We start from the raw sequence: 57618 nt of genomic DNA on the forward strand, positions 1-57618 counted from the left end.
TAAGTATTCCATCTATCAAAATATATTCTACATCCATTATGATGAATATATATTAAATAATTTTTTCAATTATACTTTAAATATTTATCGATAATAAAATACTATGTTTATTTCAAAATATACTTTAAAAAAAATAAAATTTACTGAACTGAAAATTAACAGAAGTTCGTAATTAAAAACTATTATCGCATTAAATGTAAAATTTAAATTTTCATGTAAATTGATAAAATCAGAATTAGTAAAGTAATAAAAAATTTTTTGATAAATTTAAATAAACACTTACCAACTGGAAACTTTAGAAAAAATGATAAAAAAATTTTCATGAAGACTTACTTGAATTAAAAACAATAAATAAAATATAATTGACATATACTCAATTGAAGTAACCATAATAAAGAATGGATATCTTAATTATTTAAATTAGCGTCGAATACGTATAAATACCAAAATTTTTTTAATTATTAAAATTTTTCTTTGTAAATATCGTGACAGCGATTTAATTTTGAAATTTATTCATTTATTCTCTCAAGCATATCATGATATAATTCATTTATCTAAAGCCAACTTCAATATCATTATAGTTATAATTCATTTTCGATTACTAATAGTTATTAGTAATCACAAATGAATTATTTACAATAAATTGCGTCAAATACCATTTTATGATGATTAATAATCTAAGATTCATTAACTTATAGAAAGTGTGTTTGAAATAAATAAAATTGAATAATTATTATTATTTGATATACTCTTTCCGATCTCTAATAGTTTTATTATCGTTTTATGTTCAAGTCTTCAATACAAAGTTAATCGCGTATTTCACACAACATTTTTAACATCCCGCTGAAAAATCGGAAAGTTATTAATTTTACTCCTTTTTCAGAAAATCGAGTTTTAAACGGATGTTGACGTTTTGAGGTCCTAGGAAGTCTCCCCGAATGTTTCCGCAGTGATGTCCGTATATCTTTATGTATGTGTGTGTGTGTGTGTGTGTGTGTGTGTGTGTGTGTGTGTGTGTGTGTGTGTGTGTGTGTGTGTGTGGCCGTATGTAAACCTCTTATAACTTTTGAACGGCTCGACCGATTTGATCTCGGTTGGTGCCATCCGAAAGGGCTCGACCAAACTTAGATTTTAAATACAATTTATACCGATTCGAACCGGTATATTTTGAGAAATCTCAAAAATACTACAAAAAAATTTTTTTTTTAAATGTGGTTTTTATAGAATCACTTTTAAACGACTACTGATCAATTCCAAAAACTAATCAGCTCTCAACATCAAGAAACCACGTCGATCGCCGCTAGCCCGGTCACAATCGATTCATTCTTTTATGAGTTATCGTTGTCGAAAAAAAAAAACAGAAAAAAATGTTTTTTCTGAATTATATCGAAATTCATACTTCGATCGATTAAAACTCAAAGACTCTTTATGAGGCCTGAAAAACTGCGTCGAATGCCACCAATCGCGTAAAAATCGGTTAATTCATTCAAAAGTATTTTGGTTTTAGAATTTAAGAAATAATGTTATATTAAACTTTTACCAGATTTTTGAGCTCGGAGTAAGTACAATTTTGAGCGCTTAAATATAAAATTAACGGGAAGTTGCAGGAATGACCTTTAAGGCCAACCGTTTTTATATTTTTTTTTTATAATATTACTTTTTTAAACCATTTTAGAATCTTACAATTATGTGTTAATTTTGACCTATAACTTTCAGAAGAAAAATGATTAACTAACCAATAGTTTAGACTGAATCGACCTAGTAGAAAATTTGAAATCAAAATATATTTGCCTAACATTATATAAAATAATACTGTAGATGATTTATAGAATATTAGTATTTAATATCTTTCTACTTTTATTCTAATGATTCCTCTGAATTAAATTGACAACTGAATTTGTTATTACAATTTATTCATTTTGACAGTTATTATAACAACGGTTACCATGGTAACCACCTTGATAACCATAATAACAGTAACCATGGCAACGGTTACCATGGCAACGTTGGGGGGAGGGGGTAGCATACGTGATGGTTATCGAAAAATCCATTTTGGCTAGGAATTGCGCAAAATCCCTTCTTATCTCTCATCTACAATGAAAAAGGAGTACTTATGCCAAATTTTAAATGAATCGGTCAAATAGTCTCGGAGATCTAGTGATGAGTCAGTGGTATTTCGCTTATATGTATACAGATTGTAACGGGTTAGGTAGCTCGACTGGAATCCGTCAGTCGAACTCTTCCCACACAATCTCCTTAGCTTACCTGGTTCGGCTTCTGCAGTTGTTGGGCGCCAGGTGATGTCGCAATCACCGAAGTCGATGCTCGGAAGAAGTCGGCTCAGGGTGGCGGATTGGGAATAGGGTAGGCACTTACAATTAACGTCAAATAATTACTAGTCAACTAGGCAAATTTAGTAGTATATCGAAAAACCAGTAAATACTGCAACAAATCGATGACAATTAAATTTAAGAAATCTTACTCTAATAACTAGATCGATTAGTCAATCCGGATACTTCACTAGCCGAATTCGGCAATTGACTCGATATAATGTAATAACGCAATACAAATCATAATACCACAACGGACTAAATTATAATATTAATTATCATGACTCGAGGTAAGTATCGTAACAACAAGTACTCTCCGGGTATCCCTTGATTTGTAACTTAGCGGTAAAGTGATGTCAATTCACTTGACTTTAACACCCGTCGGTAACACTATTGCCAATAATATGCGTCAATTAGCATCCAAATATCTACTTAACTAACTATACTAATAATGATTACAACTCTAATATAATACGAATAATAGCCGGGATTCGGAAAATTCAAAAAAAAACAAATGAACGTCGATAACGAGACTCGAAAGGCGCGGTCAACAAATATCCGATAAAGTCTATAAATATAAGTAACGATATCAAATTTCAAATTATAAACAGAAACGAATATCCAGATGTACCAGCGGGATAAGTCGAGTTGTAAATGCCTCACCTACTATTCGCTATCAGATCAGCGTAATTACACCACTCTTCGGCGTCAACTCGAGTTATCCCTCGAAACAAATTGTGCAGACTCGCTCACCGGTCGATGGTCTCGAAGTCCTGATTAACCTTCGGCTCCACGTGGTCGACAAAGGTAAATGGCTGGCCGGGCACGGCGTCAGAATAGTCCCACAAGAACCGGATGACTCCACCAAACAATTAAAATTTTTCGTCAATTTTTTTCTTTGGTACTGGGACCAGGATTTTACGGTTAGCAACCCGAATACTTAATTGTCCCCGGTTACTCGAATGTCGAATTCGTTACTTCGCAGCAATTAGTATAACAAAATTATAATTCGGAAGCACGTGTCAGTTACAACGAGGTACAATCCAGAATGGCGTCGTCTGTTTTTCTTTTCAGGCTCCCGCCTGTAGTTCCGGGCTTCCTCACTTGTCGGCGCTTCCATCGGGCCTCAACCAGGCAGTCATCCCCATTGTGACGGTCAGTTTCAACTCCCACTTGAGACGGTCGGTCACTTCGAAGTCACTCCGGTTTTCCGGATAATTACTTGATCCCCGCTACTATCTGCTGTGAACTACTTTGCTCTAGCTGTTCGTGTTTATTAACTAGGCTGTTCGAATATGTTAGTCGTCCGGCAGGCGAAATCACGATCCGCTGTCAACTTCGGACATTTCCGCTAGCGGTAATTTCCATCCTCAGTCATGTCCTCTTGGGCTCTGGTGACCAGCAAACGAGTACCTATCTTACAGCTACTAGTACCAACTTAAACTAACTTAATTCCTAATTAACTTGATACTATTATGACTAGGACTAATTTTGCGAGTCTCGGATCTTTCTCGTACCACGCTGCCAACTGGCCGAATTAATTAATTAAAATGACGCGGGAAAGTCATTCAAAAGTCGAGATCGGCCCAGTCAAAATACGATAGCTGTCAAAATAACATAACCTTACATTATTAAAATAAATGATGTAAGAATAATAATAAAAAAATTACTGATTAACAAGTAACGTGACCACGTGTCGGCGTCGAATTATGTAGTGCAATTTACAATGTCACAATATATATATATATTATATAACGCTAAAAATCTTATTAACTAGATAAATTTTTGATCTGTGGAACTATCTCAAAACCACGCATAAATAAAACTGGATAATTTTTGATCTGTCGAATTATCACCAAAACCACGCATAAAAAGAAGTAAAACTAAAACAAAATGCTCAAAACTTATAAGCAAAACCAAAAACAGAGACTGTAAAACAAAAAACAGAGTTTTGGTATGCCATGGTGTCGCTCAGTGTGTAGGTTTATGGAGAGAGGGAGTGGTCCTGGTTACATCATTCAAAATTCATGTAGATTATTGGTAAGCTTGCAATTTTTATTTAACAACAATAGTCTAAAATCTCTATTTAACAATTAACGAAATACTGTAGCATCGTACAAATAATTTCACTTTATAACAAATTACTCAATCTAATAATAATAACATTAATCTTTACAAAATGTAATTTGACATCGGAATGATACATACACAGAAAAAAAGGTTGACTTGGCCCAAGATAATTTTCGCCTTCATTTTTTTATTCTTGGGCTGAGTAATTGGGTTTTTTTAATTCGAGAACATTTTCTTCGACTAATATTATAAAAATATTGTATCAAGAATAATTAAATTTTAATTCAAGTTAAATAATCTTGGTTTAAGAATATTTATTTCAAGTCAAATATATTTTGTTTCTAACCAAGTAAAAAAAACTATCAAAACAAAATACTTTTTTGTCTTGGTTGGTAAGTATAGTAAATTGTCACAATATATATCAACATCTCAAACCAAGAACTTTTTTTGCGTGACAGAAGAACATTTACTCTCAGTTTGAGAAAACTACATTATCGACTCAAGACAACGGTCTATTGTAATGAAAAAATTTTAATTTTGATTTAAATAAATTATAATCTTAGCTTAATAAGATAACTTTTTTTGAATCATGCAAATATTTACTTAACGGAAGACATAAAATTCTCCCATTGATGATTTTTTTTCTTGACTTGAAAAAATTCTAGTCTCGATTCAAGAAAATAAATGACTCTACTTAAAAAAATATATCAACCTATATTTTTAAGTGAATCTTGGCAAGAAAAAATTTCTTACGCCAAGATATCCTTTTTTTCTGTGTATGGATACATTATAAATAAATTAATTAATTACTAGAGCTAATCCACAATTAACTAATATTCAGTAACCTAGAACAATAAATTATAAAAACGATATTCTAGAACATTCTCTTCCACAAAACTAGTAAAACTAACGTACATGTGTCTAGTATTGACCTCAATTAGACGGCAATTGGTTTAATAATTAAACATATTTCGTATAATTATTTTCTAAAATAATATTAACAATAAATCGTGAACATGACTCTAAACTGTAACAATATCCCCATAATTTTCTCAGTTCTTAAATATTTTCTTTAATTAAAACAGTAGCATCATATCTCAAGACTCTGACTCGAACTCAATTAATTATAGATAATTATAATAATTATTTTATACCTGATTACGGATGAATGAAATATCGAGTAACGTCTTACACTGTTTAAAATAATACTTCTGTAACAATACTCTTAATCTGTAGCTTTCCGCAATGCCATGAACTGTAACGCCATTTCTGGACACGTCTGCTCGCTTCGAGCGACCAGAGCTGAATGCTCACGTCCGTACTCTTCGAAGGTCTCCCTTCGACTCCCCTTTTTTTTTCAATCCAAAAATCCGAAACTAAATCTTATCATTATTTATAACTGACCTCTATATTCTAAATCCATAAATCAATTCCCAAACTCTACCATATCGATAACTGGAGGCTTATACCTCACCAAACGTACTCCCTAAACCTGACTTTGAGTATGGATATCCTTGGTAGTTGCTCTCCTGGAACCGACTTCAGCTGGGATCGTAAAACTTAAAAAACTAAGTGACCTATGACTTCCTCAGCGGTACAAGTGGTAATAGCTTGTCCTCTGAGGCCTGCCAGACAAAATAATTAAAAATTACCAAACGGCTTCCACAACAGCAACGATCACAAAATTACTGTTGAGGCCTGCCAAACCAAAACTTAAAAACTGATCCCAATCTGCATCCATTAGATTCCTTATATACTGGAGCGCTAGCATTTCAGCTAGACCTCTGCAATCTACCAAGAAGTCGCATAGGGATAGAATAGGTTCTATCATCAAATGATACCGGGTGACTAATTCAAGTTCCGCTCCACGGTAACACTGACTTCTCCGCATACTCAAAATTCCAAAACTGTAAACTAAAACTCAAACTTTATCATTATCTCAAACTTTAAATTCAACCCTTATCCCATATGAAATTCCCATAATTCAGATTCTAATTCTTTACTTTAATTTTCTCTTAACAAAACCCATAACTGTAGCTAAACGTTACTCCATATTTAATTATTAAACTATAACTTAAATAAAAAATCGGTATCCAAATCGTTAATACCTGTACGCTAAATTCTAAGTCTTGAGTTACCATGCTCGTAACTACAATAAAATCAGTTGGTGCTTGTGACGTTTACTTTGATTTGACCCCCATACGAAAAATAACGTCACAATATATATATATATATATATATATATATATTGTGACATTTCAAATTGCACTACATAATTCGACGCCGACACGTGGTCACTTTCCTTGTTAAGTCGCAAGTTATTGTTTATTCCTACAGCTATATTTTGTTTTTTTTACGTAAGGTTAAGTTATTTTGACAGTTGCAGTACATTTACTTGGCCGATCCCGACGTTCGAATAATTCTCCCGCGTAAATTAAAAGTATTAATTCGTTCAGTTGGCAGCGAGGTACGAGAAAGATCCGAGACTCGCAAAATTAGTCCTAGTTATAATAGTATAAGGTAGTTAAGTTGGTCTTATTAGCTGTAAGATAGGTACTCGTTTGCTGGTCACCAGAGCCCAAGAGGAAATGGCTGAGTCGCGGACCGTCATCTCACGGCCCGAGAAGTTAGCAGCTGGCCCCAGCCGAGGGACGACCTCTGGAAATTACCGCTAGCGGAAATGTCCGAATTTGACAGCGGATCGTGATTTCGCCTGCCGAACGAACAACATCTTCGAACAGCGTAGTTAATTGACACGAACAGCTAGAGCAACGGATTTCACAGCCGATAGTAGCATGTAGCGAGTAATTACCCGGAAAACCGGAGTGACTTCGACGTGACCGACCGTCTCAGTGGAAGTGGAAACTGACCGGTACACTGGAAATGACTGTCGGGTTGAGGCCGTATCGACGCGCCGCCAAGTGAGGAAGCCCGGAACTAAAGGCGGGAACCGGAGAAGAAAAACAGACGACGCCATTCTGGATCGTACCTCGAATTAACTGACACGTGCTTTACGGGAATATAAATTGCTTGTGAACAATTGTAAGATAAAGCGTATAAAAATTGCTGTAATTAACTCGTGATAAAGATTCCGACTTCGGAAAGTAAATTCGGGTTGCGACGATTAATCCTGGTCATCACACCAGGACTGCAGTCCGAGGTAATTGTTGGGAGGAGGTTCCGAATCTTGCGGAGGTATTCTGACGTCGTCACCGGCGAGCCAATTAACCTCATTGACCACGTGGAGCCGAGAGTATTCAGGACTTCAAGATCATCGACCGGTGAGCGAGTCTACTAAACTTGTTTCGAGGGATAACTCGAGTTGAAGCCGAGGAGTGGTGTAACTCCACAGATTTAAATCTTATAGTGGGTCAGGCGTTCACAACTCGACTTATCCCGCTGGTACAATTGTTCTGTTGTTTTTTTTGAAATTTGATATGATTACTTGTGAATTACCTTAGTGGATAGTTGTTTACCGCGCATTGCGAGTCTCGTTATTTGCCGTTCCGATTCTTTGTATTCTGAGTAGTATAACCGTTATCAGCCTAGTAGTTAAGTAAACATTTGGACGTTAATTAACGTAGTAATCCGAGTTACCGACGGGTGTTAAGTCAAGGGAATTGACATCACTTGGCCGCTAAGTTGCGAATCGCGGGATACCCGGAGTTTACGTGTTGTTACACTAATTATTTCGAGTCATTAGAATAAATAGCATAAGTCAGTACGTTGTGATAGTAAAATTTGTAGTTGTTTACATTATATCGAGTCACTTGCCGAACCCGGCTAGATTACCATAAGAATTGACTAGAATGTCAAGTCAGTCGAGCAATACTACCGAACTTTAATTGTCATCGATTTGTTATATTAATTTACTTGATGTTAAATGTACTATAGAATTGTCTAGTTGACTGTAAGTTATTTGACGATAATTGTAAGTGCCTACCCTATTCCCGATCCGCCACCCTGAGCCGCCTGCGTCCGAGTATCGAATTCGGTGATTGAGACATCACCTGGCGCCCAACAACTGCAGCAGCCGAATCAGGTACGTCAACGAGATTGTGCGGGAATAGTTCAACTGACGGATTCCAGTCGAGCTAATCCTCGGTCACAATATATATATATATATATATATATATATATATGTATATATATATATATATATTGTAATCATATCTCCAGTCACCTGGAATCCGTCAAGTGACTTAACACGACACACACGTATCTTACCTGTATTCGTCAGCTGTTGCGTACCAGGTGAATCTCACCAACAGGTTCTCAGCCTCGCTTAAATAATATACTACTCAGAATAGCGGGTCGGGACAAAGGGTAGACACTTAATAAATTCTCGATTTAGACGAAAACAATTGAGACTTCATTTACACTTCACAATATTCAGACGTCAATTTACAAACAACAAGCCGGTTCCGGCCATAGACTCGATATAAACTCAACGGGTTAGTTCCATTCGTCTCCTTCAACCAAATGTCAGTACCCGTCTATCTCATAACCTCTTTCGCACGACCAATGACCTCATCCACACACATTATCCACGCCGCATTTATGACCGACTCACTAAATTACAAATTTGACAGCAACCGGATGTCAATTTGCATCTGCGTACATCTTGTTGAGTCCACACAGCCCATTCTCTTTGTTTTTTTTTTTTTTTTTTTTTTTTTTTTAAAGAAAACAATTGGAATAGGTGAACACAAAAAAAAATCGGCCTGTCGGTTGACCCTGCGGGCCAGCCCCGAAACTTCCCGTCTATTTCGAGCTCCTGGAGCTCGAAAAACTTTTGTAGATACATTTTTGAGCTCGAAAAACTTTTGTAGATACATTTTTGAGCTCGAAAATACTTCTGTCTGCCTTTGTTTTCGAAAAAAAACGTTTTTTACCATTTTGTCTCAAACGATATCTCTCGAACGAATAAACTGATTGAGACGTTTAAGGTAGCAATCGACGTGTTTTATTAAGTTCTACAACTGATCAGATTTTGAAATTGATTTATCGAGTTGTTTTTGAGAAATTTTCAAAGTACTACAAAATTTTTTTTTTTTAATTCTTTCGACAACGGTTTCTCTTGAAAGAATTGACTGATTTCGATGTTTGAGATGGTATTTGACGTGGCTTATGAAACTTCAGAGCCCAGTTGAATTTGGAAGCAATCCGTTGAGAATATAAAAAGTTACCAAAAAAAAAAAACATTTTTGAAAAAAGTTTATTTTTGGAATATTTCCGAACAAGCCGTACCGATCAAGTTTAATTTTTTTTTCAGCTTCTAGATATTCGCAAGCGGCGTCAAATGACACCCTGATGATTAAAATCGGTTCATCCATTCAAAAGTTATAGATATTTACATACGTACGTACGTACATATATACATACATACACTCGGACATCATCGTGAAATTAGTCAGGATAGCTTCCTAAAACCTTAAAACCTCAAGATCTCTTAGAAATTCGATTTTTTAAAATCTGACTGAAACCAATTACGTCTCGAATTTTTGAAAATTTGCAATTCTTTTAGCGGCAAGTTGAAAATAATGTTATTGATTTAGAAATCATTCAAAAACAAGACGCATCAGCGGCAATATCTTGAGTTGGTATCGTCTATCTCTTCACAGCAACTACGCGCGGCAGTTACTGATCCAAATAAACTAGAAAAAAATTGAAAGAACAACCAAATTTAACTCTTCGTGGGTTCTGGGACCAGTACTCCAACCGTTAGCGGTGCCCACATGTTTTTCACCTTGTTACATGTCCAACTCTTTAGACCGTCTAAAAAGCCTAAGGAATACTAGCTCGTACACAATACTATCACTAGCATAGAGTGATAATCACTCGGTAATGACTGAGGACAATCTCATATAGATGTTGTCTCGAATCCAAGTAAGTATAAGTGGAGGTAGCCCGTATGGGTATGAGGAGAAGTTGCATCTCACCACTAATCCTAGGTGACCGGTTCACCAGAGCTAAAGTCTGGTACCATGAGAGACTCAATCCAAGCCCCACTTCGACCAGAGTCTCTCTATTTCCTGAGATGGAAGGAGTGTTTGGGTCTAAGTGAGGGCGGATTCGTGGTGGCTGTTGGTGAGACACCCACATGCATTGCATGCCTAATGGGTAAGCTAATGTGAACTTATGTTCATATTTCGCTTTTATAATACTTTGGTAGAAAATAAGGAATTTCGCAGCGCGAGTGTGCCCAAAAGGGTGAGGTATCGGTTACCAGGGCTTCGGTGTCAACTAATAACTCGGATATGCCGATTGAAATTAATGATGATAAACCTAAGTCGACTCAATTGAATCCGGATGCTGCTGAATTTATTATCAGTAATGGAAAATTCTTTTTAAACTATCCCAATGTTGCTGATACTTTAAAACTGGTTGGTAACGTTTCGAAAAATCCTGATGCTGATTTAATTGACTTTTCAACTCCTCTCGATCAAATTGCTGACAAGTTGGTGAGCGAAGAGTCCAGTCGGGAGAAAAGTTCAGAAGCTTCTCAACAAATTCGAAATATTAAAAGACCAAAAATTAAAAATCCTATAAAAACTCTAAAATCCAAAATTAAAAATTCCATAAATCCGTCGCGTAATTCTAGAAATAAAATTAGTAAAAATCGAATAAAATCTCCAATCAAAAATTCATTACTAGACCTTGAAAAAAACGAACGGCAACGACCAACGGTCACAAAGCTTGAGAATATCTCGGAGACAGACGATACCCTTCTCTGTGATCTAAGAGAGGACACTAGTCCTTTATATGACTCAGAGATCGATGAGTATCGCTCCGACTCAAGTGAAGAAATTGCGTATGCTCCGAAACTTACTATACAAATTGATCCGAATAATCAACAAAGTACATTACTACCGATGTTTAGTAATGCCAATAAATTCGGCTCTACGATGCCTTCAGCAAGTCTCAAAGCACCTTCCACAGTCAGCCGCATGATTGCTAAAATCTTTATCGGCAAATATGAACTAGAAGCATTACTTGATAGTGGGAGTGAGCGCAGTTATATTTCTGAGATTGCTTATGAACGAATCAAAGAAAATCAACTGCAAAACCTCACGCCTGATCCCACTAGCACTCATGGAGTGATAATGGCTAATTCTAAGTCCACGCAAACACGTGGTGGAGCGCCATTTAAAATAAAACTTGACGGTCACGATACTATCACTTAGCTAAGTGTTTTATCTGAGTTATCTACTCCAGTCATTCTCGGTCTCGATTTCTGGCAGCTAGCCGAGATTCAAGTAAATTCCAAGGACAGTACTTGGAAGCTAAATACCAGTAATATTATCCATTCATTTTCCTCTCGGTCTGGATTTACCACTGAAGCAGCATTAAACGCATTGTCGTCAGCTGAACGGGCTGATCTCGAACAATTTTTAGCCCAAGAATTCGGGAAAAATAAACAGGTCCAGTTGGGTTTAACGCCTTTAGTTCAACATCGTATCGAACTGACAGATGATACTCCACTACGTACTAAACCATACCGTAGAAGTCCACCAGTAATAAAAGCGATGCAAGACAAAGTCGGTGAATTACTCGCGAAGGGTTATATTCAGCCTTCAAATAGTGCTTGGGCATGTTCGCCAGTAATGGTACCCAAAAAGAACAATACTTGGCGCATGTGCATCGATTACCGGCCACTAAATAAAGTCACGAAAAAATCTGCTTATCCGTTACCGATTATGCATCGTATTTCGTCAAGCCTTCAAGGTGCTAAAGTAATTTCGGTACTTGATGTCAGTGATGCCTTCCATCATGTTTTAGTTGAGCCGAATAGCCGTCAGTACACAGCATTTTGTGTAGATGGACGAGGGTTATTTAAATGGATTCGGATGCCATTCGGTCTCACAAATACACCGAGCACGTACCAAGAAGTTTCCGATACGGTACGACGAAAAATTATTAAGTCATTAAAAACCCAGTTTTCATATACTGAAGCAGAAAATAAAATTTTCGCCTACCTTGACGACTGGATAATAATTAGTGATGATTTACAAGAGCATAAAATTCTTCTTCAAGCTGTCTTTGGAGGATTCCGTAAGGCTGGAATAAAAATGAACGAAGAAAAGAGCCATTTTGGATGCTCTGAAGTTCATTTTTTGGGCTTCATCATTAATGAAGATGGTTTGAAACCCGATCCAGCTCGATTGAAACCAATTGCAGATTATAAACGACCTACAAACCGTAAGGAACTGCGAAGATTTAATGGATTAGTTAACTGGTACCATAAACACCTTAAAAATGTCGAACAAGTTCAAGGTCCTTTGAACAAGTTAACAAGTACTCGAGTTCCGTGGGAATGGACAGATGGCGAAGAAAAAGCTTTTGAGGAAACGAAAGAAGCTCTGTTAAAAGCCGCAACATTGTCATTGCCACGTCCAGACTTACCTTATCGTCTATATACCGATGCTAGCAACACTGGGTTAGGTTCTGTCTTAACTCAGTATGATTCAGTCACTCGATCGAGAAAATTTAATTATCTGTTTAAGTTGACCGTTAAATAAAGCAGAAATGAATTACACGACAATAGAAAAAGAATGTCTTGCTGTCGTGTGGTCCTTACGGAAATTACGAGGTTACATCGAAGGTTTGCCAGTCACGGTCTACACTGATCGTTCCGCATTGAAATGGCTTCACTCGTTAAAAGATCCGGCAGGTAGATTGGCCAGGTGGGCCATTGACATTTTCGCTTATGACATAGAAGTTGTTCATTATCGGGGTACACAAAACGAAGCTCCAGACGCACTCTCGCGTCGATATGAAGAACCAGAGACTGCTGATTTACTTGTTTCATATTCTAATCCATCATTGCTGTGTGTAATTGCGCAAAATTCTGCTTGGTATGATGAGAAAGTCAGAGTTGCCCAAACATATCCGGAGAATTACCGTGAATGGAAATATGAGAATGATAAGTTGTATTTTTACCGTTCACTAGCTGTCAAGGAAATACTTGGTGAATTACATCCTTGAAAAGTCGTCCTAACTGAGCCAGAAATTCGTCCAGCTATCGAAAATGCACACTGTGAAGCTCAATCGGGTCATCTTGGGATTGACAAAACTTATCAACGGATACGAGATCATTTTTACTGGCCAGCAACGTTCAAAGATGTTTCAGCATACGTTTCAGCTTGCGAAACTTGTATAATGACTAAAAGTGACTAGACAAAACCGCAAGGATACATCGGAACGAGACCACCAACTCAACCTTGGTCTATTATCTTGACTTACACAATTGACGCACACACTCGTTCAACTATGGGAAATCAGTATGCTCTTGTCATCGAAGATCTCTAAACTCGTTACCTTGAAATCTTTCCTCTAAAACAACAATCTGGTAAAATCATAAAACATCACCTGACGGCTGTATTTGATGACTGGGGCCCTCCCTGCCAAATTATTTCAGATAACGGTAAAGAATTCATAAACAAAGATATAATTAATTTAATTAGTCAATTTAATATCAAATTTACACCAACTCCTATCGGGCACCCTTGCGCAAATCCCATCGAACGTTGTAATCGTACAATTAAACCTATGATTGTCGCGTTTACAAGTAAAAACCAAAAGGATTGGGATGAACATCTCGATGATTTAAAATTCGCGTACAATACCTCAGTACACACTGCTTTGGGTGTATCTCTATTCTATTTAAACCACGGACGTGACGCACGACTGATTAATGACACTGATCCTCTTGAAAATCTAGACGTATCTGACGTTACCATTTGGCAAGCCCGAATGGACCGTGCGGTTGAATTAAGACATTTTGTCGAGCAAAATATGTTGAAAGCTCGGAAACGCATGCGTAAACAACATGAACAAAAATTTTCTGATATTCCTATAGATTTAAAAATCGGTGATCAAGTCTATTATCTAAATAGAAATTAAGTAAGAAAGTTGATGGTTATAGTGCTAAATTAGTACCAAATTATTCGGGACCCGTGACAGTCTCAAAAATTTTAAGTACTCTAGTAGTCAAACTACAAGATAATGCCGGTAACGATATTGGCACATACTATTACAACGACTTAAAAATTCCTAGACGGTCTCGAAGACATAACTGATTGTTTTCGATATATTGCAGATCATTTATCATGAAAGTTAAATTTTTTGGCGACTCAGATACTGATGCCTCATTTGATGAGTCTGGGAATGAGGTATCTGATGTTGAAACACCGTCATCTCATTTTACTACACCACTATCTGCTTTATTATCATCCTCATTAAACACCATGTCAGAATTACCAAATGCTACTGAGACAATACCGTCAACTTCGTTACCGGCTATAGCGGTCATTGCAACAACAGCTGCAGCATCACCAACGTGGTCTACTGGGTCGGCATCATTAGCTGGGTCCCAAACTTCGTTGCCGCCATGGCAAACTACCACTGGCATAGAATTTGGTCGGCCACCATCTGTATTATATGTACCAAGTACAACAACACCCACATCAGTAACGTTCGAGACACTTACTAAATTTATGAAAGACGAATTTAGTATGCTGCATGCTCGAATTGACCGTGCTATCAGTCAACGTCTTACAGCGACGTCATCGGCATCGGGGATCTCAAGATTTGATAACCAGTGTATTGACCGTATTGATGAGAGACTTTAGGACCCACAAATAGTGATACAAACCAACACCGATCAGGTCGGGGAGCTGAAAACATAACTTGATTCTTTAAGATCACCGTCAACTGCCCAAGAACCAGGTACTACTGCTCACCTCACGGCTCAACTTTAACAGTTATCGGAACAAGTCCAGCGAAGCCAGCAGATGATATCGGAAATTAAGCTGCTAAGTCCGGAGGTATTCATGCAAAAGCTTCAGGCCGTTACCGTAAAAATACCATCCAGCACTACTGCAGTTACTTGTCAGGCGACACAAACACCAGCTATAACGTCTACCCCAGTCAAGGTAGAATATGATATTGGCATTACTCCAAATAATAAATCGGAGCTTACGTTACTGGCTCAGCAATCGTTAGCTTGCGGTCCAAATCCTGGACTCAAGATTCGTGATGGCGCCTATCAACGCTCATCTTCAAAAGATGCCAGATTTCCACCTTCATCACTGCTTGCGAGACGAATGGCCCGTCAAGAGTTAACTGAGAAGGAAGTGACAACACTACGAGCTTCGGGTGCCATTCCTGAAGACATTAAAACGAAGATCCAGATGGTAACGTTCGCCAATTCGTTACCGTACTCACAGACAACCCCAGCTCCAAAATATAATGTCCCATTGCAACCTAAAGAAGCATACTAACAATTTTTGTCTGGTATAACTTCTGTTCCAACATCAACCTCTACAGCAGCCGCCACAGATATATCACAACAGGTCGTCGTTCACAACGGTCTCCATTATATGGGCTATGCCACCTTCTGCAAGGCTGTTGAGAAGATCTGCGTCACCGTCAAGCCTCGGGTATGTCATACCGAGCTCAGAGAGTCCTGGACACAAACGGTAACGACTCAAGCTCAGTCGTTGTACATTACCAACGCTTGTCAAAACTGCCGGCAACGCGATCATAAAATTACCGAATGTAGATTACCATGGCGGCCTGACATGTGTCATGTCTGTTAGCAGGACCAAGTCACTACGGCAACATGTTTCCGTCCTCACGTCAAACAGTACAAGGACTATCTTCGGGGACGTTGTCAAGGCTGTGACATTCCAAGCCAATTATTTGACCCACACTGCAACTCTTGTAACCGCAGATATCCGGGTTACAAAGACTGGATCGCGACGAAATATAGTCCAGAAGAAGTGGAGCAGTTTCACCGTAGTCACCTGCGCGCTATCAAAAAACTGGAATAAAGTTTTTTTTGTTTTGTCTACCTTACCTTACCGATTTAGATTGTAAATCTAAAAAAACACATACATTTAATCTCATGCTCATCACATTGATTCATTTTATTATTGTTGCCAATTGTAATAATTTTTAATTACAGCTTCGAGTCCTGTAGCAGTTGGTAGCAGAAAAATTACTATTCTTTCTTCACAGTCCAGAAGCTGTGGGACACAAATATTTAAAATTATATTTTTTTTTGTATTCGTTCTAAGTTAAAATATTTTTACAGATCATTTCTATTTTTTTTTGTTGTAAGCTAGAAATAATTACTGGTCCAGGTCGAAGTCCCAGGATCACAGTGGGCTTGAGATTAGGGTGGCTGGACTTGAAATTTGAGTCACAATACTTCTAACGGCTTGCGATCGTTTTCAAATTTTTTTTTTACTGGCAATCTACTTGCACAGCAGGCGAATGACTCGCACTTCAAAAATTCAAATTTATACTGGCAATTGACTTGCACTACTGGCAATTAAATCTCAAAATTTTTGAAACTTACGATCTGTCAAGAAGTTTTCAATTGAAAATCCTTTTGTATGCTGGCAAGTAACTTGCAATTTGGGGGCGATTTATTCGCACCGCTGTAAATAATTTAATGTACATATTTTTTTTGTATATAATTATTGTATAATTATCAACGTCGGACAACCCAGACGGAAATCCAAAAGGGTAACCTTGGCTTGGTGGGGAGGATTGTGACAATGTGAATTGTCTTCGTCGCTCTCAGCCTTGCGGTTCCCAATTTTCTCCGTCTTGTTGACGCCCGAATTTAATACGTCATAGTGCCATGGTCACATGACTTAATTTTCACATCGACGCATGTCCGTAAGGGTGAAGTGGGGATAGAGTTCAGAGGCGAGTCCCAGGCCCTCAATTATCGGTCAACCACTTCGATCTTGGATCTAGTAGCGTTTAGATGTACTTAAATATTCTGCATTAATTATTGTTAGCTGGCAATTTTACTTGCGCCATATCAGTTTGTTACTGTTTAATTCTATTACTGTACACTATATTTAACGGGCAACTTAGCTTGCAATTTCATTGTTTATCACATATTATTTAATTAGTATAAAATACGTTTAATTCATTAAGTTTATTATTACGTTACCGCTGATACATCTGTAGTATCAGCACTATTAATTATAAAGAATAAAATCAGTGCGATAATCAACGCTTTCCACGTGGCCATCGATTATTATTGGGACCACATCTATTGTAATCTTCGGAAACGCTTATTGTAAGTAATTGAAGTTATTATAATTGGCAAATAAATTTGCATATTTTCCTTATAAACTCCCTATTCTATCTATTACCTTTCATTCATATTTTAATATACTGGTAAAATTATTTAATAAGATACAATATTTATTAATGAAGTTATATAAGATAATTGAATTAACTATAAGAAACAATTTATAAATAGTAAGCCGTGAGGTAAGTTAATGAATTTTTATATACGTTGCCGAGTTTGCATAAGTGCGGGTCCTTGCTTTGCAAGAACCCTAGCCCATTGCTCTGTCTAAATAAACTAAAATTTATTAGAGGCCAGCTTAAGCCAGGGTTCAACCCACGAATTCTGGCGGCTGCTGGTGAAATTCGCGCAAAACGAAAAGCGGCTTGTCTCAATATATATATATATATATATATATATATATATATATATATATATATATATATATATATATATATATTGTAACGTATATTTTTCTTATTAACTCGATTAAACTCAATAAAATTACACATAACTTATACTCAATAAATTTTACTCTAACTCGAACTCAAAATCCTCAAAATCAGGCAACGTTACACTTCGTTCACCGATCAATCCTCTCATTTTCTCCAGATTCTAACGGGCACTAGCCGACTTTTATTTCCCCGGTATCGGCAACCAGTCTAAACGTACACGTAATTTAAAACCTAAGATCTATATCCTTTGGAAATGAGAGAACTGAACGGTGGTAGCGGCATGTTCTGGTGCACTTAGTATGCTAGGTTATAGAGAGAGGGTCGCGGTTCTTTTTACGCGGAAGAAGCCGATTTATTAAAATTAAATTAAAACAAAATAACGAAAAGAAAACTAATTGAAATATCGTAAAGATGACGCGAAAGTGACGCGAAGGGCCCAAGCGGCCCGCGGTCGAGTACTCTCGGTCCATCAGACAAATAAATACCTAGGAATGACATCGGGAAACTCTCGTGGGCTACGAATCACAAAACTTAACACAATTCGAGATAAATAATAAAAAAAAAATAAAATAAATAATGCGGTAAATCAAGACCGCAAATATCCCGACAGAACGACTCCCAGAACTCAATACGCAGAGCCACAAGCTCCAAAACATCAGCCAAGGGTGTGGTCGAGGCCTACCTTATGGGGCTCTCCGACTCAGCACCGCTCACTACAAGACTCCAAACTCGACTACTGGGTCGACTCATACTCGAGCGACTCCAAATCCCAACTCTCTGACACCATTGTCAGTTCTCAACTGCTCTTCTCTTGTCTCTTACTCCATTTACTTCCACACTCTACTACTTCCAGTCACTCTCACATTCTCGCTTCTCCATCCATTCTTCCCCCACCACATACAAGCCGTGGACTCGCGGGTCTGTCCACAGTATCACTCCCCGTGATATCCGAAGTTAGCGAATTTTCGGCTTCCTCGAGCATCGCAAACGAGGCCTGCCATTCCCAAATAAACGTAAACGTACCCTAGCTAACTTCCGGTACCAACTCGAGGGGGCGGCGACATCTCAGCCACTCCTCCATGATCACCACGTCAACTCCGAGGACTAGGCCTAAGCCTAGTCGTCATCACTGGTTGGGAGGCACGTTATCTTGGTCATTATCTGCGACACCGCCGTTAAATCCACGCTCAACCACACAGACACTCTGACACAGACAACATACCGTATCCGTACTCCTACTGACTTCACCGCACACATACCCCATACTCTCTATTCACTATCTCCTACACTCAACTCGATACACATATTAACTCCATCTTTATCTATTACACAGACTCACGCTCACTCCCTCTTCAACTCCATCTCCTCAGCAATGTAACATCACAATATATATATATATATATTGTAACGAATGTGAAACTCATGTTTTAAAGTATTTGAATAGCTATGCGCAACTAGAGTCAGTCAGTCTTATATTGACATTTTAATAGTAAACATCTGATATCGATAATATCTGTATCTCAATATCGCTTTGCTTTCTTTTATTGCTGTTAATTGTGATGTTGTTATTCCTAATATCAGTGTTTTATGCTTGTAGTGTATAAATGATATTAATTTAAGATAACAGTCACTTCAATTTGGTGTCAGAAGTGGGATACGTGCGCGGAACCTTCGTGTGTCGTGTGAACTTACAAATATTAAATTAAAATAAAAATATCTGTCTAAATATCGTGACGCGACGGGAAAGGCAAAGATTAAAAAGAAAACGATCGTGATTCGTTTGATGTTACTAAAGACGCAAATAATAATAATTAAAAAATAAATTCGGTGATCAATTAAACGAGTTTAGTGAAAACAAGTTTTTTAATTTGTGCTTAAGTGCGTGTGTTAATTCAAATAAATTTTGTGATGAATTAAATAAGTTTTATGAATATTAAAGTACGCGTAGTAATATAAATAAATTCGATGATAAATTACATAAGTTCTGTGGATATGTGTTATAGTGTTAAAGTTCGCGTAATGAAATGAATAAATTCGGTGATGAATTAAATAAGTTTTGTGGATATGTTTTATAATATAGATTTCAAGTGCGTGTAATAATTTAAATTAGTTCAGTAATTAAATAATTAAGTTTTACGAAAATATTTTTCTTAATCGGTTTCAAAGTGCGTATTTGAATTTATTTGTGTGATATACTACATATAAAAAAAAGAAAAAAAATTTGTGGTTGATAAATTAGTGTTGTGAAAATATTTTTATCAATTTATGTCAAATTGCGGGTATGAGTAATTGCGTGTGTGATAAAAATATAAAATAATAGTATCTTATTATTAAAAAAAAAAAAGAAAAAAAAACAGTGAAGCCGGAAGAGTATTTTCTTAGCATCAATTGAGGAGTTGAAGTTAAACTTATCCGAGGAGCTTTGAAGGAGAAAAATAAAATTCGTTGGAACGTGTGTTATTCAGAATCATTGGTATGTTAGCTCGAGATGACATATCGGAGAGTGATCTGAATAAATCAAACTGCAGTACATGAGCATTTAAGATTGAAATTATTGAATTGATCATAATGGAAGTTTATGAATTAACAGTTGACAAATAATATGATGTAACGATGAAATATGTTTAAGTGTAAAATTTAATAGAATGTTGGAAATACTCATTTTGTTTTCTTTATTATGTGCGGATAATATTTCCAATTTCATTGGAGAGGGAGATAAGGAGTCCATTCCTAGTCCTTAAAAGGAGGAGAGGAAGGAGTGCCTGTTTCCATTCCCATTGAGGATCCATTATTCAAGAGGAGGGTTATATTTTTAATTTTATTATTTTGATTCGTTGATTTGGAAAATAGAGTCACGCGTATCGATTAACTTCTTAGCAGAATACTTTTTTTTTATCTCAATTCTTAGCTCAATGAAACTATAGACTATTTTTTAATTTTTTTTTATTATCTTTGCGTTAGCTTACAGGGTTGCTTTTTTGCTGTGGTGTTTTTTTCTCTGTAGGGTGATAGATAGAGTGTGTTGGGACCATAGCGGATTCGGACCAAAATTGTAAATGATTTTTGTTTCAATTAAGTTCGATTCGCCCAACACAATTTTTATCGGGACGATAATTTATTGAGAAAGGGGTAGTGTAACGAATGTGAACTGATGTTTTAAAATATTTGAATAGCTAGAAAACAAATGCCTTCTTCTCTTGTTTAATAAATGCACGACTAGAGTCAGTCACTCTTATATTGACATCTTAACAGCAAATATCTGTATATCAATAAACTATATATCTCTTTGCTTTTTTTACTGCTGTTAATTGTGGTGTTATTATTTCTAATATAAGTGTGTTATTATTGTAGTGTATAGGTGGTATTAATTTAAGATACCAGTCACTACATTATATATATATATATATATATATATATATATATATATATATATATATATATATATATATATATATAAACTTTTGAACCACCTGTATTTCTTGACTCAGCTCGTCGAGCTGAGTTTAGAGGTAACAGAATTTTTTGAAAATTTTATCATAAGGAAAAATACAATAGATAGATTTTTATAAAATCTACTTAAAAAAAAATTTCTGACGTTTATATATGGGTCACTCTACGATGAGAGGTAATATGTACGGCAATCAGTATAAAATATATTTCTTATTTTATATGTTGCCATTTTACGCAATAAATAGCAGCATCTTCATGTATTTTCTTAATAACATTATGATTGAATGCTTAAGTAAAACATATTTTCCTAAAATTACGCGATTACATTTGTAAAAGTCTCTACCCTGGTTTGTCCCATTGATATTTTTGGTTAAGCATGCAAATATTATATACCTTCTTTGTGGCAATATCCTAGTTAAAGTAAATTTAGCACAAATTTAAATGAGTATACTTAAGTATAATAAGAAAAAATACAAAAGTATTTGTTTATTTTCATAATTTTGAAACTAAGTATGTCTCGCTTTCTATGTGTATCTACGCTGGCAAATTACAATCCGCTAAAAAAAATTGAAATATTAGATGACCATAATAAAAATGGAGCTCATGAACACGAATCAGCGAGAAGATGGTAGTACTGACCAAGCCAGGCGTTAAATCACTATCATTTTCTAATTGGCACGACGCAACAGTGCGGTGCAGTTTCTTTGGAAGGTTACTTTGTCTCGCCACTGGTAAACCATAAATTTGTATAATTCACTTAATTTATTATGTATTTATTGTTTTAATTGAGCTATAGTATAATATGAGAGAAAGGGGTCAATTGAACCATGGGGCAATTGAACCAGTAAGCTTAAAAAATCGAAAAAAATATAAAAGTGAGTCGTCCTTTTGGAATTATATTTGAATACACTGAACCTTAGTCTGACCAAAATTTGTAACCAATATAATGATTTAATATTAAAAAAATTAAATTTTTGTGTTTTTAAGCATCTGAACTTTTTTTTCAGTTCTGGACAAATTGTTTAATAATTTTTCATTTTTTAAATGTAATTTTAAAATTTTTTTTGTAATACCTTCATACATATATTAGTTATAAATTTCTAACTTTACTTTTAGTAAAATAGTTCTTGAATATTTTTTTGTAAACTAATTATTTCAATAAAATCATATGGGGTCAATTGAACCAGTACTCTCGGGGATGGTTAAACTATACGAATCACACTGTGAGCATCACACATGCGCGCACGTGTTGACTAAATGTCAAAAAAAGCTTAACTAACCAAGAAAAAAAATAGTTATGTTGACAGCAGTTTTAAAAGTGATTGTTATAACATATAATATTATAAAAGATAATAAATACTATAAGAAATTTTGTAATTTTAGTTTTAAGCTGTAATGAATAGTAAATTATTCATTGAAGTCATTCGTTTGTGGTTCTCATACTCTTGGTTCAATTGCCCCCGCAAAGGGGACGATTGAACCATTTAATGCAGTTGGAGAATTTTGTATTTATTGAAAATTTTCATCATTTGTTAAGTTATGTGCTTATAAGAAATGGTAGTCTACATAATAAATTATAATTTCGTAAAAAAAAAAGTTATCATTTTGCTTTTATTCATATAAAAAGAAAATGTCAAAGTATTTTTGGTTCAATTGACCCCACTCTCCCCTACTTGAAAAGTGACACGTTTTCAATTGAAAATTAATTTATGCCAGTCAAAAAATTAAAGTTAGTGAAAGAAACGTCTCTTCCCTGCCGTGTTTCCCCTGGCAAGATAATTTGCAGGTTAAGTACTCACTAACCAGGAGAGACACCGACATGGACTAGGTTTGATTCCCAGTTTGAACTATCCATATTTTTCTCAATTTATTTATAGAGTTTTCATCGAGAAGGTTCCTTCCTGATCTTGCCAAATCCCCTTCTATCCAAATTTTCCTTGTCGATTTATTTTAAATACTTCCTCGTTGTGCGTACCACTCATGAACTCCAATAATTTTTTTAACAGTGCGATATACGTGTTATACTAGTCATTTGTTCGCAATAATTTTCGCTATATATTGACATCTGAATCATGGATTGCATAAAATATAGTTAGTTATTTATCTGATATTTAACAATTCTGGTATGAGTCTTTTCTAAAATTTGCCTATGGTTGTATTGTGTAGTAAGAAAAATCATGAGAATACTATTTATAGCGCCTGTCAGCTTATTCTGGAACCGACTTATGCCATAATATGTTACGCATCCGACTTTTATCATAAATAGTTATTTTTAAACTAGAAAATATCAATATAATATTTCTCATGGTTATATTGAATATGATAATAGTTAGATTAAAGATAGTTTCAATATAATTGCTTGACTCATTTATCAATAAATGAATAATGAGTTTTATTTTATAAAATTCTGAACTTCTTATTTTTTGTTAGAATTTATATCATTTTATTACGTAGATACGAGAAAAAGGAATCAATTTTACTTCAGAAGACATTAAATTTTTTAATTTAAAGTTATTATTATTATTATTCTGCCCAAGTCGAAATTTAAATCGTCAGTCAAACGTAATGAACGTTTGAATCGTCAGTCGGATGTAATGAACGTTGAAATTGTCAGTCGAGCGTAATGAACGCTGGAATGTTCAGTCAAACGTAATGAGCATTGGGATGGTAAATCGGACGTATTGGACGTCGAAATCGTCATCTAGATACTCAATGTTACAAAAGATGGAAAAAATCAATTTCCTTCGGTTTCTCCGTGGGGGGTTTAAGTGGAATGAACGATAAAAATACTCCCGTTTCTTCATTATACGGCTTACAGACTTAAACTTTGGCAAGCTTTCCAATATTCTGATGAATCCCCCGCAATTGGAATTTTTCCGAAAACTAGCTCCGAGGGGGATTTGACTGGAGTGGACGATTAAAATACTTGCGTATTGACATAATGAGACTTACGACGTGGACTTTGTCATTAATATTCCCAACAATCTTTGAATTCCCTCATCATCTGTATTTTTTTCAAAAACCAACTCCAAGGGGGATTTCAGTGTGGTCAAAGTTAAAAACACTCCCTTTTTCTTATCATAAGTCTTACAGACCCGAACTTTAGAAATAATGTTCCCAACAGTCTAACGAATCCCCCACCGTGAGTATTTTTTTCGAAAACTAACTCTGAGAGGGGTATCAGTAGAGTCAAGATTTAATTACTCTGATGTTTCCATTTTTTTATTCAGTTTTCGAAAAAATACCGATGGTGAACAATTCATAAGATTGTTGGGAATATTTTTGCCGAAGTTCAGATCTGTCAGACTTATGACGAAAAAAAGGGAGTATTTATAACTTTGACTGCACTGAAATCTTCCTTGGAGATGGTAATTGAAAAAAATGCAGATGATAAGAGATCTCTAAGATTGTGGGGAATATCAATGAGAAAGTTCACGCCTGTAAGTCTCATTAGGTTAAAATGCAAGTATTCTCATCTTCCACCGCAATAAAACCCCCCTCGGAGTTTTCGGAAAAATTCCAATTGCGGGGAATCCGTCAGATTATTGGAAAGATTTGTACCGAAGTTCAAGTCTGTAAGCCGAATAATGCAGAAACGGGATTATCTTTATCTTTTGATCCACGAAAAATCCCCACGGAGAAACCGAAGGAAATTGATTTTTTCCATCTTTTGTAACATTAAGTATGTAGATGACGATTTCGACGTCCATTACGTCCGATTTGCCATCCCAATGCTCATTACGTTCGACTGAACATTCCAGCGTTCATTACGCTCGACTGGCAATTTCAATGTTCATTACATCCGACTGACGATTCAAACGTTCATTACGTTTGACTGACGATTTAAATTTCAACTCGGGTGATCATCGAATATTCAAAAAAATAATCATCTCTTTTTGTCTAATAAAACTGTAATTTTTTTATCCTACATTTCATAGATTCGCATTTGCAAAGCATAGACTCAAGCAAAAGAAATACTTTTTACTGCATGAAACTGTAACAATAAATTTTTTTGGACTTAAGGAATATAATTTAGAAAATTTGTAGAAAAAATAACATCGTGAGATTGTAATTTTTGAAATGAAATTTAAATTATAAGATTTGTTCACTATTGAGATCTGGACAATATTGAATTTGAAACTGTTATATTTGTTATGCCTAAATAAAAATGAAATTTTTCCGGTTACTTATTCACAACGTTTAACTACTAAACTAAATTGTAATAAATACGCACATAAGAGTTCAATTTTGCAACTTTTTTTCCGGGTATTGAATAAATATTGAGACGTGAATTGTCTTCGTCGTCCTCAGTCTTGCGGTTCCTATTTTTCCCCGTCTCCTTGCCGGCTGAAAATAAACAAGTTATAATGTCGTAGTCACATGACTAAATTTCACGTTCACGCATGTCCGTAAGGGTAAAGTGGGTACATAGTCCTGAGGCTACTCTTAAGCCCAAATTTATCGGTCAATCATTTCGATCCCAGGACAATTAGTAATAAGTCACATAGCTTATTCACAATTGTGGTATACTACCAATTGGCCCGCGATTCCGTTAATACGGGCAATCTACTTGCATTCTTTGTAAATCGGGCAATTAACTTGCGATATTCTTTACATTGCTGGCAATTCGCTTGCAATCATATTTTACTGTTTAAAAGTATAAAATTCGAAATAAAGTTTAAGTGAATCAAATATTATAGTACGTTACCGGCGATATACTCGTAATACAAAACGACACTGAGCCATCTACATTTTATTCAGCGCTTGCATCTTCTTGTAAGTAATTTGTATTGTTATGATTGGCAATAAACAATCGTTGCAATGACTTACCATTTACTCTATCTATTATCGGTACATCCTATCCATATCTTATTTTATTGGTGAGATTCTTGAATAGATTAATAATAGTATTATTAATTAAGTCGTAAATGATAATTCAATCAATAATAAGAAAATAATTTATAATTTTATAAGCCGTGTGGTAAGTTGATAAGTTTTCACATACGTTGCCGTGTTTGAATGAGTGCTTGACCTCCCTCAACTGGGCAACCCACTTGTAGATAATTAAATTATTTCAAGGTCAAAATTAGGTGCTTTTCAGGAGCTAGTTAAGTACGCAAACAAAATATTAAGTGCACTTCCGGTTGCAAAAATAATTAAAAAAAAATAAAAGGATCGCCAACATTATAAAACTTTGCGGAACTTTGGAATAAAAAAATGTTTTTTTCTTTTTTTAATGCATTAGCATTAAGTGAACATAAAGTGCACTTCATGACAACGAAGATATACCTCAAATATAGCATTATAAAGCGGCTAAGGCAGCCGTTCGGCACACACGTGGCTCGGGCGATCACCGAAGTTAAGAAGCATCGAGCATGATTACTACTTGGCTGGGTGACCGCTTAGCCACGCGTTGGGCTCGAACGAAGATCTTTGACCGTTAGGCGCGGGATGAAGATCCAGTGATCGGTAAAATGGGAATTTTATCGACCACTGGAGCTTTACTCAAACCGAAAACTGTACTGGCTAGGTTTTCTCTGTGGTTTTCCTACGCTACTGCACCTCCATTGCACTAGGAAGGTAGTAGGGCATTACCGTAATGATGCAGTACCGTACAAGCACAAGTTGGGACACAGCCGCACAAACCGGGCATAGGGAAATTGAGCTAAGTTGAAATTGTATATCATGGGACAGGCCGATGGTCTACATACAGAGTGAATTAATATAAGAAAAAAAAAATAGCATTATAAATGAGTAAAATAAAAAAACTATCCAGAACCGCAAGAGCTGACTTCACGCAGGCGCAAGAATGAAAGTAACTTTTCAAACTATATGCTAAGTAAAAATGAATACTTTTATTGAGAAAAAATTTTTATTTTGAAGAATTATATCATTCATAGTCATCACAAGAATACGTTTTCAAAAATAGATTTCTATTTAATTGCAGATCAATATAATGTGATTGTAGATCACTCTGAGATCATCGAAGTGCACAAATAAAAGTAGGCATCGAGTTGCTTCGAACAAAAGAACTATACTTTTTCTAATCATTATCTAATGAGTTAAAATGACTATCTAAAATTACGCTTCAGTCAAGAAATCTTAACGTATTATAACGATAATGACAGTTAAAGAAAATTTTGAAATATAATAAAGTAAATCAGATTTAAGTGCAGAATTTATAGACAAAAGTCAGGATAAATTTAGATCTTCTATTCCTGGACTTGTAAACGTAACGCTTGATATTTTTTGATCAGTAGGCTCAAAGTTTTTGATTTAATAATATTTAGGAATGTTGTTTTAACATTCATAGATTATCGAACTTATACAGTCATTCATAATTACTTCTTCTGATCCACCTGCTGATGTCAGAATATTTTTTTTTCAGTTAAGGGGTCTGCTCACTATATTTTCTAATAGTAACTTGAGTTATGAATTATTTTACATTGAATAGCTCGAATTTAAGTGCATATTAAGTTCAAATGATTCTAGGAACATCAGTTAGGATTAGTTCAGACCTTTTACTTCTGGACACGGAAACGTGGTTTTCGATATTTTTCGATCAGCATGTGCTTATTGCTTTCGTTTTTATAATAATCAAAACGATCAGTTTATCCTTTATAAATTATTGAAGTGTCAATAATAATTACTACTTCTAATCCATCGGCAGGGGGCAGAATTTTTTTTGTTTTTTCTTACGAAGTTTAATCATTTATTTTTTTAGAGCGAAATTTGTCCATCCGATTATACTTCAAGTATATATATTTGTATATATCGACGCTCTAATTAGAAAATAGTCTACTCCATTTCAGAAAATCCTATATTTATACGAAAAAAAGGAAGTTAAAAATTTTTTTTTTATCTAAAAATCAATTCTTCATTTAGTATAAGTATAGTACTTTTGTCAAGGTTACTTAAATAATTTTTTCTCTGACTATTAGTATCTAAAAATTGCACAAAATCACCTACAAAATATACTCAGTTAGGCACTGTGCTAGTTAGAACGTCAATATAAATATATATATATTTATATATATATATATATATATATATATATATATATATATATATATATATATATATATTGTAACGGGTTTTTCCCCACCAGGGATCTACCGGAGTGAAGTCCGAATACGCGTACTATTTAGCAACCTTGTCCAAAAATTAAAAGTTAAGCGCCAGGTGATTTTATAATCACCAATAAACAATTGTCGAAAAGTCAGCTCAGGGTGGCGGATCGGGGAAAGGTCAGGCACTTATGAATACGACAAATTAATTGACCAGAATTAAACGAAATAATTAGTCGTATATGAGACATACAAATTAAATTGATCGGTATCACAAAAATAATTGGTTACAGCAAAATATAAACTGTGGTCGGCTTGACTCGATATAAGCAATAAATTGTTCGTAAAAGTCTTAGTTGATGGAAACAAAAAATCAGTTCCTACTCAGAGCAAAAAAAAAACTGTCAGTTGATGAAATAAAATAAACGTATTTTATTTTTCACACACACACACACACATACGACGTGCGTATTAACGGAATACTTGACGAGTGACGTCATAATATTGTACACGGCAAGACTTAACTGCCGTTGCGAATGAGACACAGATAATCCGTAATTCTCAGAATTGCTCAATTGAAATAAAATAAAATATAAAATAATATTTTATTTTAGTAACGCGTTATTTGGCACTATCATACAATTATAACGCGTAATTCATCGTATTTACGTAAGCGCGTATCACTTGTTCAATACTTAATTCACTGGTACACTTTGTTCAATTTTGTGCCAATGCTTCGGCTTGTTCACGATAGGTGGTTATGGTCCACTCGAAAATAATTCACTATTAATTAATTGAACTAGTCGTTGATCAAATTTCGGCATTATTCTAGACTGTCGTGAATCAAAATCGTTCAAAAATACCGAAGCGCGGCTTTCAGTTTGGCGTCGCAGCTGGATCACTCGTTTCAATCCATGTGTTGGATCGATTACTCCGTCGAAGTCGGAATAGTGATCATAGATGTCACCAAAGATTGCTCACCAGGTAACATTTCATTATATTCATATAATTCCAAACCACTAGTCGATGTCGAATTCTTCATCATGTTACTATAAATATATATTAGGGTGGTTCGTTTCAGAGCAATATTTTTTTTTCAAGGTGCTGACTCGAAATCTGGTAGAATATGTAGAAAAAAAAAATTAATAAAAATTTGAGCCCTTAACTACTATTTCTAGAGGTCGCCAATTCATTTGCTAGTTTTCCCATTTAAATAACATACAAAAATAATTTTTTTACACTTTTCTTCTCCGTAACCTGTGGAGAAATTTTTTTCCTACTCAGATCATAATTTATTCTTATAGAGCATAAAATTCAATAAAGTATGTCACGAAAGAATTGTCTGAAAAATATTTTTATTACGTAATTAGTCCTGAATGTGCTTTATATGAAAGTTTATCTTTAATTGGATTTAAGGAATAGATTATTGACTCTATGAACAAAAGTCAAATGACAATTTTGTAGGTCTCATTGAACTTTACGAATTTGTTGTATAGGACTCAATTTTGTTATCAATAGCACAACAGTTATGAGCTATTTAATATAAATTTCAAGTATAATATAATAAATATAATATAATTACGTAATAAAAATATTCGCTAGATAAATTTTTCGTGACAGACTTTTTTTTGAGAATTTTATGCTCTATGAGACTAAATTATGATCTATGTAGAAAAGTGTAAAAAAATGATTTTTGTGTATTATTTAAATGGGAAAACTGGAAAATGAATTGGTGACCTCTAAAAATAGTTGCTAAGGGCTCAAATTTTAACCAAATCTTTTTTTTTTATATATTCTACAAGATTTTGAGTCAGCACCTTAAAAAAAAAAATATTGCTCTGAAACAAGCACCCTAATATATATATATATGGGTCATTTTACCAAATAAAGTTATTTTTATGGGGTGACCCTTATCGATTTGATTAAAATTTTGTGGAGTCTTTCCATCTATTGAAAAAAAAATTCTCTGAAAATTTGAGCCTTTAATATGCGGCAGTTTCAAAGTTATGATTTTTTGAATTTTTCAAAAATTTTTGTTTTCAACTTTTTCATTACTTTTTTCGAAGGAAACAATTTAAAAAAAAAAATGAGCACATAATAGTTTTTCGTAGGAAAAATTCTCAGCTTTCCAACGAAAATATCCATTTTTTATAAAAAGTTATAGAACACCCTTTAAAATTCGTTTAAAATAGGTAAAACGATTTTTATGACTGTGTGGCGCTTGATACATCTGATTTGATATTTTTTTCTGAAAGCTGAGACCTTTTCCCACAAAATATGTAATTTTCACGATGTGCATATTTTTTGTTTGAACAAAATTAAATGAAATATAAACTCTCTATGATTAAAAAACTTCAATTCTTAACTTTTTTGAGGATCTTGATACATTTTTAACACAAATATATCCTAGTCTATCAACAACAGGTGAGAAAAGATGTACTGCTTGAATTTCTTTCACCGTATTTGACTCTAGGTATCGTACGTCTAAAACATTTATTTTCTATAAAATGTCTTTATTCCTTGATTAAAAGAAACGATTCGAAACGATTTGTAATGTTAAATGCCCATAAAAAGGGTGATTAAAAAGTATTCAAAGTATTCAAAAGCATTAAAAAGTATTAAAAATTTTTTTTCAAATCGTTTTCAATCGTTTCTTTTAATAAGAGTTGGTTATGAAAGTGAAAACAACGCCGGTAAAATTTTGAATAGCCTGGATGAATAAATCTTGCGGTGTGAGAATATGTTTTCTGATATGTGTCTGCAGTAAAGCTCTGACAAAAAATTATAAAACTATTTTTCATGATATCAGCATTAAAGCTTCAAGTTCTGGAATTAGTAATTTGAACTTTGATTCTTGCGTTTTATTCAAAAATGATTTCAGGCTATTGATGTTATCTGCCTTAATGACAGTTCTAACTTTGTCATCGTTTTATAAAAATTTGTCTAAATAATGAATAGTATTTATGGTTTCTGTTTAATTATAAATTGCAAATCAAAAGGTACGCGTACACTTATGGTTAATCACACCATTGATCTTTAATTAACTTGATTTTAATTGGCTGCTGCCACTGAAACTAATTTTCAATACAGGTAATCATGAAAAAACTTGTGTGCAACACAAGATGAAACACGACTTCAGATTGCAGTTATTGTCAGCTTTTGCCTAAGGCTTGGGCAGTCTACTTCACTCTTGTCTGATATCGTTTTCTTTCATCTCTTGCCACACAATGAACCAGTACAGTTTGATAAAACTATAGAATCAACAACTTGTATTTAAATAATCATTGATTTTGTTCAAACAAAAAATATGTACATCGTGAAAATTACATATTTCGTGGGAAAAGGTCTCAGCTTTCAGAAAAAAATATCAAATTAGATGTATCAAGCGCCGCACAGTCATGAAAATCGTTTTACCTATATTAAACGAATTTTAAAGGGTCTTCTAAAACTTAAAATAAAAAATGGATATTTTCGTTGGAAAGCTGAGAATTTTTTCTACGAAAAACTATTATGTGCTCATTTTCTTTTCTAAATTGTTTCCTTCAAAAAAAGTAATGAAAAAGTTGAAAACAAAAATTGTTAAAAAATTCAAAAAATCATAACTTCGAAACTGCCGCATATTAAAGGCTCAAATTTTCTGAGAATTTTTTTTTCAATAGATGAAAAGACTCCACAAAATTTTAATCAAATCGATAAGGGTCATCCCGTATAAATAACTTTATTTGGTGGAATTTCCCATATAGATATATATATATATATATATATATATATATATATATATATATATATTAGAGTGCTCTGTTTCAAACGAATATTTTGTTTTCTTCACTCCCCATTGAAAATCTTGTTCTATATGTTAAAATCAAAATTTTGTCCAATTTTGAGCTCTTAATATTAATATTAACCACTGGAACAACGGCGTCAACGTTTTTCCATGCTAAAAGCACGTAAATTTAGTTTTTTTCCTTTTTAATGAATAAAACTCAGCCCTACATTTCTGTATCGTATCGGTCCAAAGTTTTTCTTGAAGAGAATTGTATGCTCTGTAAAGAAGCCAGTATCTGCTTAGCTCTGAGTTAAACTCTAGCTTTCCTGTGAGTCTTTAATATTAAATTTTATATCAAATTGATGGCTTTTTGCTGTTAACTCATGAAATGTCGAGCTTAGAGAAAACAGTCCACGACCTTTTTTGTACAGAATTTAGTTTTCTCTAAAAGAGGTTTCATAACTTATATCTCTAAATCGATTAATTTAAAAATACATGATCTTGAAGTTATTTGAATATTAATTTTAGCGAATTTTCGAAATTAATTGTTTTATGATTAAACAATATTTATTTTCTTAGAAGTTTTTCGTCTGATTTTATTTATTACTTAACAAAGAAAAAAAAATTTTTTTTTTAAAATTCGAAATTAAGTATTCATAATTTATTTGTGTAATGAACTTGAAATAAAATGAGTTTTTAAACTCATTTGGATGAATATGCCAGGGTATTTTTTATATTTTATATATTTATGTAGCAATCCTTATCTTTCATAAATTACTGATAGGATATTAATTACTAGATTACCCCAGTAGATAAACAAGAAAGGTTCTGGGCCACCTGTGGCAAGATTGACATGTTCCGTTGTACCGACAGACGGTAAGTTATCGATTTGTAATACCGTGTCGACTGTTGGTGTGGTTATCTGGGGCCTTTTCGACATTATTTTGATGATAATTGACGTTATTTAGCAGTCTTTTCACCGTCTGAGCTCATTTTTGAGCTTATCTGGGATCTTTGTCATCACTTTGATGATAATTGACGTTATTTGGCAGTCTTTTTACCGTCTGAGCTCATTTTGAGCTTACGTAGGACCCTTTTAAGCTCGTGTTATGATAGATGGTGCCTTGTGTATATTTTGAGTGGGAAATTAAAAAAAAAATATATACAATTTGTAATAATGTACAATTTATGTAAAATTATGTACAATTTCATTAATGAATAGAATGAGTTCTCGGAATGCCTATCAGGTTACAGGTTCTGGCATCATGTTTGCGCTTAACCCCAGAGCTAACACTAGTGTTGCCTACTCTGATTAATGCAATATGCACACGTAAATGTATGATTTGAAGTTTAATGTATTAAAATTGGGGTATGTAAGGGTACATGCGAAAAGCATACGAGAGCATGCCATCTAGTGGTATAGTTTCTCTCCCCCTTTTTTTCGCTGATGATGACGTCATCAGGCGAGTCTGAACTGGTTTTTTCTAACTGCATAGTAACATTTTTTAACTGCGCAATAGAATGTTCAAGATGATGACGTCATCTGACAAGTCTAAACTGGTTTTTCCTTTGTTCTATTTCTAACTGTGTAGTAACATTTTTTAACTACGCAATAGAATGTTCAAGATGATGACGTCATCTGACAAGTCTGAACTGGTTTTTCCTTTGTTCTATTTCTAACTGCGTAGTAACATTTCTCAACTGCGCAGTAGAATTTTCTAGATGATGACGTCATCCGACAAGTCTGAACTTGTTTTCGGCCTAGAGTGGGGATACTGAGCTGAGCGCTGAGCTCGAGAGCTCGCAGCAGTCAGTCTACATCGAGAAACATTCTAGTTAACGGCTTGTGCAAATGGATAAAAAATTCAGTGAAAGTGAAAGAATTTTTCTCTTACATAACCGGCCATACACCGATAACCTCGATGATATTATTGAATCGTTATTTGGTGACGTGCCTCCTGAGGATATTGGAAAATTTATCAATGATGTAATTGCGTTTGCTAATAATCTTGAAATCATTTAAAGTGTGCGAGAAGTATCGTGTCCAGACTGTGCCGAAAAAAGAAAGTTGGCAAAGAATCTATTTGAAATTAGTGAAAAGACAGAAAAACTGCAACTACGTATACTTAGGGAATCAAAAAAAATGTCTCGTCAAGGTTCAAGGTATGTAAAGATTTATTATATTTTTCATTAATTTAGCTATGAATATTTATTTAACTATTAACTTTTTTTATAGACTTCATGTATGCACTGATGAGTGTAACCACGATGCCCAAATCAAGTTCGAGGATATAAGCAGTGAAAGTGATATTTTCGAGGACGATGCTATTCCAAATTCCTATTATTATAGAAACGAGAATGAGGAAAAAAACAAAGAATTAGTTATTCGACGGCAAGAAATCGACTTACAACTTTCTCATTGGAAAGAATTATTATTGAACTTTAACGATCGCAGAGATTACGAAGAAGCGTGTCATGAAATAACATTTATATTAACTAAGTCATTGTTCAAAGCTAACAAGCCACAATAATGAATCTAATAATCGATTTTGTGGGTTTCGAGATGCCTGATGGCAGATTTGTGATAAAAGAACTGTGCGCTACTGATATTTGTGATGAAGTGTGTACATATGGACTTGCACGATGTGAGTATTGGTTGTTTGAACCACCTTTGGATCATGTTGATGTTGCTGTAATTTTATTGATTCGTTTTGTTTCGAGCAATCGATAACATACAGTGGTGCTTGTTCCAAAAATTTTTTCTTTGTTAGCAGTGGCTCAGGTTCTTTGTTGTAGTATGAAATTTGAAAATTTATATACATATCATACAACAGAACATATTAATTGTTTGTAATGTTGAAGTTTAAATTCCCATAAGGATAACTCTGAGAGTTTGAAAATAATTTTATGTCTCTGATGTTGCAGTGATCAAATACGCTGGTATTTTTTGTTGCATCATTTTTTCTTGCTGTTTGAAATCCAAGGATTACAAAACGTGGTTTCTCGAGCTGCGTAGATGTTTTGACAGTCCAAATGTGCTTCGAAGTATTAGGTAATAGTGGATACTCATACAGCTCCCAAGCACGAAAACTGATTGAGATAGCAGGATCACTTGATATATAATTCAAAGCTTCAATTTTTTGTTTATCAGCCATAGTCACATATGGTACAATCCACTCGATTTTTTGCGAGGTAATCTTAACAGCTTCAGCACGAGTTCCAGCAGCAGGTGCAGCTACAATGTATGCATTCAAATCGGAATTTGATCTTATCAAAATTAATTTATGTTTTGCATTGATGACGACCTTATGGTAATCTTCAGCAAATCCAAGCAGAAGACTCAGTGGTATAGATATATCAAAGTAACCATTGTCATTGTGCAATTTGTTCGCAGCTTTATCCATAATCCAGCCTGAATTTTGAAGTATATTTTCTTGAGCAGGACTCAGTGATGTGTATCCTTTCATAAGACTTGTGATGCCGACATTTTTGTTACGATCAATCTCAACACCTTTGAGCTCGTAGCGTATTTCTTCAAACATATGACATACTGTCATGTTGGCCATGTGAGTAGTTACACTCACAGCTGTACCATCGGACTTTGTGAATTTTCCGTACACATGTAATGTACTTTTTCTTGGGAGTAGACACAAATCTTGATGTTGAATGGCAATTCTCATTTCATCGCTGTTGTTAAATGTTGATGAATCATAGGGAAGATGAGCATGCGCTTGATAGTGCGCAATCGACTCATCAAAAATGATTTGACGTTGAATATTTAAGATTTCCGCTGCCATGGTCGTGTACACGTCAAACAACAAGAATAAATTTGTATTTTTTTAATTTTCCACGTAATTTTAGTCCTAAGCTCTGCAGGAACTGAGCGTTCTGATGTGTTAACACCTTGTGAGGTATTATACTCGGTGACTGATGTTGCTTGACCATGTTGCTGTCATTTTATACCCAGCACCACTTTTTGTCTCATACACGATACCCATTATTTTATAGACTTTATGTGCAGTCTTATGGTTATCGCCTCACCTCTAAAATTAGCCAGTTTTCCGTCTTGATCGACAATTTTCAGTCTGAGATTTTGTATTACTTGTACGGTGATCGGTAGATAAATGACGTGAGATGGCAATTCAACAATCTTATATCCTGGTGGCATAGTTGGAAAAAATTCATGAATAGTGTGAACTTTGTGCTCATTCATGTAAGCGCCTGATGTGATGTTGCACTCAACTCTCAGAGCATTCAGTTTTAATATCTTCACTGGTAAATCTGATGAGTGAGTTTTATTCGGTGTCAGCTTTCGGTTTATAAATTTCAGTCTACCAATAGAATCTTGAGGTGTAAAATTTACAAATTTATTGAACTTAACTTTACCTCTCAATTCATTATTATGGGCTCTTATGCTGATGCTGAGGTTTGTAATTTTTTTTGAATGTATTTTTCAATGTGAGTGATTTCGTAACTTCCTGTTGGTATTGTCAAGACTCTCTCTTCAATAGTTTTATGTTTTCTAGCTTTTATATTTTCACTTACTGAATCATTTTTTGTTACTGAGACTTTGTCATCAAACTTTGTAATTATTGTGGAATTTCTTTTTACTCTTTTTTTCTTGACTACTTTTTTCTCATCAATATTATTTGTCTCAATTTTTTCGATATAATTATCATCCACAGGATAAGAGACATAGAATTTATTAGCACCACCATCAATATTTGGTATTGAGTCAAATGTTAATAACTCTATAAGTCCCAGAACATAATTTGTAGTTCGTGATAATTCAATTGGAGGGGAGTAGTTGGCCTCTAACACGGATGTGGATCCCGTCAGCGTTAATGTAAATGACTCAGCCATGACTGATGTGTTGTACACAGAGTCACATAAATTTATAGTTTTCCAGTGAGAAATTTGAGACACAAATGTCCACATATAATTGTATCAAAATCCTAATATCTTTTGTGATTAGATTTTACGCTACCAACATCGAGATATTCTATATGATCTTGTGGTGGTTGTAAATTACCGAAACTGTCAAAATAAATAACTTTATTATTATTTTTCTTGTATGCAACTTAATGAGTACCAGGTCCGAGTTTATCATCAAGATTAATAATAGCTGATTCATTTTTTCTTGGTCCAGTTTCAGGTAAATCTTTTTTCATAAAAACACCACGAAAGTTTGGAATTTTGAGAGCTTTAGCGTACTTCAGTAAGTCGATGTTTGTGAGTGCTCGATGTTTTAGCTCTACTTGTTTTTTGACTTGCATCCTCTACCTGCTGGATATGGTCTCAAATATAAACCGATACCACGTCTGTAAGGCTTTAAGTATAAACCTTTACCCATGAATATTTGTTCCATTTTCAAATTATGACGTTTGATGATTTTATAGACATCCGGTACGGTGAAATGATAGATGAGACTGTCTGTGTATGTGTACATTAATTGAGACTCATCATTTTTAAAGTTCTTTTTTATATAATTGTAGTGAAAATCGTAAATTAATGTTTTTGACAAATCTAAAATACAAAAGCCCACATAGATAGGTTTATCGAAACAGACTTTAACTTTTTTCATCTCAACAATTACCATATCTTTATCAAACATGGTAAGACTATGGAAATTTGGCTTACATATCAATTCTTTGACACCATATTTACCCTCCCATTCGGATTTAATTGCACATCTTTATGCTTTCTTACATTTTCCATAGTCTTACCAAATACAGCTTTGTTCATGAGTTTATAAAAATTTTTTTTAAATTCGTTTTTTGCTAATTTTCTAGCGTCGGTTTTTTTATCAATATAAGTTTTGAGCCAAGGCGATTGTTTGAACTGTAGTACTCTGCGGACTTTTGTTAATTTTAATCCTAAATCTAGACATTGTTGTAAATTTTTATAATGTATTATATAATTTTTTTTATCATACAAAGTTGTTGATAATTTTGAGTGTTTGGATCCTGGCGGTACAAAGTGCTCAGGGCACAAGGGCAAGTCCTTGTGAAGTTCATGTAACTCCTCAGGATAACTTAAGTCTACTTCTAATATATATCCTGTATCATCATCATTGTCATTTAAAAATTTATTCACATCATCATCATCAATATTTTCCACCCACTTAAATAAACCAGTCGGCAGTGGCATGCTCATAGCTGCACCATACAAGTTATTTGCATCATAGTACATTAAATATGATTCAGCTTTGCTTGGATCAAAGTCTTTACCCATGTACCGATCATTAGCAGCAGCATATCGGTTTGTACACTGAGATACCCCACCTCTGATTCCTTACTCAATAAAAAGTACCATTTCAGGATCAGTTAAAAGCTGAAGTTCCACACCAGTGTATTTTAACATTGCATCATTGGACAGACCGGGGGCAGTATAGTAATGTAATGGATCAAGATTATAAGTTTCAAAGCAGCTACGTCTAAAATTTTCAAACACATCTGCTAGAAGAAGTACATCAGTTTTAAGATATAAATCTGAGTACTCTCCTAGTGTTTTGATGTTAAATTTCTTCCAGACTAGCTGAGCAAAAAAATAATCCTCATCAGAGACACTTTCATTTGTTAATTTTGAGAAGAATGATACTTGATCAGGCAAATGTTCGTCATTAAGTTTATCAATACTTGAAATATATTCATATGGAAATATGCCTTTGCGCGTAACTAATTTTAATTGATCAGGATCAGGATAGTAAAGTTTTGTTATAAGCTTTTCATCATCACCAAGATATGAAGCTAATTTTTCAAGGCTGGATGCCATAAATCTGAATGAGTCGATAGATCGTAATGTCACTGAAGTATTTTCAATCGATTTTTTTTTTTTTTTTATTAATTGGTAGTAAAGTTACATCCCCTTTAATTAGTATAGCTAGACTTTTAATTAGAAAATGTGAATCATAGCCGGATAAATTGTGAAAAACTATGGGTATATGAGCTGGACCGCGATAATGACCAGTGAAATGACAGTAATCATAACACTTATCTCTTTTTGTTGTAATTATTTTTCACAAATATGACAAACAGTTGCCGTTTATGAGTCTCTTGCTGCTGTTTGGTGAGTGGTTTCATTGGTATAGGATTTTTTTAATATTCTTCATACTCGATAGCTAATTTTTCTAATTTTAAAATAAACCAATTAATACAAAATTTTGAACGATTTAATTCAAGTTTAAATAATTTATTGTCATAACTGCAATGTTGATAGAATGCTACACTGTGTGAAACATGCTTCTGAGTTTCATCATCTCCTTGGGTTTTTTCTAGTGTACATTCCAAGTCTGCATATACAACAAACGGTACCGTGTCTTTATATCAGTAGTTTTTGAATTTTAAAATTTGATTTTTTGGAAATGTCATATGGACTTTATTCATCTTAAAACAATCAGCTTTGTGATTTTCTTACGAATAATCATATCTAAAATAATTCAAGCATCTATCACAAAAAAATAATTTGCAGGTAGACTTGGAAATTTGAGATCGAACTAGTTGTGAAAGATCTTTGATCAAAGCAAAGTAAAAGGGTTTAGCAGGATAAGTATGACGAGTCGGCCCCCAAATGGGAATCGATATCGAAACCTATGTTTTAATATTGACTTGATGTTCTAACACGATTTATGTACTTTTCGCGACCGACTTCTGCTTTGACCTTGAGATAGAGAGCAAAATATCTGTATGCTTGACTATTACTGAATGTGGTATATCTCTGATGCTAATTAAGATAAAGAAATGAAACCAACGCGAGGTATTAGGTTACATTACAGAGTACATCACATATATTTTTTTATAATTTTTAGAATAAAAAATTACATTAAAAAAATAAAAAAATCAAATTTTTTTTTCTGAGTCCTCTGTGACTTACAACCACGAAATTAATATATGTGATGCTCCTTTGTGTGCTCTATTACCCATAAAAATTGCATGAAAAAAAAGTTGGTGCAACACAACGAAAAAAAATTATATGTGATTCACGCCTTGCAGTGTGAGTGTATAAACATGACTCTATTTAACACGCGCGGACAAACAAACAAGTTCGAACTTGTTACATATCGCGCTGTTTATTGCATCGTTTGTTTAGCTACAATCGCAGTCATTTGTCTTACACAAGGAGGCAGTTTGTAACTTAAATTCTGTCATTGGTATTTTGTATCAGCATTTCGAAATTATTAACTATCGAACCAAGTTATTATTAAGTCATAATGTCGAAAAAGTGTAAAAATTGTAACAAGTACCTGAGTAGGATTCCTGGTTATAAAAAAATTATAAAGAATGAAGAAGAAGCTAAAGTGTTCAGTGACTGTTTGAATAAAACCGTAATAGTTAATGATATTTTTTGTAAGAAGTGTCGACTTATCCCATATGTTAACAAAAAAGCTTCTACTTCTAAATGTGCAGCATTTAACGAGGTATCTTTAAGCATAAAAGAATCTGTTGAAGAATTAGCGACTAGAGAAGTGCCGGAAGAAACTTACGTTTACTCTGAAGATTCTGATAACAGTAGTGACAGTGATTTTACATATAAATACCATCTGAGTGATGATTTTATTGAAGTTCCACTTCAACGTGTTGCATCTACTCACAAGTATTGCATTATATGTCAAAAAACAACTGATCTTATGACAATATGTTTGGAGACACGAATACAATTGTTTATTAAAAAACTGATTTCTATACCAACAGGTAATCGTTGCTGTTCGATGCACTTAATTGGAAATTATTTTTATAAAGATGATTTATTACGTCTCCGCATAGTCTCTAATACTAGTAACGTAGAAAAAACTGAATTGACACTATTTTTCAATACGCTGTCAAATAAATCACAGTCATCAATATTCGATAGAATGAACGAATTAGATATGTCTGAAGATCAAGTAAAGACTTTAACCGGAATATCTTGGGAAAATATATTAAATCTTAGATCATTACTTACATCTATGCGAGATACAAGGACACGGTCTGTTACTCAAGCTTTAATTATATTTCTGTTTAAACTAAAGACTGGCAATTCAAATGAAACAATCGCAAGTATTTTTGGTTTACCTTACGCCCAACAAGTTTCAGAATATTTCACGCAAATACTGACAAGTTTTGAAAAAGAAATTTTACCGTACTCCTTTAGATATAACGCTGTTTCTCGACAACAACTTATAGCGAACACCAGTGATAATGCAAAAAAATTATTAAATGTCAATGAAAATCAGCTTATACTAATTGTAGATGATACATATGTACGACACCAGAAAAGTAAAAATAATTATTTTCAAAGGAGATCGTACTCAGGACAAAAGAAAACACACTTATGTAAGCCATTTGCAATATGTACGACAAATGGTTTTGTCCTTGATTTTGCTGGACCTTTTTCTGGAACTCTAAATGATGCTACAATTATGAAAGTTGTTTTAGAGAATCCTTCAGGCTTAAAAAAACTTCTGTTACCCAATGATATATTTATTGTAGATCGCGGATTTAGAGATGTCGTAGAGTTTTTGAATGACAAGGGTTTCAACGTTCTTATGCCGGCTTTTAAAGGTAATAAACTTCAACTCAGTACAGAAGAAGCTAATATATCGAGAAATATAACGAAAATCAGGTGGGTAGTAGAAGCTGTTCACGGTAATATTGCCCAAAAGTATAAACTTTTACATTATTCTTTTGATAATAAGATGTTGCCAAAGCTGGAACTGCTATGTAAAACTATTGGTTTTCTGCACAACACTTATGAGAAAAGACTTCATTCGGATAGTAGTTTAAGTAACATTATAGTACAATATATGAAAAGTAGAATGGACATAGAAAATACTTTGAGTCAAGAAGTACAAAGTCAACATTGGAACCGAAAAAAAAATACACTGAAATGTTTAACGGCATCTGAACTACTTGACTTTCCACGTTTAACTGAAGATCAGCTCAAGATTTTATTCACAGGCTCATATCAGTTTTCACAAGCTATATCTTACTTGGCCGAAATAATGGACGATCAAAATAATCTCTCAGTACAATATGTGAAATCAGCACCTAATTTCATCAAAGCAGAAGTAAAATCAAGACATATAAATAGAAAAGTCTATCGAATTTACATCCACTATATTCCGAAAGGTAATGACTACAATAGTATTCTTCGTTATTGCTGTGATTGCCCTAATTGCAAACGTACAGTGGGATGCTGTTCTCATGTAGCAGCGATTATTTATTATCTATCATATGGACGATATTTGTCCAGAATCGTACGTCCTGCTGAGGTCCTAACTAAGTTATTTGCAACTCAAAGTGTTCCGATTGTAATTAATTACAACAGTGATGATAATTAATATTCTGTCTCTTGTATTTTGATTGACACGAAAAAGTAATAATAATAAATATTGAACATTGGTAGTTTTTTTCTCATTTTTTTTTAAACTATTATCCCACCTCTTAAGACGATTTACTTATGTTTTAAAACAAGCTGATGTGCAATAAAAGGAAAAACAATAATGTAATGTGTACCTTATAATACAGGGGTATACCATAAGGCAGAAATCACATATAATTTTTTTTCGTTGTGTTGCACCAACTTTTTTTTCACGCAATTTTTATGGGTAATAGAGCACACAAAGGAGCATCACATGTATTAATTTCGTGGTTGTAAGTCACAGAGGACTCAGAAAAAAAAATTTGATTTTTTTATTTCTTTAATGTAATTTTTTATTCTAAAAATTATAAAAAAATATATGTGATGTACTATGTAATGTAACCTAATACCTCGCGTTGGTTTCATTTCTTTATCTTAATTAGCTTCAGAGATATATCACATTCAGTAATAGTCAAGCATACAGATATTTTGCTCTCTATCTCAAGGTCAAAGCAGAAGTCGGTCGCGAAAAGTACATAAATCGTGTTAGAACATCAAGTCAATATTAAAACATAGGTTTCGATATCGATTCCCATTTGGGGGCCGACTCGTCATACTTATCCTGCTAAACCCTTTAGGTTGAAAATTTCTAATATCAAAATCTGATTCATTTAATTTAATATTTTGCTGTACCATTAAGAGATGAATAACTTTTTTATCACACTTTTTGAGTTTACTTAGATATAAAGGAATTATTGTACTTTTATTGGTTTTTTTATTACAAAATTCTGACTCTATACCGTAGACATTGATTAGTAAATTATTTAATTTTTCAAATTTTGGGATATCATTTAAAGTGATTGGAAATTTTATACCTTCATATTTTAATATAAAGCTGAAGTGAGGATATGATGTTTTTCTCTCAGGATGACCATTAGTAGCAGGATATAATGCTGCAACAACGCTCTATAAAAAACAGTGTTCATCAATATTTTGAATATTTAAAACTGCTTTTTTCGTTTGGATGTCCTTGGGTAGCTCCACAAACGTTGAATCTCCAGCTTAAAGAGGCGCATATTTTGACATTGTAATTATCCAATTGTGGATTTCAGTTAAACTCCACCCAGAATCCTTTTGATTGAATTCCTCGACTTTCTTCAGCAATAGATCGTTGACTTGATCTTTATACCAAATAGCAAGAGATGTTGCGGGTAAAATGTCTCGGCTCTTTGTGTTGAATGACTTTGTTTCTTCAATCACATTTTCAGCTTTTACATTTCTGAATTTACAAATTAATTCAACATTTACTTTAATCCCAGCAACATCTCTGAGCATATTCTCAACTTTTTCAATGGCAACGTCTTGAGCATCATCAAGAAAAGCACAAAGATCAGTATGAGCTTGATTCACCACGCATCGTGATCTAATACTATTTGAGAATGCGATTTCAAGTTCTTGCCACTTAGTGAGACGTCGGTTTGCACGCAAATCACCACCAGTTACTTCTCCACTCAATTGTGCAAATCGATCTGCATACCAGTATAAAAGAACAATATTTGAACGTACACTTCTTCTGACTTGAATATTTATTTGAGGATCCAGCAAGATTTCATTGAAGTAATTAATTGTATCAGCGCACACTTGATAACACTTCTGACAATGTTCTTCAACTAAAAACTCACTCATCAGATTTACCAGTGAAGATATTAAAACTGAATGCTCTGAGAGTTGAGTGCAACATCACATCAGGCGCTTACATGAATGAGCACAAAGTTCACACTATTCATGAATTTTTTCCAACTATGCCACCAGGATATAAGATTGTTGAATTGCCATCTCACGTCATTTATCTACCGATCACCGTACAAGTAATACAAAATCTCAGACTGAAAATTGTCGATCAAGACGGAAAACTGGCTAATTTTAGAGGTGAGGCGATAACCATAAGACTGCACATAAAGTCTATAAAATAATGGGTATCGTGTATGAGACAAAAAGTGGTGCTGGGTATAAAATGACAGCAACATGGTCAAGCAACATCAGTCACCGAGTATAATACCTCACAAGGTGTTAACACATCAGAACGCTCAGTTCCTGCAGAGCTTAGGACTAAAATTACGTGGAAAATTAAAAAAATACAAATTTATTCTTGTTGTTTGACGTGTACACGACCATGGCAGCGGAAATCTTAAATATTCAACGTCAAATCATTTTTGATGAGTCGATTGCGCACTATCAAGCGCATGCTCATCTTCCCTATGATTCATCAACATTTAACAACAGCGATGAAATGAGAATTGCCATTCAACATCAAGATTTGTGTCTACTCCCAAGAAAAAGTACATTACATGTGTACGGAAAATTCACAAAGTCCGATGGTACAGCTGTGAGTGTAACTACTCACATGGCCAACATGACAGTATGTCATATGTTTGAAGAAATACGCTACGAGCTCAAAGGTGTTGAGATTGATCGTAACAAAAATGTCGGCATCACAAGTCTTATGAAAGGATACACATCACTGAGTCCTGCTCAAGAAAATATACTTCAAAATTCAGGCTGGATTATGGATAAAGCTGCGAACAAATTGCACAATGACAATGGTTACTTTGATATATCTATACCACTGAGTCTTCTGCTTGGATTTGCTGAAGATTACCATAAGGTCGTCATCAATGCAAAACATAAATTAATTTTGATAAGATCAAATTCCGATTTGAATGCATACATTGTAGCTGCACCTGCTGCTGGAACTCGTGCTGAAGCTGTTAAGATTACCTCGCAAAAAATCGAGTGGATTGTACCATATGTGACTATGGCTGATAAACAAAAAATTGAAGCTTTGAATTATATATCAAGTGATCCTGCTATCTCAATCAGTTTTCGTGCTTGGGAGCTGTATGAGTATCCACTATTACCTAATACTTCGAAGCACATTTGGACTGTCAAAACATCTACGCAGCTCGAGAAACCACGTTTTGTAATCCTTGGATTTCAAACAGCAAGAAAAAATGATGCAACAAAAAATACCAGCGTATTTGATCACTGCAACATCAGAGACATAAAATTATTTTCAAACTCTCAGAGTTATCCTTATGGGAATTTAAACTTCAACATTACAAACAATTAATATGTTCTGTTGTATGATATGTATATAAATTTTCAAATTTCATACTACAACAAAGAACCTGAGCCACTGCTAACAAAGAAAAAATTTTTGGAACAAGCACCACTGTATGTTATCGATTGCTCGAAACAAAACGAATCAATAAAATTACAGCAACATCAACATGATCCAAAGGTGGTTCAAACAACCAATACTCACATCGTGCAAGTCCATATGTACACACTTCATCACAAATATCAGTAGCGCACAGTTCTTTTATCACAAATCTGCCATCAGGCATCTCGAAACCCACAAAATCGATTATTAGATTCATTATTGTGGCTTGTTAGCTTTGAACAATGACTTAGTTAATATAAATGTTATTTCATGACACGCTTCTTCGTAATCTCTGCGATCGTTAAAGTTCAATAATAATTCTTTCCAATGAGAAAGTTGTAAGTCGATTTCTTGCCGTCGAATAACTAATTCTTTGTTTTTTTCCTCATTCTCGTTTCTATAATAATAGGAATTTGGAATAGCATCGTCCTCGAAAATATCACTTTCACTGCTTATATCCTCGAACTTGATTTGGGCATCGTGGTTACACTCATCAGTGCATACATGAAGTCTATAAAAAAAGTTAATAGTTAAATAAATATTCATAGCTAAATTAATGAAAAATATAATAAATCTTTACATACCTTGAACCTTGACGAGACATTTTTTTTGATTCCCTAAGTATACGTAGTTGCAGTTTTTCTGTCTTTTCACTAATTTCAAATAGATTCTTTGCCAACTTTCTTTTTTCGGCACAGTCTGGACACGATACTTCTCGCACACTTTAAATGATTTCAAGATTATTAGCAAACGCAATTACATCATTGATAAATTTTCCAATATCCTCAGGAGGCACGTCACCAAATAACGATTCAATAATATCATCGAGGTTATCGGTGTATGGCCGGTTATGTAAGAGAAAAATTCTTTCACTTTCACTGAATTTTTTATCCATTTGCACAAGCCGTTAACTAGAATGTTTCTCGATGTAGACTGACTGCTGCGAGCTCTCGAGCTCAGCGCTCAGCTCAGTATCCCCACTCTAGGCCGAAAACAAGTTCAGACTTGTCGGATGACGTCATCATCTAGAAAATTCTACTGCGCAGTTGAGAAATGTTACTACGCAGTTAGAAATAGAACAAAGGAAAAACCAGTTCAGACTTGTCAGATGACGTCATCATTTTGAACATTCTATTGCGCAGTTAAAAAATGTTACTACGCAGTTAGAAAAAACCAGTTCAGACTCGCCTGATGTCATCATCAGCGAAAAAAAGGGGGAGAGAAACCATACCACTAGATGGCATGCTCTCGTATGCTTTTCGCATGTACCCTTACATACCCCAGTTTTAATACATTAAACTTCAAATCATACATTTACGTGTGCATATTGCATTAATCAGAGTAGGCAACGCTAGTGTTAGCTCTGGGGTTAAGCGCAAACATGATGCCAAAACCTGTAACCTGATAGGCATTCCGAGAACTCATTCTAGTCATTAATGAAATTGTACATAATTTTACATAAATTGTACATTATTACAAATTGTATATATTTTTTTTTAATTTCCTACTCAAAATATACACAAGGCACCATCTATCATAACACGAGCTCAAAAGGGTCCTAGATAAGCTCGAAATGATCTCAGACGATAAGAAGACTGCCAAAGAACGTCAATCATCATCAAAATGATGTCAAAAAGGCCCCAGATAACCACATCAACAGTCAACACGTTATCACAAATCGATAACTTACCGTCCGTCGGTACAACAGAACATGCTTATCGTGCCCCAGATGGCCCAGAACCTTCCTTGGATATCTACTTATACCAACTTATTTTTAAAATCAACAAAAATTACATACTCACATAACTGATTAGCCCTGATGTACCAATAACGAATAGTAATGATATCTCGCAAATGCATTATTATAAATAATTCTTAACAGTTCTCGATTCACCAAATGTCAAATCAATAAATGAACAGGACCAATAGAGTTAAAAAATTTATTTCAAACAAATGATAAGCGAATAGAATAAATTTAGTTACAATAAAAATTATTCATTTCCAAGTCAAAAAAATATGTTCCGGATAAGTAATCACCAACATATGATATACTAAAACCTTTTCCAAAACACGCTGCATCTTGTGGTATAAGTATTATTCCGAACGATTCAGTAGTTTTCTCGATATAACAGAACGAAAAAACCGGCTCCCCTATTATTAGTATAGGTTTAATAATATAATCAATTGAAACGAAAATGATAGCTTACTTACATACATTTTTGGCAGTCTAATGAATTTACATAATAAAATATGATTTTTATATCAGTCTTTCAATGGTTGAGCAGCGCTTATTATATAGCTGTAGCGATAGTTCAAAAACTAATAAGCGCTGATTGATCATTAAAAAACTGACATAAAAATCATATTTTATTATGTTGAATCATTAAACTGCCAAAAATGTATTTAAGTAAGCTATCATTTTCTTTTCAATTGATGATTATTTTGATTTAATATTTAATATACTATCAGTAATTTATGTAAGATAAGGATTAATACATAAATATATAAAGTATAAAAAATACCCTGAAAAACTAATCCAAAAAAAGTTAACAACCCATTTTATTTCGAATTCATTACAAAAATAGATTGTAAATACTTAATTTTGAATGTCATAAAATTTTTTTTTTGCTAAGTAATGAATAAAATAAGACGAAAAACGTCCAAAAATATGAATATCACTTAATTATAAAACAATTGAACTCGAAATCTTGCTAAAGCTTAAAAGTTAAATAACTTTAAGTTCATGTATTTTTTAAAATAATAGTTTTACAGATATAAGTCATTGAACCTTTTTAACAGAAAACTAAATTCCTTACAAAAAAGTGCATGCACTTTTTTTCTCCAAGCTCGACATTTCATGAGTTAACAGCAAAAATCCATCAATTCGATACAAAATTTGACACTAAAGACTCACAGGAGAGCTAGACTTGAACTCAGAGCTAAGCAAATACTGGCTCTTTTATAGAGCATACAATTCTCTTCAAGAAAAAATTTGGACCGATACGATACATAAATGTAGGGCTGAGTTTTATTAATTGGAAAGGAAAAAAATTAAATTCACGTGTTTTTAGCATGGAAAAACTCCGACGCAGTTGTTCCAGTGGTTAATATTAATATTAAGAGCTCAAAATTGGACAAAATTTTGATTTTAACATATAGAACGAGATTTTCGATGAGGAGCAAAGAAAAAAATGTTCGTTTTAAACAGAGCACCCTAATATATATATATATATATATATATATGGGGCGTTCCACGACAAATCGGACACCATTTAGCTTTTGCATCTCGGATTGAAACTTTTAGAACAATGTCAAAGACTCAAAAAAAGACGATGGTAAGACCTACGGGTGGTTAAAACCCAGAAAATGAGGACAGCCCAGAATTTCAGGCGTTATTAAGATTTTATAATTGTGGACAGTGTGTATGCGAGCGTGAATTGAAATAATTTTTTGCCTCGCCAGCAAATTGTATATTAAGGAGATAATAATTGTTATTATAATTAAAGAAATTGTATATTAAATTTAAAACTAAGTCAAATTTTAAAATACGTAAATATCGTCGGGAAATCAAAATTTTTTATTAAACTAAAAAGTATATCCGTTGCCACAGAAATATTATCAATAAACTTTGGATATTTTATTAAAATTATATTTACTAAAATAATTATTCTCAATCGTTTAATGACGCTGAGTCTTACCGACCGCTCATTAAGTGATTGATTTTGTAATAACAAGAACCTAATTCTGCAGCTGTGTGGTCCAGCCACGATAAAGTAATTTTCGAACTCGTCCTTGAGATTTTCATTTTTCTTTGCTTTGTTTTGCCTTGCACACGATACTGAGAGATCCTGCAACTTACTCTCAGTGGCGCCCTTAGAACTTTTGAGTTCGAAACGTGTCTAAATTGTGACCTCGTAAGCCTTGTCGTCAAGACCACGGAAGTCGAGGGGTACCCAGTTACACATGGTATATTATGGGTGTCCGATGTCGTGTAATTAGTTGGTTAGTTGTTCTCTTGTTTTCGTATTGGTATGTTGGGATATTGCGTTTTAATTTGTTAATATTTATCTAATAAAAACGTTCTTGGGTTATTGTGCAATATCTACTATTGCGTATTAAGCGTTATTTATGATTTTATTTACTGTCAATGGTATTGATTATGGAGTTTATTACCTTGTTTTTGTTAATAATTATCAGTTTGTTTTATAGTTATTTAAAATTTAAATAAAATTCAATATTCATTTGGATTAGTAGACACTTGATAGAATGCGGAGGGTCCAAGCGAGTAAAATGTAAAGTTAACGATGCATAAATGTAAAGGTTATCAGGGTGATGACACTTGACTTTATAAAAGAAAAACGGAGGAGCATCGCACGGCATTGTATGAAAGTGGTAATGTTTGGGCTGCAAGCATTAGGGAGCTTATCACGATTTAATTGATTGCTCAATTTATTAGTTAGGTCATTATTTCTTCATAAGTGATAAAAAGGGAAAGTTATAGTATTCTTTGTTTACATCAATAAGTTCTGACTACTCATCTGACCTTTGATAGATTTAGTTTTAGTTTTGTATTATTTAATTATACGACATTTTTGTATTTTCGCATGTTACGCAATAACGGAGGCTTAGACTCGACTGAACCGAGTGGACTGGACTGGAAAATTAGACCGAAAAACCGCGGGCTTATATAGTCCGAAAATGAGGGGAAATGTTGTAAATCATGGACCGTGCCCCTTGATCTTGTACAATAAAAAATGTGCTAGCTGTACTAGCGTTCAGTTTTTATGGGATTTCTAGTGACTTCTAAATGTACTTCTCCTCCTGCGGTTCTATTCTGCACGTGCGGTAGCCGATATTAGATGAAGGTTGAGTCAAGTGAGAGAGGAAGAAAAAAAAAAGAAAAAGAGAAAAAAAAATTTATAATTAAGTTATTTTTCCTAATTATTCGATATTCGAGTTGTTCTTTTCATATCTAATTTTGTAATACGGATGCAGGTTATTCGAAAACTTCAGTATTCTCTTAGAAGAGTAAGAATTAATGCATCTTTAGTTTTAGGAAGGTTCTGGAAGCGGTCACTTGGTTAGTCAAATATAGACTTGTTCTTGGTTGCACGCGTCATCTCGGCTTGGCCTCCAAGTTAACGGATGGAGGGGTGCCATCTAAGAGGTATCGCCCAGCACCAAAGGCGGTTACTTGGTGACTCCTGTTACTAGGTAATTAAAACGAGAGCTCTTGGGGAACAGCTAGAATCATCGGGTGGCAAGGATGACGTAAGGGCTGAGGTCTTATAGCTCATAAATCACGTGACTACGGTCTCGAGTGGAAATAGAAGAATAAAAAATTTAGAGAACTAATACGAGTGTGTTTTAGTCTTACCCGTGAAATTAGGGCTCCTCATTTGCTCTTCCCTCCTCAGCGTTAAGAAGAAAAGTGCTGGTGTGGGGTACGCCTGAGCTGAAAGTAAATATACATATATATGTAAATACTGTGTTCACTATTATTTTTATGTTCGTTTTGTTGTATATTTGGTTATAAATTAGCTGACCATGACAAATATATATGTATTTATATGCATATTTACCGATTTTGTTATTTAGCTTTCATATTGGTATATGAATGTCTATATATATACGAAAGTATATGTATATCTATACGTATATGTGTATGGATATCTATACATATATACCTTCACACTAGAGGTTTTAGTATATTTATTAACTATTTCCCTATGTTCTATTATATCTTATAAATAATTTATTTTATCTTACATTTTGTTGTGTTCTCTACCCTGGTCGTAACAGTGTTTTTCAAAAATGTCCACAGTTACTTAGCTGTTATTCCAGCTGTTTCACTTGTGTCCGTTGCGGAACTCATTTTTCCTATGAGATGGACCTTTATTGGCTTGCAGAACGTAAACCAATGGAAGTAGACTAAAAATGCTTTGGAGAATTGTATAGGAAATTTTATTTCCTTCAAAAGAAGCTGAATCAGTCAAGTCGCTAAAGTACAAGGTTTCTGAGTTATAATCATTTTAATAATCTGGCAAATAAAATATCAATCGTAAATTTTTTTTTTAAATTATATTTTTCAAATTATTAAAACGACTATAACTTGGTAACTATGGACTTATTGACTTGACTCACAAAGCTTTTTTTTGAAGGGAATAAGCTTTCCTACAAAATTCTCATCAGCATTTTTAGTGTACTTTCATTGGTTTACGTTCTGCAAGCCAATACAGGTCAATTTCATAGAAAAAATGAGTTCCGCAGCGGACACAAGTGAAACAGCTAGAATAACAGCTAAGTAATTATGGACACTTTTGAAGAATATCTAATGCCCTACAATTTGCGACCTAACCCGCGTTCATATCGTTAAACGCAGCTGAGTATTAGAAAGTTAAAAAAAAAGTAATTTTATTTATGTGTATTTTACATGGGAAATCTTGGAAATCAAATGGAAAGTACTTAGCATTGGAATTGAGAGCTCGTATTTGGTGAGAATTTTTTTTTTCCAATGTAGATTGAGATTTTGCTTGAGCTGATTGAAGATGATCTCAAGAAAATTCGATAATTATGCTCTGATCTGTATTAATGTTAAAAAAAAATTACTATAATTAATGTACACTTTTATGCCTTAAAAAATACTATACATTTTTATTCATAATAATTCTGCGAATGACGTTTAACATAAATTAATGTTTATAAATTCAACTAAAGCTAATAGTTTCTTGAAAAGTCTTAAAATTTAAAAGATAAAATACAATATTGCCTTATGTAGCACTTAAATTTGTTAATGCCCAAAACATGCACAATTAACGATTATCTTTTTTCTTCTACGATTTGTAATATCCCAGTTTATGCTCTTGATCTTTGTTCAAGACCATACGGAGAAGGGTACAGACAAAGTCGTATACGCTATAGTTGTAATACGCAAAATAACGTTCCTCAAATTATTGAGTCAAGAGCACTAGAAGGTTGAAGGGGACTAGTTACTGATCCGACTAAACCACAAATTGGTTAATTACGGAAAAAATTTCCACTCAATACACTTGAATCTAAGTCCAAGCTTAAAAAAATAACCATTTTAAAAAGTGGAGAAAATAAAACGTTGTAAGCTATTCGTGATGGGCAACAAAAAGTTGATTATTGTAATACCCGCACATTTGATGCATTACTCCAGTTATTTCTTGTTGCATCTATCGATGTGCCAGATTTTTATGAATCTATAATAAAAAAGTTTTCCAACAAAAGCATATTTTTCGATTTGATTAATCGAATTTCCACAAAAAGAATAACATCGGATCTCTACCGTCTCCGGGCTAATATATTAAAAAATCTGTTTCTGAAAAATAGAAGTGATGAGCTTAAATGCTATGTGGTAGACTGCTCTATTACGGCCCAAGAACTTTGCAGAAGATTGCTTGACATTGCTCCGTGTTTTATTGAAACTAAGTAATGTGAAAATGGACACGACAAGCGAGGAATTATGTCACTCTTATGATGACTAACACATCGTTAGCAGGAACTCAGCCCAATGAACACATAGAAAAGGAATTTAATTTAGATTCAAGTAAATGTTCCATATGTTAATCTAACAAATCACAAAGTTCGAAATTACAGGTTAATGTCCTATTGAAATTAAAAGATAAATAACCCTGACGGTTTTAAATCAGCCTGGAAACACCCTGGGAGTGGAAACACGGTGGAATCACGGTGGATTCAGGGTGGTTACAGGGTGGGTTTGTGCCATTTTATCACCGTGTATACACGGTGGTTACATACTGTTTCCACGATGGTAACACGGTGTACCCACCGTGATTCCACGGTGTATTCACCGAGATTCCACACTGTATCCACGGTGATTACGCGGTGTACGTGGAATCACGGTGGGTACACCGTGTAATCATCGTGGAATCACGGTGATAAAATGACAAAAAACCCACCGTGTAACCGCCGTGGATCCACCGTGATTCCATCGTGTTTCCGGGGTGTTTCTAGGGTGAATCAAAACCGCGAGGGAAAGAACAGAATAACTTATGTAAAATAGTTCACTCGCGACATTCGTAGCCAAAAGGATAGCGTAATCGTAACTACAAAAAGTTAGAGATACTCAATGCCAGAATATTTTATTTTTGTGAGAGACTGTATCCAATACATTTTAGTTTTAAATATACAGATACACACTAATACAATCACACTGATGAGTATAATAAATGTGGCAACGCTGCAAACATTTATATTAAATAGTCTATAAATTAAATGTATAGGTAGCAATCTTTATATAGTCTGAGTTTAATATACATTTTTTATTATTGACAATCACACATTTTGGATAGAATTAACTTTTGTGCATATTTTCATAATTTTTTTTTCAAACTTACACGATAATCGCAATTAAAAAGAAAAAAATTGTTCGATGTGTGCTACTTTCAATAAAATAATTAAAAAAAATTCTAAAACTGTAAGAAAAGCTCGGCTGACCAATTTCAAAACACAGTAACTGATAAAAAAAAATTTTTGAAATATGTATTGAATCATGTTTACAAAACTCCATTGGAACTAAAAATACTAAAAAATCGGTTTTGAAAAATTTTTCAGTTACTGTGTTTTGGAATTGGGCAGCTGAGCTATCATTAATATAAGTAAATATTAAAAATTAATTTTTTTGTTTGTTTAAAATCATTGAATAAATGTTTAACATTCATAAAAATTATTTCGAAAAATTGTCCAAAAATTTTTTGACCTCCAATACTTTCATGTTCAAAAATTAACCTAACTAAGTGAAATTTGAATTTCCGTGGGTTAAGTATGACGCCTGAAACTTTGCCGAGTTGTAATTGCTGTACCCCACCACACGTCAAGTAATTTAAAATTATTTAGATTTCAAAAATCAATATTTTTTAAACAAATCAGCCAAGAAATTCAGAGTTTTTTTGAAAAAATTTCTAATTTTTTCATTTAACAGTGGATAAGTTTTTAAAAAAATGGTAAGAACCGTTTCCAAGATATTCAAGAAACTACATGTTATTCTTATACTTGGTAGATCTCCAGCATGTTAATTATGCACTTTTTGATTGTTAATATCTCGTCTTACGATCGGTGAAAAAATTGCGTTTTTTTTTTTTTTTTTTCATTAAATATTAGACATTTTTTTTAATCTCATGTTTTAATTTCATCGCATTCCTAAAAAAAGTCGTTTTGCGAGTGAACTACCTTAATAGTTTACGAAAGAGAAAATCACATTGTTCATACGATATTTATCATAAATTGATTGATATATCGAATCAAAAAAAATTACACGGAAAAAACGAATCTCAAAATTAAGTTATAATTACTGGAATACTAGAGTTGATACCTTTATTTTTGGCATAAGTAATAAATTACTATTCTATAACTAAACGATACAAATGCGCAGTAATTTTTAATTCATGATAGCACATCTTACTTGTGGAATAGTAATTTTCATACCTTTATAAAAAAGTGAAGCTATCGAATCCCATTAGTAGTTTTAAGTTACTCACCACACAATAATAATCGTTCTTTACTTTTTTTTTCCATATGGAACGATCAAAAACTTTTGTTCAAAGTTGATATTCATATTTACTTGATTATTTTATTTGATATTTTATTATGTTGCTAAGCTTATCAGCTTGAATAATTCTATAATTTCTTATTTTAGGTAGCATTAATTTATTTGCAATTGTGCTAAATTTTGATTTGCAAACAAACACTGAAAATGAACCTAGAATCATGTTGAATACCGTTCCTAAAATAGTAAAACTATCATTCATGGAAAAACCGTTTCATCTTCGAGGATTGATCAATTTCATATCACCTTACATGAGTACTTGACAGAGTGTAACCAAAGGAGATCTTGAAAATATAGGTCACTACACAACGTTTTGTTACCGGAATGGCAAATGGTCTGAAATCGATTCAAGTGAAAACAAACAGATCGTATAAACGTTAACTCAAAAATAATAATGCTTACTGTATGATGAGATTAATTCTAGAACTACTAAACTAGTCATACTCGAGTCACTTTTCTGATATATTTCAATCGGAAAAAATAAAACATTATTTTCTGATTGAATTTGATTAAAATTTTTTTTAATCGGAAGATGATGCGTTATTTTTCACTTGAATCCGATTAATATAATTAATTAGACTCGACCAGAAAACAACTGGTATCTTTTGATTAATTTCCCATTAATCCGATCGGAAATTTTTAGTCGGAATCAATCTGAGTTTTAAATCAAAGTTAACTATTTTTAAAAATTGATATTTATATTTCGTGTTGACATAGTGAGATTATTGTTTATAATATAAAATTTATTTAAATTTGTTCTTAATCACATGTGCCTCTGACTATAGAAACGGGCACGTACACATACATGTATAACAACAAAACAAATAAATAAACAGATAAATAAAATCAATACAATCATTTATGAAATAGCCAATTTTTCGAGTTTAATTACCTAATACTTGTATGAAAACACGCCAATAGACCACATAGTATAAAATAATATGGTGCCAAATGCATATAGTAAGTATTAAACGATTACTATAAAGTGTTTTTTTATGATTGAATAATACTATTATCATTGTCAAGCAAAATTGGATAGTCGCTGAAGCAAAAAATATCATGCACACTACGTAAACAACTCTAGAAACAAAAGGTCTGAACTTTTCAAGATTTCTCACCAAAGAATCTATTGCACTTGATCTGCACTTAAATCTGAGCTATTTATTTTTAATAATAAATAACTTATAATTCAAGTTACTGTTAAGATATATAAATTCAGCAAACCACTCAACTAAAAAAAAAAAAATTCTGTCACCTGCCGATCCAATTGGAGTAAGAATTTTAATAACTATTAGTTAAATTATTTATGAATGATGAAAAAACATTGATTAATATTATCAATTTAAAAACTTTGAGTACTCACTGATCGAAAAATATCAAGCACTGCGTTCACAAGCTTAGAAGTAGAAGATATAAATGTATCATGACCTCTGACCATAGAGTGGTTTGCACTTAATTTGCACTTAAATCTGAGCTATTTATTTGAATGTAGAATTATTTATAAGTCAAGTTACTGTTAGAAAATATAAAGTCAGTTGACCCTCCAACTGAAAAAAAATCTGAAAACTGCTTGACTTTGCGAGCCAGCCCAAAAACTTTCCGCTGTTTTCAAGCTCAGGGAGCTCGGAAACATTATTTCTTGTAATTTTTTGAGCTCTTCGAGCTCGAAAATTTGTTAGGCCCGTAGATCATACCTTCACTGAAAAATTATAATTTTTGTCCGACGATATCTTTGGATGGAATGAACCGATTTGAACATTCTTGATGGCAATCGAAAGGGCTCAATAAGACCTAAAACTGATTAAATTTTGAGGCAAATCAGACACGTGGTTTATAAGTGATACGCAAAAACCAAAAACAAAAAAAATTTGTAATTTTTATTCTTCGTGTAACTCGTAAACTACATGACCGATCTACCCCAAAATCTAATCGATTCTAGGTTTTGGTGAGCCCTTTCAACTGCTGCCAAGTACGTTCAAATCGGTTGATTTGAAAAAAAAACTCGATTTTCGAAAATCGGACCGAAACCAATAACTTCCGTTTTTTTTGGAAATTTGCAATTTTCTTAGCGGGGAGTTAAAAAAAATCTGACGCCTACTGGTGGATCAGAAGTAGTAATTAAGAATGACTGTATAAGTTCGATAATCTATAAATGTTAAAACATCATTCCTAAATATTATTAAATCAAAAACTTTGAGCCTGCTGATCAAAAAATATCAAGCGCTGCGTTT

At 33.7% G+C, this 57618-nt stretch overlaps 3 protein-coding genes across 3 annotated transcripts; 2 read left to right on the plus strand and 1 right to left on the minus strand.

The window, feature by feature from the left end:
• Positions 1–35077: 35077 nt before the first annotated feature.
• On the minus strand, positions 35078–36034 carry LOC128667341 (uncharacterized). Its single transcript, XM_053737001.1, has one exon. The coding sequence runs from the start codon at positions 36032–36034 to the stop codon at positions 35078–35080; it is 957 nt and encodes a 318-aa protein (XP_053592976.1).
• Positions 36035–40446: 4412 nt separating this feature from the next.
• Positions 40447–42555, plus strand: LOC103575255 (uncharacterized). The gene has a single exon (XM_008555006.3). The coding sequence runs from the start codon at positions 40447–40449 to the stop codon at positions 42553–42555; it is 2109 nt and encodes a 702-aa protein (XP_008553228.3).
• Positions 42556–44748: 2193 nt separating this feature from the next.
• Positions 44749–45705, plus strand: LOC106693667 (uncharacterized). The gene has a single exon (XM_014442350.2). The coding sequence runs from the start codon at positions 44749–44751 to the stop codon at positions 45703–45705; it is 957 nt and encodes a 318-aa protein (XP_014297836.2).
• Positions 45706–57618: the final 11913 nt, after the last annotated feature.

Source organism: Microplitis demolitor, chromosome 2 (genome assembly GCF_026212275.2).
Source record: "Microplitis demolitor isolate Queensland-Clemson2020A chromosome 2, iyMicDemo2.1a, whole genome shotgun sequence".
In the NCBI taxonomy this organism is placed as follows: Eukaryota; Metazoa; Arthropoda; class Insecta; order Hymenoptera; family Braconidae; genus Microplitis; species Microplitis demolitor.

Coding starts and splice junctions, on each gene's coding strand:
- LOC103575255 (XM_008555006.3), top strand. CDS start 40,447: ATGTCGAAAAAGTGTAAAAATTGTAACAAGTACCTGAGTAGGATTCCT.
- LOC128667341 (XM_053737001.1), bottom strand. CDS start 36,034: ATGGCAGCGGAAATCTTAAATATTCAACGTCAAATCATTTTTGATGAG.
- LOC106693667 (XM_014442350.2), top strand. CDS start 44,749: ATGGCAGCGGAAATCTTAAATATTCAACGTCAAATCATTTTTGATGAG.